The 72,089-nt window shown below is 38.6% G+C and overlaps 1 protein-coding gene and 2 long non-coding RNA genes across 3 annotated transcripts; all 3 read left to right on the top strand.

The window, feature by feature from the left end:
- Window positions 1–48,515: 48,515 nt before the first annotated feature.
- Window positions 48,516–51,055, top strand: LOC125374525. Its single transcript, XR_007218643.1, has 3 exons — window positions 48,516–48,597; window positions 50,578–50,646; window positions 51,003–51,055. It is a non-coding gene; the product is annotated as an uncharacterized LOC125374525 (long non-coding RNA).
- A 1,798-nt stretch (window positions 51,056–52,853) lies between these two features.
- On the top strand, window positions 52,854–53,417 carry LOC125374487. The gene is made up of 3 exons (XR_007218628.1): window positions 52,854–52,878; window positions 53,048–53,076; window positions 53,353–53,417. It is a non-coding gene; the product is annotated as an uncharacterized LOC125374487 (long non-coding RNA).
- Window positions 53,418–59,103: 5,686 nt separating this feature from the next.
- Window positions 59,104–68,006, top strand: LOC125374491 (caspase-3-like). The gene is made up of 8 exons (XM_048385391.1): window positions 59,104–59,211; window positions 60,277–60,838; window positions 63,372–63,424; window positions 63,870–64,046; window positions 64,621–64,840; window positions 65,411–65,497; window positions 66,028–66,137; window positions 66,800–68,006. Exons 2-8 carry the CDS (start codon window positions 60,289–60,291, stop codon window positions 66,902–66,904), a joined length of 1,302 nt encoding a protein of 433 aa, XP_048241348.1. The 5' UTR covers window positions 59,104–59,211; window positions 60,277–60,288; the 3' UTR covers window positions 66,905–68,006.
- The last annotated feature ends 4,083 nt before the right edge of the window (window positions 68,007–72,089 follow it).

The following is a 72,089-nucleotide window of genomic DNA, read 5'->3' as shown; positions in this document are numbered from 1 at the left end:
TTGACTTGCCATTTCAGGATACGAACCCTTGGTATCAACGCTATTTGATATTGATTCATATGCTTATAAAATAGTCGGAATCTTACAATAGACTATGCTTTTGGCAGTGATATGTTATGACTATGAACATGAATTTGTTGATTTTATTTTTAAGTTTGTACAGATGAATTGGTCATTTTCAGTCGATATGGAGCGTTTTCAGTTATGTAAAATCCTAAATGTACATTGCATATGCTATTTTTAAATGTAGCATTATGTGACAATATGAACGGAGGCTCTGACGCTTAATGCATGAATACCTGCAACATGCGACAAAACATATTCAGTGGTTATTTCGCTCTGTGCCATATCCTTGTAGTGTTACGTAAAAAGACAATTTGGTCCCCACCGTATATCGCCAAATACACGAATACTTGTGCATGGAAGAAAAAGTCATTGAACTGTACCAGATGCAGTAACCTCACATAATATCGCACCTAAGCATTGGGTAAGTGTTCATCTCATATTGCATCTGTAATCTAACGCTGTATAGATGCCTGCTACTCACTAACTGGCACATGGGACGCTAGCAGACAGGGAACGATACAGGGAACCAATATCAATCGAGCCTTGCCTTGTCAGACCTTACTGTCCGATCCAGGACAATTAGCAAAACCAGAGCGCTAAAAAGTTCTCCTGACAAATCACAATCAATACATAGGCACACATAGTGCCAAAAATATCTTAAGATGTTTTGTACAGTCTTGGAAGATATTTTAAATCACATGATTAAACTCAACATCTTCGGCAGTCTACTAGTTCTTGATGAAGAAGATTTTGTAGGATGCAGAAACTGTTTATGACAATAATGACTTATGACATAGATAACATGGGGCACTTGATTCATAGTAATCGCGTGGCTTCCGGAATAGGCCGATTTTCGCCTTCTCTTTTACAATCTGGAGCTGCCGAAATCGAGTCAGTGAGTGTCATCAATGTTCGATCAATATCACGGCAAACTGCACAAATCCCGATCATGAGCAATTACCAACGATATCGGGTCATGACACGGAGCCTGAGCACCGGATTTTAGTCGGTTCTTACGAAAAGCATAAGGTACTGGGGGCCAATTTGTATCATCGTATCCCGACGACGTGAAACGTCATTCAACAGCTTTGAATAACCAGTGGTTTGACAGATCTTGGTTCGATTATGTCCACCGGGACCTTAGATACTGTTGACTAGGGCGTCAAACATTCACTCACTTACCAGAATGAATAATTCAATGTTCATCGTAATGTTGTTGATGAAGAAATAATACCTTATTAATGAATGAAAAAAGTATCATGAGTCTGTTAATGAACAGCTTGACTGAGGAGTTTTATTTGCGTACTTTTAACTTTGTGAACTCCCGTCTCCATTTTCGTGATTCACCAAACATATTTCATCAAGCATTTTCGCTACTGTCAACTGCTTTGCAAAAAGGAATACACGCATTGGTAGGTTACAAGTTTGCAATGGTGTCAATGGTGCTAAGACATTTGTTCAACAGTGTAAATATACTAAATGCATTGAAGTTTTTAATTTTCATTGTACTTTATGTTAAGGTATGACTTAGTTTTGTTGCAAGTATATACATGCATGTCAGATATAAAGCAATGACGATAACAGAACTATTAATACCTAGGTGTCACTTTGTCTGAAACGGACTGGACACATTACCATTATTGCGAAAAAAGTCAATAGCAAACATGTTTCAGCTGTTTGTAAACTTAAATATAAACCAACATATGCAATTTGTAATTTATGCCCCTAATATTGAATGCGCACGTGGGGTATAACCTCAGCATGGCATTGGATCCTGTACTGGAGTCTTATTTCTCGTTTACATAAATGACATTAATACTAGGTTATTCGCCGATGTCTTGAAATGGCCTAAGATACAATACTTGCATTTCAATCATAAACGGTTATGGCATTACCCACATGTGCTGTATGATAACAGTGCCACAGAACATCATATCAACTCACGGAATCACAGAAACTCATAAACACCTACATGTAGGTGTTAGTTTATCTCAAGATACAAAATGGACTTCACGCATGACCAATATTGCAAAGTCAACCGCATTTATATTAGCTATTATATAAAAATTAAATTAGATACAATCTGAAGCATGAGACAATTGTTCTGCTTATAATGAACCTAGCTTTTAATTAAAACAGCTTGATGCTTTTAGAAGTTTTGGCGGTTTGACAAAATTTGCCCCAAGACAAAGTAGATATTTCGAAAAGGGTTGACCACTGAAAGGGAGACGGAAAATTAAAAGAAAGCCAGATAGCAAAATAATATAGAACGAATGTACCTAGCTGATTTGTTTACTTAAATTATTATATTTTTTTAAACGATTCCCTACGTAACGAAGAAAATATAACTTTCATTTGTCAGAACTTATGTTTTATAAGTATATGTTTTAAACTACGTCATAGGGTATTGAGACGTGATTGTAAACATTGTGGCGCAGGACCCCGTTATGCAGGGCGATCGGTAGCGCATGGGCAGTCTAGAGCCTATCGGTATTCCGATAACCTTCGCGCAACTCAAGTGGATGACTGTGGATTGCGTAGATGTCTGCATATTCACACACTATTGTTAAGTTTGGAAAAGTTATCAACGGCAAGTAAGAAATAAAGTACTAAACTGGCTTCCGTGTAATAGCAATTTTATTACACGAAATTTTATGACGAGCGAAAGAACTATGCATGAGTTTAATTAAATTAATAAAATTACAAGGGTATTTTCAGCATCCTATATTCACACGCACGCACGCACGCACGCACGCACGCACACACGCACACACACACACACATACATACATACATACATACATTACATTACATTACAATTCCAGTAAACTATGTTTAAATCAGACCTGTTAACGTCCATAACGGCCGTATCACTTTGAACGCAGTGTAGATTAAAGCAGGGCCTGATCCACTACATGTACTGCGCATACCCAAAAGTAACACGTCCAACACTGGCACTTTGCCAAAGCATGTATATCACGTGAGCAAGACAGCATTGATCGCCTCAACTGGATAATATACTGAACAACAAAAGTTCCTATGGCATTGAATACGATTTGATGCAAAGTTATGTTTTTTACCACATCTGAAACAATTTCGGTTTGCAACAGATAAAAGACTCCTGTAGGTGTTCAAATGGCATAATTTGCCATACTGACTTCAGAAAATGCGTGATTTCATAAAAACAACATGAACATGCCAAAATGTCAATTTACAAATCAATAGCGTGTGTGTCCACCTCTGGTTGCGATGCAAGCATGTAGCTTAGGCACAAAACGGTTCCTAGAGTTAACACAACTGTTTCAAGCAAAATTTATTTTATATGTAGGTCGGTTATTCCATATTTTCCGACAGTCCACCGATCAAAGGTTAATTTGAGCAGCTTTACTTTCAGTGTGCGCTTACAGAATAGGCTATAACAACGCATTCCATATTTTTTAGGTTTTATCCTCATTAAGTAAGTATTTGAATATATTGTAAAGAAACCTGACCCTCATATATTTGCATACGCTACAACACAGCCTATACCACAATTTCATTACTGTAGTCATTTAAATACTGTTATAGTCATCCTATATATACTAGCCACATAAAGAAACTGTGCACGGAGAAAATATAGATATAAGGGCACACTGTCCATATATGAAATATAGGTTTGAACACAGCAATTATTGGAGACATTCAAACGCTCATGCACGTGCCATGCGATATGACGTCATTGATGGGGGCCTATGGACGTGCAATGTGTTACTGCACGTGCATCCTGTGCAGCTGTACACAGCATGTGCAACTCAAAATTCGCTGTCACTTTGGAAAGCATGATCTGTGGTCATTCAAAAACTCAAAACTTCTCAGGCGCAGACACAAGCATTTTACAAGCAAATCATGCCAAGATTGACAGCTGCACAGCGTCATGAAGCCATTGGAATGATCCGAGCGGGAATGAGGCAACAACAGGTGGCAACACATTTCCAATGCCATCGTACCACGATATCGGCATTGGTGAGGCGTTATCAGAACACAAATGACGTTGCCGATCACCCACGTTCAGGACGTCCCCGAGTAACGACGCCAAGACAGGACAGATGAATTCGAGTTACACATCTCCGACACAGGTTCCAAACGGGAGTAACGACGTCCCAGACAATTCCTGGACTGCGCCGTATCCATCCCAACACTTTCAGGAATCGTTTACGTCAGTATGGGATTCGACCACGACGCCCTGCCATACGTCCCATCCTGACACACCGTCATCGAGTCAACCGTCTAAGATGGGGTCGAAATCATGTTCGCCAACCTCGAATATGGTGGAGAAATGTTGTCTTTACAGATGAATCGAGGTTCAACATTTCCCACAGTGACGGGCGCCAACGTGTCTACCGGCGTTTGGGAGAACGTTATGCACGCAACTGTATTGTGGAGAGGAATCGTTTTGGAGGTGGCTCTGTGATGATTTGGGTTGGGATAACACCACGGCACCGAACCCCTTTGGTGGTTGTTCAGGGCAATCTCACCGGTGTTGGCTACAGAGGTCAGATTCTAAGGCCTGTGGTCATTCCTTTCCTGCAACGTCATGGCCCGGGATTGACATTTCAAAAGGACAACGCTCGTCCTCACACGGCTAGGGTTGCAATGGATTTCCTTCATCATAACAATGTCATGTTACTGCCATGGCCTGCAAATTCTCCAGATCTCTCCCCAATAGAGCATGTGTGGGATGAAATGGAGCGCCGTCTGCGTCGTCTTCCACATCCTCCAGATAACGTCCGTGACTTGGCACAGGATTTGAGGAGGATATGGCAGGCCATTCCCCAGGCCTTCCATGCCCATTTGGTGGACTCCATGCGTCGCCGATGCACTGCTGTGATTCACGCACAGGGTGGTCATACCCGTTATTGACTTTGTGACTTTGTTGTTTGACCCCCTACTCCATTTTGATCTTCTGACGTCATCGTAACAGATGTTGTTCAGGTCCCGTTGACATTTTCTTATAGATCGATCATTCAGCTGCTACAGCGTCTGCATCATTTTGTTCTTGCTGTGTTGTATTTCAATCAAGAATATATTTTCTCCGTGCACAGTTTCTTTATGTGGCTAGTATACTTCATAACAACGAACATTCAAACGCGCACCGTTTAAGTATACAATTACCATATTCACTCCATTAGCTGTTATCGTAAAGCTCCGTATATATTTAGGAAATTCACGCAGTCAATAGCAACACAGCCACCGTGATTCATTACCGTAGTCACCAAAGTAATCACAACTAAAACTAATAATTACACTAACTGAAACCGAGCTATATCTTCTACCGCGTACATTCGTATCTTTATTTGGATCAGGTATTTACTTTCCGTATTTGCCGAAATTATTATGTTGTGATAATCATTACTTAAACTAAAAACATCAATGTTTACCGTCTTTTCATAAGTAAATGTCATGTTCCTCATCTAAGCAGGTTGCGCAGTCTACCGTACATGCTCTATTAAAATGTTACGACTACTCAGTTTAGCTGTTAAGAAATGTTATTTGGCATTACCGTCATTATTCTGGTAAATACTGCATCTGTTGTATCATGTTACCGTACATACTCTAATATTTAATACATTGCTTTTATTAGATGGATACTCTGTTAGCATATTATTTTCATTATTATCATTGTACGTCACTATTATGTATTAATTGATGTAACTTGATTGATATGAGACACTTGCTTGAATAAACCCTCAGGACCTCACAGCTCTCTTCTCTCCTGTTTCAAGGCTAGCTCCCAATAGCTATTCCCCAAATCGAGGCCTGACAGTTATTTGAATCACCCAACAAGGTTGTCTTAGAAGAACCATTAATCCATACATGTAAAATAAACTGGAGGTCTATGAAACAGTTTGCATATAATTGACCTTGATCAAGTTGTTGAAATATTTTACACTGTTGTAGAAAAAGGTGTCAAACCATGTTGTGGAATTTATTGTTTGACTTCCAGTCACCAATGCCCGCTTCCTCTGACCACTGTTTAAAAAACAACATTTGTGATGGAACTAGCAGTTTGCTTGCTAAACACACGCAGCGCTCAATTATACGGAAGCCTTTTAGGACTTGTTTTTGTTTTGTTTTTTAATTTCAAGATACTATGATAAAATTTCAAGATACTTACTAAAGAAATGCCCCTGAAAGATTTCCGTGCAATTATCACAATGTTCACCTCAGTCTTGCCGTTTACGCTCAATGGAATGGATAAGGGAGACTGATTATTGTCTGGCGTTGACGTTTTACATTCTCTAGTAATTCTAATAAGTATATGCTTTATAAGTTTATGTTTTAAACTACGTCATAGGGTATTGAGACCTGATTGTAAACTTTGTGGCGCAGGACCCCGTTATGCAAGGCGATAGGTTGCGCATAGGCAGTCAAGAGCCTATCAGTATTTCGATAACCTTAGCTTAGCTACTCAAGTGGACTTCAAGTGACTTCAGAAAATGTGTGATTTCATAAAAATAACATGAACATGCCAAAATGTCAATTTACACATCAATAGCGTGTGTGTCCACCTCTTGTTGCGATGCAAGGAACACATCGTCGTTTCATGGAATGGACCAGGCGTCGCACAACGTCCTGTGGGATATCTGTCCATATCTGGAGTGTCTGTGGAACACGTGGTTGACGTCGAAGGCGCCGATCCATCTCATCACACATGTGCTCGATTAGTGAGAGATCAGGGGAGCGAGCCGGCCAGGGGATGACATTCACGTTGTTTTGTTGAAGAGATCCTGAACAAGTCGAGCAATGTGAGGCCGGGCGTTGTCTTGTTGAAAGGTAATGCCTGGTCCATGACGACGCAAAAACGGTAGAACAACAGGGCCGATGATCTCGTCGCGGTAGCGCTGTCCATTGAAATTTCCCTCTACCACTATCAAACGGGTCCTCTATCCGGCTGTAATCCCACCCCATACCGTAACGCTGCCGCCCCCGACACATGACACAATGAGTGACGTAACGTTCACCTTGACGTCGGTACACTCGAATCCGTTCATCGCTGTGGCTGAGGTAAAAACGAGACTCGTCAGTGAATAGAACTTGTCCCCACTGCATGGCCGTCCAGCGTAGACGCTGTCTGCATCACTGTAGACGTGCTTGACGTTGGCTCCCTGTCAAAATGGGACGTCTGGCGAGTCTTCTGTCGACAATCCCTGCACATCTGAGGCGACGATGTACGGTTTGTGAAGATATTCGTCGAAGGCCAGGGATGCTTCTTGCAGTCACTGTTGCTGACTGGAGTCGATTTCGTAGGTGTGTTGTTCGAATCAAGTTGTCTTGTCGATTATTAGTTATGCGTGGCCTGCCACTCCGAGGATGGTCTCTGACTGCATTCGTCTGTTGCCAACGTTGCCATAAACACCAAATGGCGTTTCTGTGGACGTTAAATTGTCTTGGAACACCACGTTGACTCGATCCTGCTTCAAGCATACCAATGGCTCGCAGACGCTCATTTTCGGACAGTCGTGGCATTTCGTAATGTTGAATAATTGCGTAAGTTTGTTGTTTTTCTGAGTGGTTGTTGTCAGCACGATGCTAAACAATGCATATGGAATCCCGCTAACGCACATGTTTTTACACCCACTCTTGGGTAGTGAAATGCATGGGGCTTGCATAAAAGTCAACTTTTGCATGGAAGGCATGCTTTTCTGTCGCAGTTGCGTTTTTGTGACTGGATTCCAGACATGTACTACAATAATGAAAACCAAACTTTACTTGTTTGAGAAATACGCTAAGATATTGGTGTCACAGGACCAAGTTGTTGAGTGTACTTCTCACATCCCCTATCTGTAAGCCGCACCTGAGCGATTGCATTAACCACTGGGCTACCCGACCGCCCCATATCGACGTTGGATGTCCCTACCTTGGTCATTCCAATTGATCGATCTGTTGTTTTGCAGTGAGTCATTTTTTGGTTGTATTCTATTGACTGTAGGTTTGCTTAATGCTAATAGTCAAAGTGCACGTGCAGTATTTGTATGTGGCCAAATTGGGCACTGCGGGATAAGTGTGAGACATTATGTTGCAAATTTCGAGTTGAAAAGGTGTTGTGTTTTGTTGTTTGTTAATGCATGAGATTTCGTTACAATATCTTAGAATTTGACTATTATTTTCATGTGTTAGGTTTCTCAAGAACGTACATCATATGAAAGTAACACTGCAAACATGAAAACGTCGTTTTTTCCGTATATGGTCATTGGACGGATAAACGACGTTATTTGGACGCTTTCAAACCATCGTTTTCCGTCCAAATAACGTCGTTATTTGACATCGGAATTTACTGGGAGAGAACGATATCATCAAGCTCCTCCCTTTCTTGATTGGCATTGTCAATCAAGCAACAGCGTCTACCGGTATTCCTACTTCTCAGATTTCATTGGTCAGTTCACGCGTGTTAGATTACAGGCCCGAGTTTGACGCTGTACTCGAAGCGCTTAGAGGAAGTACTTAAATCAGTCGTTCTGCGCATGCGGATTGCTTAATGCCTTGTCTAAATTTTCCGTTCTGTGCATGCTCGATTTCGCGTATTGTTTCCACTATATTCTCATTTGTATATGACTCTTAAACAGTGTTCTGTTACTGTAAACAGATTAGTTTCAAATTCCAAACTGGTGATATCTATTCAGACTAATGCTTAGTCTCTAAAACTGTATAGTTTTGAAAGGAACAAGTAACTCCATTTAAATTGAAGAGGAGCCTCAGTTATATGGGAGATTCCGAGATGAACCTACTCTATGGATATCTAAGCTGCCACCCAAACAGACCCAAACGGGACCCGAAAGCTTATTGTATGCTATATAGTCCCATGGAAGTGCACTAGAATTATACATTGTATTCCGGACGATTGTGTTCTTTCATCTACTTTTAAATGTTGCCTATACACTAATCTGGACGTACTACTCATTGTTCTATTCATGTCATCCTATTACATATATATATATATCGTTAATATAGATATCACGTATTTGAATGTTAATACTAAAGACAACACTCATTATTTTTGCAGTGACGATATAACACTTATACACGTTTATTGGTGACTTTCATCAGTTTTGCTATTAATTTTAATAACTTTGTTTTCTCATATACAAGTAGCAATACCCGACTAGCCTGTCATACATGTACATACTTATGGGGCAGTTTTCAATCTGGTACTGACTTACTCTGGTGTTCCTGAGGGGAGGTTATTGGCTTGGGTGTTATACCCCGTTTTTCTGGTAATCCTATTATTACTTCATTTTTATCTAATGACACCCTGTTCTCTTGATCACGGCTCCGTGACTATCCATAACAATTAAGTTGAACATTCAGATCAAGTACATGAATGAGTTTGTTTTGACGCCACAGTCAATCAAAGACCAATGCTGTGCGGTTTGATTACACACTTCTACCAGGTCGAACATCGTGGATCTTTTTCTACCTAAAGAGAATCATAGTTCATATGCTACTCCATCTATTGCCTACGAAAACCGTCCCGCTCAAGATGACCTTACTTGTTGTTAAATCCATCATCTATCCCCTCGTTCTCACCCCCACGCCCCCCCCCCCCCCCCCCCCCCCCCCCACACACACACACGCGCGCGCACGCACGCATCCACGCACGCACGCACGCACGCACACACACACAGAACGGACCTTAATGCAGGGGGCATTCTCAGTAGCTTCAAATGCGCTGAAATGTGCGTGTCAAGGACAGCTGATGTCCGATGCTGAAGAACCATGCTCACAGCTGACCGACTTGGTATTGTTCTGCACTGACAGAAACTGGATATACTGACACACAGCTGTTATAGATATTTAAATAACCCCTGATCAAATAGATGCCCTTCGTTAATCTCTGTGTGGAGTACCGTATATACGAGATGCAATGGGCTATTCATGGCATATCATAGGCTTTTACGGATTGTGAACCGGCCTTGCGATATCTTATCCGCTGTCCTCGCATAGATGTTAACATATCTTCGAGATCTGTCTGAATGAATGGCGTGACAACATTCAAGAAGTACTTTAAGGGTTATGTGAAATATTAGAATGATTCCACCACAGAAGCCAAATCTTAAAGTTTTTTTATTCTTCGGTAGCATTTTCAATAAATGTTGTTCACGAAAGGTTCCTGAATACATTAATCGAGATTACGCTATCCGCATGGATGACCTATTCCTGCATAGATATATCTAGATCGGTGACGCTAAGCCGGTGACCTGTACCCAGATCAGGGCATACCAGTGGAACAGGCACTCACTCACTCACTCACTCACTCACTCACTCACTCACAGTGTATCAATCTATCAATCTATCAATTAAACAATAAATCAAAATGGAAATCGAGCGACGGATGCTTGACTCATTGCAAGTCTTTGTACGCCATTGTATCGTTGCTAGTGGTACCAGTTACCGGTTTGGGCTAGACGAAGCATTGACGAAGCAAAGAGTTTAATCATACGTCTCCTTGAGGGAGACTGGTATCACACCTGTGATCCCGGGCGATAAGAAATATGACACAGCAGTGAGACGCATCAACGTATAATCGTAAATTCTCCTCGGCGCAATATATATCTTGCACGTGTACGTAAACAGGATGTGTTTGGTAACTTGAGTAGGAAGCACAAGTGCACGAAGGGATGGTATTTCAGATGACAAATGAAAGAAGACAGAATGATTGTGACCCAAATTTAGTGACTGGTGGCCGTGTCGCACACACGGATTTTTATTAAATGTATCCTCGAGAGTCAGTAAGAAACTAGAAATAACTGCCTTTGTTCTGTAAATCTCAGCAAGTTTCAGCTTTCGCCTCTTCCTTTGTGGAATGAGGTTTCACATTTGTAAAATGATCTCTGTTATCTTTCTGTACTGTCAACTTAACTACCCTCACCCCCTGCAGTTTTCCCGTCCCATATTGCCAAGCAGGTGACCCACAAGGAGGAATACGGCCCTCCCTCAGTCCAGACGCATGAGTTATACTGTGCCTACCACAATAAGTTGTGAATACGTAGCCTTGCTGTGGCCAAACGTTTTGTAACAATTTGGAAACATTTGATATGTAAACAACACATATAATTCAGTTTTATTTCATCTTAACATTTCAGTTGAATCCAACTTGACCTTTGAAGATCCGGTTAAAAACAGATTTACAGCAACCCATGCTTGCCGTTATAGGCGACTATACTTGTCGTAAGAGGAGACTAAAGGGACCGGGTGGTCAGGCTCGTTGACTTGGTTGATGCATGTCATTGTATCTCAATTGCGTGGATCGGTGGTCGTGAAATCAATCACTGGATTGTCTGGTCCAGACTCGATTATTTACAGACAACCGTCATATAACTGGAATATTGCTACGTGCGGCGTTACACAAAGAACAACAAAAACGGAAAAAAACGGATCCTACTTATTTTGTGGATACCATAACAATAAATCAAACCAGTTTCCAGTTTCAACACACAGCTGATACGAAAAACATCTAGCCGAGCAAGCGCCACTCTAAATTTAATGACGAGCACACAGCTAAGATACAGCGCTGTCCTAAACGATACCTTGAATAGGGAATAAGAGAAAGATTTACTACCCTTTTCCAGAAAACTATGCCAATCCTCTTCATAAATACCTTTCAGACGCGACATAAATGACGATGACTTATGCACTGGTTTCCCAAACAGAGCCCAAACCCAAACTGAACAATAAAGATTTACATTTTGAAAAATCAGAGAGGTGCGCAGTATGATCACTGAAAAACAGTAATGGCACCAGGTACATTGAACTGTCTAGAAGATGTGACGTCGTGTAAATGCATATTCACATAATAAATAAGATAACTGGTTTGGCCTATACTTACCCGTGAAGATCCGGGGTAGAATAGGTCTTCAGCAACCCATGCTTGCCGTAAAAGGCGACTATGCTTGTCGTAAAAGGCGACTAACGGGATCGGGTGATCAGGCTCGTTGACTTGGTTGATGCATGTCATTGTATCTCAATTGCGTGGATCGGTGGTCGTGATATCAATCACTGGATTGTCTGGTCCAGACTCGATTATTTACAGACAACCGTCATATAACTGGAATATTGCTACGTGCGGCGTTACACAAAGAACAACAAAAACGGAGAAAACGGATCCTACTTATTTTGTGGATACCATAACAATAAATCAAACCAATAGATCGTTTGAGCTAGCTAAATATAAAAAAAATTAGTCGATAGTCAGATTTCCCTATGTTGGTCCCACGTGAAATGTTCTTCTTGAATACTGTAAATCATGAAATTAACGCAATAATAAGTCAGCACATTAATGCGAGTATAGAATAACCCTGGCCTAAAATGCGTCATGACACTTATGAGATTAGCCTTGCAAAAATCACTGTCGTCTCACAATTTAATTATATTGTAGTATTGGCTGATAGATGTTCGACCGAATAATATCATTTGTTCAATCAACTTTTCATCTAATTTCCATAAATGTATGTTACATTGAAAATATGTTCATGGGTTTCTTCTCTGAACGTATAGTGTTGAGGACTACTTCAGTTGAGGATAAGTAACCTAAATAATGATGATATTATTTTGATATTATTGTCATTATTATTCCTTCAGATCATTAAAAAGAGTTATTATGTTTCACATTAAACATAGAGAAAGAGGTATGGATATTGTGAAGATTATTTTTTTTTGCATCGACATTATTAACTTAATTCTTAAAGATATTAATATGTTTTGTTTATGGTCTAATGCCGCACTCAGCAACTTAAGGATATTACAACATACATTTAGGTTCAGTTGTATGATTAAATTTGTTTTATTTTGCAAATGTTACAGAGACCTGATAAAGTAATATAAAAATGCATAGTCGCTATTCTTAAAAGTAAGCGTATGTTAGATTTGTCAACCAGAAATATTGCACACCAAAGGATAATTATATATCATGACACTATTCTATGTCGAAGTCAACTATATTTGTGTTTGCTATTGCTACATGATTGGTTATGACACGGATACGTCATGATAAAGCAATGAGAAATTGGCATTTGATTATATAAGACAGCTACGCGATAAATCGCAAAGAACAAAGAAGATGGAAGCGATATTTATTTCACGATAAAACCTTGTTCTATCATGACGTCATTTATGGAGATTCGAACATGCATTCGCAACTTGAGGACGTCGTAACTTTGATGTTATTTGTGAGAGGTATGTGTCCAGTGAGTTGTTCCCAATAGATGTAGCTGGGGAAGGTAGAAAAATGCAATGCCCGATCAATCGCATCAGAAAGTGAGAGCGAAATGTTAATCGGTATTGGGAGAAAAGGTACAGACGAGAAAATTGTGAGAATATGCGGGAAAGACCAAATTCAAACCCTCCTGTTCATAAAATGGATTTATCTGGCATTGCCGCGGTCGTACGTAAGAAATAAACGATTAGTGGTCGTTGTTTAACGACATAAGCCGTTCCATCATCACAAGAAACCCTTGCCAAAAGTAGCGCCAACTGCACGATTCCGACAACACCAGGAGCATGCATGTTTCATTTTTCACCTTATGAAAATATGGCTCAGAATGATACTCACAACCAGCCTTTATGGATGTGAATTACTCTATGACATCAAGGGTCAACATGCCGCTCTGTTGGAAGGAACGCAAAGATATTTTGCACGCATTGTACAGGGTCTTGATAAAAGATCTCCCTCAGAATCTACTATTTCGAACCTTGGACTTTGGACAATTACTGCATATATTGATAAATGCAAACTTTTATTTCTTGGTCGTTTATGCAATCTGAACTGTAATAACTTTGCAAAAGATATTTTTTGCGCGTCCATTGCAAGCCCTGTCAATTCAAAGACAATCTGTGGAGATCTTAAATCAACACTTGATAAATACAATCTGAGTCCCTACCTTCGTGCATATACTCAGTACGGTACTTTCCCTCCAAAATTGAAATGGAGAAATCGTGTTAACGAAACTATATGCAAATACGAAGAACAATCATGGCTCACAAATGTATCAAATAACGCAAGCATGTCCCGTTATAAGAGAATTCATACGAAATTAACATACCATGTACTTTGGCAATTAGCTTTTCTGTACCCGGAATATCGACCTGCTTTACAACTCTGTGTGAAAGTCTCATCACGTAGTAAACTTTCGAAAGAGTGCATGCTCTGTAATAGGCATGCTTTTGACTATGACAGCCACGTTATTTTACATTGTGAAGCGCTGATATCAGAAAGAAATGCGTTTTTCTCTTCTCTCATTGACGTACTTGACGTTCAAAAATATGTTGATTTTGAAATGCAAGATGAAACAGATATGTTATCAGTCTTATTTGGGGCTGAAACAAAATTTACTCACAATCTGGATCAACACACCTGGGAAACTATTATACTTCAGTTCTCCTCGTATCTGTACAAACTAAGCATCTTCTGATATATATCTTCTAGTGAAAATCTGTCATCATTTAGGTATCTGAATTTGATAAACTGTGTGTAATTGTAAATATGTTGTGCCTTTTTTTATTGTGTTAACTGCGTGTAATTGAATATATATTCATTGTAATCTTCGGAATCGCATCTGGAGGAAATAAAGAATCTCTCTCTCTCTCTCTCTATGTATTTTGCGCAAAGGATATTGTAGATCGACGCTTACATGCGCATATAACCTATTCACCAGTGCTGTAATATTTAATTCATTTGTCTTTTGATACATAAAGATAGGAACATGGAGAGTCTGTCTGAAGAAATATAGAGATGCATGGGATCTTTTGGATAGTTGTACTTCACAGTTAGACAAACGCTTAGTCTCTGAAAATACATCATTTTGGTTAAAACGAGAAACTATATTCAAATTTAAAAGGAGCGCAAGTGAGATGGAAATTTCAGCCTGAACCCGTTGAACATCTAGGCTTGTTTCATTTGGTGCCATAGCATTGCAGTAAGGCCTGGGCAGAAGGGAAAATAATATGGTTCAGGGACTGTGAGACAAACTACATCAGGGTCTGTATCGCCGTCGTGATCTTTAGAGCTACGAAATTAGAGCCATCTGGGACAGCCACTCGACACCTGTTTGCACCCATCAGGTACCAGTCACTACGGTCACTACTCCTCTCTCCAAACGAAAAAAACCCCGAAAAATGTCGTAAGTGTATATTTCTAATCCTTCTAATTTACTATTTAGATACATGATATAACTTAAAAGTAAGTATATAGATATCTGTGATGCTGGTACAGTTTTGTCGCCATTGTGTAGCTATTGTGGAGTTATTATGAATATAAAATACATGTCTTGAAATATAGACTTGTAAAAGATTTCATCAAAGAACCATATGCAGCCATTTAATTGGCGTGTATGGATGTATTATCCATTTACTTATACACACTTATTATGGACATATACAGAATTTCATTGTACCTTATTACTGAAAAAATACCCGTGAAGATCCGGGTTAGAGTAGGCCTTCAACAAGCCATGATTGTACTAAGGCGACTAACGTAATCGGATGGTCAGGCTCGCTGACTTGGTTGATGCATGTCATCGTATTCCAATTGCGTAGATCGGTGCTCTTGGTGATAATAACTGGATTGTCTGGTCCAGACTGGATTATTTATGAACCACCGTCATATAGCGACGTTAAACAACAAACAAACAAAATCTATTATTAAACACCTTCAAACAATGAGAAATTAAACTTATATTTCTATATATTCTGTTATATTTAAAACATAATTTTATTCATAATTTAATTATTGCGTTGCTTTCCTCCTTGTCATTCAATGTACATGTCCAACCCCCTAAAATTTTAATATTTCATTTTTCACAAATGGCTACGTTAGTGAGTTGCTTAGATCTCTCGTTACCTACTCACACGAATAGATTAAAATAATTTGTTTTACTGTCATATTTCTGTTTATCTAATTCATAATACGAAATTGATAATTCATTTATCACGGTATAGATCATATTCGTTTATATCACTATCTGATGCTAAGGTTTTATTGCAGAAATTATAATTAATTCAAAATGTAGAAAGATACACAATTTGCCATTATTTGACTTTTAAACTGTACAAAGTATAATATAATGATCAGAATGCCTGTAACGGGTAGTATTTAAGAAAGAAATATTTGTCGATAAGTCCCATTTTTCAGATATGCTCTTCAGTAGTATTATTGTATATCTCCAAAGAGAGGTTTACATTGTAGTTATCATTATTTGTGGATAATTCAAAAAGCAACATAGAAAATATATATGCTACCATGAAGAAAGAATACAGAGTATAAATAACTCGCAATTCTCCAAAAGAGATTTCAAATCACAATAACATATCCGATGTAAAGAGAGGTGGTAATGATTTAATATCTACATTGTGCCCTTGTTCGTGAGCCCTTGTTCTATTCAGCAAACAGCCCCAAAACCGAAACTCCACAACATATCCGATTACACAGATTCAGGCTGTCCCAGTTCTCCATGCGATACTGACACCCGTTCGTCTCCCAGACCATAGAGAATAAATTTAAAAGGAATCCAGCTCAAGTCTAGAACGATTTGGCAAGCCTAGATTGCCTCAATTCTATCCATGAAAGTAAGCATTAATAACAAATATTGTTCTTGTCTGCTTCAGATTATATTTTGTAGAGACATATTTTTAACTAGGAAAATTGTACTGACACCGGCGCTGTCCCTATTGAAGCTAATTATAAGAATTTCGAATTGTCGTCCATTGTTCGATGTCAATACATCAATGACAAGTGAGGATAATATAAAGTAATCGTTGATGCCGCGCTACACTATAATAAAAATTATAATCAAGTTGACTGGTGTGTACATTACTACAGTGAACATGTACATGATCATGCCCTAATAATCAAATGCCGTAATGTCAAATACTAATATATTATTGTGTGATGAATGTAACTGGATCAGTGGTAACATGTGATATTAATATTCCATCAATTTCTCTCCTGGTTGGTCCATCCATGTCTACAAAATGAACATAATACCATTAAAATGGAGCCTAGAACAATTTTTATTTCAGGCTAGGGCTGTGGAAATCTAGACTTTCCCAATCATTATAGACTTGAGTTGGTCTCATTTTTTACATTATTCTCTTGGGTCAACGCCACAGCTCATACCATGCACTAACAAGACCAGATTGCCCCCCGCCGGAGCTCCTGGAATTTAGTTATATCATCTAACATGGCCAACTCTGCTCTTAAGTAAACACGAACCTAATCAGCGAGGGGTCCTTTATCACCCCTATGTGATTGCTTATAAAAATCTGATATCTCTTACCAAAGACCTGGTTAATAATATATTTTCTGCTGAATATTCGAAACAGAGCGAGTGAGTTGGTACTACATATGTTTACGGGTTCTATTTTAAATGACTGCAGCGCTCCATTATGAAAACAAATTGTTTAAACGCCGCTCTCAGCAATATTCCAGTGATATATGACAGCGGTCTGTAGTACATGAAATACATGCAAACTAAATCTTGAATCTTGAAAGTTGTAACATTTCCGCTGATAAGTATCACATGCAGTATACAGTATATCAGCTGCAATATACTGTATACAACATTCAGTATACAGTGTGTCGCGAGCTCTGCGCTGGGCTGGAGCACACATTTCATACACCTCTCCCTACGGCAAACACCTCATGAGGGTTGCAACGAGGTCACAGGTCAGGCGCGCACTCGTCAGCTGTCTAATGCGGTCAAGAGTAAGATCTTCCGGAAGACCACTGCACTAGAGGTATGTGGATTGTTGATGTGGTACTACGTGTTTGGAACTGGGAGTCGAACACTAAGCACTTTTAGAGAAGAGCTCACAATAAAACGTTATGGACTCGCGGACGGACTTGTGTTTTCATTTCAAGACTTACATGTATCAGGTTGAACTTCTACGACAGATGTAACTTGGTTACCGCTTCCTAACTGTAACATTAACTAAACTTTACGCCTTTTATACACATTTGTGATTGGGCAACAATGCGACAACGAGACATATTTTGACCTTGAAAATGTCGCGTTACGGCATCGTCGCCCTTTTGTGAAAAGGATTATTCAAAGAGCGACAATGCAAAAACGCGACAATGCGACAAATGGCCAATTGTCTCGCTTTTGTTAATTTTGACACGTTTTACTTGTTTTTGTAAGGGCGTCAATGCCACAACGCGACAATGTCCCTTCCATAGTGATCCGTGCAAATAAAACTGAGTTATGAAATAGAAGTCTGACATGCCAATTAAAAGATAAAGTGTTGCAGCTTCTGATTTCACATAGATCTTCAAGATGGATTATCAATAATGGGATGGGTGATGAGTTCAACTGCGTGCCGAGTCTATACGTTGTGATTAACAATAATTACCTCTCGTCCTAGCCGTATATCTTGTAAACTTCACATTAAAACATTAGTGATTATTATAACCAAATGAAACACAACCCATTATCCGATAGGGGTAACTGTTCATAGCCGAGGGATATGTTACCCCAATAAACTTGGTAACATTGTTTGGTGTGACTTCTTGGCGCGTGCCTGAATTCCATTAACATGTTCCATATCCTAAAACTGACTTATCAGCAAATCTCGCTGCACTGCGCGCGACAGATACTAGAGCAAGGCATGCCAGAAATACGAAACCTAAAGCTTTCGAAAGATGCCTTAGGAATCGCGTGCGTCGGGGGACCAGCGTCATCTGATTGGCCGTTAACAGTTGTACAAGGCGGAGTAAAAAACATCGTTTTTCCGTCCATTTTACGCTTGAAAAACTCGACCCTTTTCTGGACACTTTCTAGACGCTGACCAATTAATCAATTTTAATGATTTTTTAGTCTTTTTCCGTCCAATGACGATATACGGAAAAAACGACGTTTTCGTGTTTGCAGTGTAACTCCAATTATATTACAAAAAACACTTACGCCCACATGACTCGCATATATTCCATTCCAAACAACAGCAGCTGTTTTCGCTTCGTATTATAGAGTGGAAACATTTTTAGTGTCCTTAATTTAATGAATGGTTATTTGATTCAATTTGAATCAATGAGTATTTTATGAAACATTAAACTCAGACGCCACATTGTAAAAATGCAAACAATGCAAAGAAATCTTGAAAAAACGACTGGAAGGCTTCATTTGAAGGAAGCAGTTGATCCATGGCCAGATATCCTCATTCTGTTACAAAGCTCTACACACAGACCATAACAATTTATGGCATCATGTGACATTGTTCTGAACAATGCAGTCGGGTGTATGCAACCCAAGTTGCCTTTGAATAGCTGAAAGGTTAACAGCCAAGTAACCATCTCATCCTACCGTGTACCCGTTCATTTCTGAACGGACAGAAGCTTATTTCAAACAGTCATTTGCTGAAGAAGACACCATATGAACTGTGTCCTTCAGTGCGATGCAGTAGAAGCCGTACAAAGAACCGTCCTTCCCACTACTCTCCACAACCAACATTGCTTAACTTCGCGTGCTTTGTGTACCAAGTGCTGTACACATGACCAGGAACAAATGTGCACCGAAAGTTATTGCAGTCGATCTGTCAAGCTTAATGTTTGGCCTGATCCAACCTACTGATTAATTTATAGTAGCTGCACAGCTGACGAAAACTTACTATTAGAGTTATTCTTAACTGTCTCACGTTTTAGAATGAAATCTGTTGTCAAGTAAGTAGGGTAAACCGTTAATATATCAATGAGTTCTATGGGAACGGTACCGTCCAGATTAACAGGGTTTCACTGTTACTGTGCTACACATATTTCTCTGTGCCGGTGTTTCATTGTAACCATAAGAAGTATTCTCTGTCAACTGTAGTCGGCCCAATGGCAAATAGCATTTAATATTTAATCACAACTGTAACGCACCGACGCGGAATCTCTGACGCTAGGATGAGGAAAACGACATTATTTGTGTTGTGTATTTGATTACAACATCACACTATTTTCCTTATGCTATTTAGCACATCTGGCGCGTCACGACCACGGTAGATTTATGGCTTATCTGTTTTTCAATGTCATCTCTGTTGTCGATAAACATAGTTAATTCGGCAAACGTGTTGCTGAAAACCAATTCTGTTGCGGAACTTCACGTTTGTGCTGCCAAGTCATGCAATATCTGAAATTCTAATAAGAATGACTTTCAGATCTTTATACACTGCCATATTATTTGTGTCACATTTCTGTTGGACACCCTACACTGTCCCTCACGAGCTGTCATGGGGTGCGTTGAGATCGATTTCTCTCAGGTCACGATGACATAGGCGTTATCTCGCATACTTTGGGATTGTACCGTAACACCACCACTTGTTGACTTTTGTGAACAACTACCTTATGGGCAATGTGTGATTCCAGGAAATGCAGGATAGTGTGTTCAGCGCAACCTGCACCAATCATATACATTGTCATATAGAAAACACATTTCAATCGTGGTTTGCATCCTGGAGAATTATACCTATGGGCTGATACCTTTTGTGCCATGTGCTAATGTGGGATATACGTCGCCTACTTGATATGTATATTCACACAGCTTACATACATAGACTACATACACAAACTACATACATAGACAACATACAAAGAGTATATACATAGACTACATACAAAGAGTACATACATAGACCACATACACAGAGTACATACATAGACTACATACACAGATTACATACAAAGACTACATACACAGATTACATACATAGACTACATACACAGAGTACATCCATAGACTACATACACAGAGTACACACATAGACTACATACACAGATTACATACATAAACTACATACACAGATTACGTACATAGACTACATACACAGATTACATACATAGACTACGCAAGTGGTCCTACCTCCCCATTCAGTGCAGATTTTCGCATGTTTTTATTCGTTTTACGTTATTTATTCAAATAGTCTGTAGCCTGGCAAGCAATAATCCATTGTTGGATGAACCCATGGACCTGAATACTGAAATATGTGAGGACACGTCAAGAAACTCTTTGAACATCCTCAGTGATACTGTTTATTGTAGGCGCCTAATTTATCTTGTAAACTATAAAAACAATCCACATATTATAAATATATCTTCTGGGTATTCAAATACAGTTCAAACACAAGCTTATAAGTATTTTCCTGAGGCAAGGGAGTTAACTCACTATTAAGGAACTAGGCTGGAATAATGGAATTATATTTTGGCTGGACTAACGCCTCTCTGCAAAATCGACCTTCGGTTCGTAAAATGCCGTGCAGATTTCGGTCGACTGCAGGATTTGCAAAGCCTGTGTACCGCCAGCTCGGCGTGAACAGATATTTTCCAAATCTGTTCATGTTTTTGATCATGGTGCTTACGTGATTTGAAGCACTTTGCGAAGTAAGACCCATTATATTACATAGATTATCGATCAGATCGTCCTGACTGGGTATAGCCATTTTATGTGAAGCAGTGATATGAGAAATTGAATCTGATTGGTCAAGAGGAGGGGGATAGAAGGGCCATAACTCGTATTAGCCACTGGTGGTGCTACGATCGAGCTTAGAAAGGGTAGTTCGAGCTAGTTCGACAAGGGTAGAAATTAGATTTTTACTTTGGTTATCGTCGTTGGTCATGATAGGCGTGATCGTGTCTAGCGACGTCAATGGACATCAAGCCAAAGTCAACCCGAGGCCTTATGATTTTACCGGTTATTGTGTGGCGTGGCATCACTATGACTGACTGAAGACCACACCATATTGTGTATCACACCCGTTGTTGTCCCGATCGCAAGACGACAACACCTGCGATCACCTCCAGCAGCACAACAGCCATAGAATGCAAAGGTCAGCAATGAGCCCAGAACTTGCCTCAATTGTATACGCCTGGGATATGACACTCAGGCAGAATCGTCAATGCTCACATTCACCAGCATATCATCCATAGAATGCCATGGCCAGCAATGAGCCCCGATTTTTGGCCCATAGATCGCGTCCTGTACATGATACAGAGACGCGTGCGTCAACGTCATAGGCGATGCACACTTAATTGCCTCGCGGAGTAAATGAATGTATGACAAATCTTATCCCTTTCGTCCTTTAGGATCGTTGGCGATCCAAACATCTCTTGTCATACTTCACAACTGGTTGTAATTTATTATCACACAATTATTACAAGAAACTCATATCGCTTATAATTTTTTAAATGTGAAGTTATTTCCGTGTATCCGCTACTTTTTTTCTGAGCATTTTTCAAGTTACCACTATTTGACCTTTTACGACCAATGGAATCTGTTCCGGCGTATAATCGAGAAAGATTATTCTGTGGCGTATGCATTTTATACTTAAGCCCCTATCTCACATGCACGATTTAAGAAATTGCGAACACGATTTAAAAAAAAATGAAAAATCGTGTTGATTTGTGCTCGACCTTGTGGTTTATGCAAATTTCTTAACCAAACACGACCCTCATACGACTAAAAACGACCCTCAAACGACCCTCATACGACCTTCATACGAATGAACATAACACTCATACAACCGTCATAAGATATTCATACGATACAACGCGATTTTTCCTCATTTAACACGACCCCAATACGACTGTCATACGACCAAACACGACTGTCCTACGACGCAAATATGACTTAACACGAATGAACACGACCGCCATACGATTAAACCCGAATCATTACGATGTCCATACGACTACAAAAATGAACACGATCTCCATGCGACTGAGCAAGACCTTCATACGATATATTTTTGTTTATGTTGGTCACGTGGGTCATGTAGTATATAAGCTACATTGCAACAGCATTTCTGTGTCAGTCTTCACCATGTTCAACAACGAAAAAAAAGACCCGCAAGAAGCAGCTTTGAAGGAGAAGGTTGTACTCCTGGTAGCTATGGCTTTGATGGTGAGGGGTAGGAAGCAGCGTTAGGCGTCGCAGAGTGAGGAACAGGAAGAGATTTTAGGTTCGACCATGGTTGCTGAGCTTCCGTTTCGGTCGCCTGAGCTTTGGCATGGATGTAGAATGAGCTTTCACTTTCAGGGGGTTTCCCACGCTCTCACACAGTCACGCGATGGGCTCTTCCGGTCGTATGACAAACGTATGGATTTCGTGTTCAGGCGTATTGGAGTCGTATGAAAGGCGCATGAAAGTCGTGTTGAATCGTGTTAAAACGTATGAAGGTCGTATGAGTTTCTTCCCACGCTCCCCAACACGACTGAACGCGACTGAACATGATCTTCATACGACTGAACACGATCTTCATACGATTGAACACGACTGTCATACGACCTTCATCCGACCTTCATACGACTGAACACGACTTTTCAGCTCGGCTTAAATCGTGTTATAAATTTTTGCATTAAATTTAACACGATTTAAGCCGAGCTGCGACGTCCATACGACCGTGCTCGACCGACCACGACTTAACACGAATGAACACGAATGAGTGCCCGACCTTCAAACATTCTAACACGATTTAAGGAAAAACGTTAAATCGTGTTCATTCGTGTTCGGATACGTGAATGTGAGATAGGGGCTTTACACACGGTACCACGCGTGACGGGAAGCATTTACCTTCCCCAATTGTTCCTCAGCAGTGAGTGCCTTATTAACGCGTTCTAGGGTAATATATGTTTGAGTTGTACTGTACATATATGTCCATTGTCACAGCTACAATACAGGCTACACAAAGGAATATGTAACGTCTGCTTAACAATTTCTGACGACCTCGGTTGAAACATGAAAGATGGCTGTTTTGCGTGTAGATTAGTAATTGTGAATTACACTTGCTTGAAAATATGAAAGGAAAACTGAAAGGAACTAATACGCACGTACGAACACGCACACACTATAATGTGTGTCACTAATGTGTGCCTTATATATTTGAATTTTTGCAATAAAATGTTTAAATCAAACCAACCATGCTTACACTCTAGATATACCACAGGATCTGATTCACTAAGGGCACTGCACATACCCAGAAGTTACACGACGTCACATACTGGCACTTTGCCCAAGCATATATTTCCTATAAGTAAGATTACTCACTGTTCTCTTAAATCAACAAAAATCTACATCTACAAAAGAGTCCGCATGAAGATCACATTTATGTCCTCTTGAGACACATATTATGAAGTACGACTGATCAGGTTGCGATAGGTGTTTCGACATAAAGGTTCATTGATTTTCCAGACTGATACAGACTAAATCCAGTGCACAGCGAATCATAAATGCCCTAGTAAGTGTTTAGCATACAACAGTGGCGGTGCAACTTGTTGTACACTGTTGGGTCTGGTAGGACTGCCAGAACCTCATATTCGCCCTGATGATGTTTCTAGGTTTGTCAGCCCCATAAACATTGTCTTGTTATTTTTATATGGGTGCGGTTCACCCATTGGAATCGGTTAACTCTGTAGTGTTTATGTCTCACAAATAAAGCGACAAAAGCCTTTCCATATCCAATAGAAAGATCTGCATAAAGCAGAGTTGATTGTACGATTCCGACTATATCATGAGCATGTGTTTATGAATCACTATCAAATAGTGATGACACGAGGTGTTCGCAAACACCTACCCATGTTATCGTTATATAACCGTCAAATTATCGAACGCTTTGGTAATGAAGAATCTGACGCAGATTGTCCTAAACAACTTTACAATTATACTTTAAAAATAGAAACTGTTGCAATTAATGTTTCAAAGTGATTACAAAAACGATTAAGCCCTTGTGGGTTTTTTTAAATGAAAAGAGCAACTCTCGTCGAGAAAACTCCACATGTAGGAGTTCTGTTCCTTTAATGATTAGGATATCAAAAGACACTGACTATCACGGGAACTATCAGCAGAAGTATCAGGTCAATGTAGAATCCTATCACTGCTGTACGAAGAATTATATGTAACAACACATTACGACAACATTAAACACTTCAACTTAATTGTGACTCGATTTACCATAATCGTTTTAAACATGGTTCCAGGATTTGTGCTGCAGAAGGTGAGCTTTTGCAATGAATACACGCCTATAACCTTTCCACAATCATGTTTTGAATATGAAATTTTATCAGATTTGCTGGAAGAGTCTGAAACTAGGGTTTCGCCCTATGCTTCTGTCATCCGTAAATGTCGACCCTCAATAAAGTATCTTTAGCGGGAGTTGGGGTAGCATAGTGGTATAATGTATATTGTAGGACTGAGGTCTTTGTTACTGTATATCGATTTTGTTGATTCTCGAGGAAATAAATTTTACACGTCATACAACAGCAGGTGTGTATGTTAATCCTGTAACCAATACAATTACATTTAGCAAAGAGAGTCTATTGACATATCCAATACCCGTTATTAGTGCATGTAAAGATCATCCGATTCTCAACTTTTCCGACATCATATTTTGAATGTGCAATATCAGCTTTGCTTGAAGAGTGCGAATCTATTTCCCATGGAAATATTATCACTGCGGTGGGATTATTTTTCTGCATTTTCATTTTAGTTTCTGAAATTTTGCTTTTGTTTTTGACATTTTCATTTTAGTTTTTGGCATTTTCGTTTCACTTTTCAGCGATTCAATATCTTCTTTACACATGATTTATCACATACTTGTAAGACGAATTGTTCTAATTTGCAAAAGGTAACGATAAAAGTAAGTGAAATATCAAAATATGGGCCACCGTAATTATCAAATCTCGTCTGTTGTGTGTCCACTGCGGTGGTAGCCAAACGAAACTTTCAATACTGATAATATTTGTTTTCTACCATCTAATTAAACAGAGAACAAAGACCAGACTACTATTCGCGGACCGACACCCACCCTGGAACCTTACATGGCGTTGTCGTATTTCTTGGAACCAGGGCTTTTCCCGGAGTGCTGTTTTTCAGCTAGATGCATACTCGTTGTATGCAGCTCCAGTTAACGTAACAAACACTGTGTTTACAGTATAGACTCTAATGGTTGCAAGTGTGTAATTAAGCAACTCAATGCGAATGAGGATGGTTTAAAGATTGGTCTGAATATAACTCGTGCCGTTGGCGAGCATTGTTTTTAAAGCCACTAAAATAACGTAAATCCGAGGATTGATTTGTCACGTCAAGGCTCGAGACCACCATGTAGATTATCGCGTGAAACAATTTTTTTACCGCCTGAAACTAGTTCATCTCTTCCGTTTTTAATGTGGAAGAGCTCTGCTTTACCTGTTAACATCCATCGTTTCCTGCCCGCCGATCTGTTCACACATGATGCAGATCTATGTCCCGGTCTTATGTACTACCTGTATGCACATACCCAGAATTTTGACGTCGATTACTGACATTTGCGAAGTGTGCATGTAACATAAGAGAGATAATTCATTGATCGTCGCCACTCACAAATATATGTAGCCATAGCTATGACAAAACATTTTTCCTGGCTTAAGATTGATCATGTGTGCACACCATGGCATTTCAACCCGGTGACTTTGTTATCACACAATTCACCGATAACGAATGTTGCACAACAACTATTCGATCAGTAGTAACGTGACGGGGCCTGACTGAGGTCAAGTGGTGTACATACATACATACATACATACATACACACAAACACACACACACACACACACACACACACACACACACACACACACACACACACACACACACACACACACACACACACACACACACACATACATACATACATCACCCGTTTAATAAACATTCAGCTATATTACACATTGTGTAATAGCAGAGTGTGTGGTTATATACTGCGGGAACAAGTCTCACTTAAAAAATTTAACACTTCCAAGATCCCTGAGCTTATTCAGTCAGTCATATTTTGTATTATATATTTTATTGTTCTAAATAAATAATATATCATGTAAATATCACAGTTTAGTAATTAGTCTCTCACTTCCGCGGGTTACTTAAATTCTAAATATCCAACATTGTCATCGTTTTACTAACTAGTGTGATATTAACGCGACGTATATAAATGTACATTTACACACATGCATATATACATACATTTATTACTCGCCGTGAGCCCGGAGAGCGGAAGGTCCGGGGTTCGATTCCCGGCCGCGTCATACCAAAAGACGTTAAAAGATTGTACTTGTTGTTAACCTGTCTGGCGTACGGCATTAAGGGCATAAAACAAGGACTGGTCGGCTCGGAGTCAGTTTACTGTGTCTGAGTGGGCTATTCATGTTAAACTGCGGCATGGTATCTCAGTGAGCTAGCACTATAAATAGGCATCAGTCCGGACTAGTACAAGCAGCCATACAAACACACACACGTACATGCACGTCGCTATATAAGTGCAATAATCTTGGACGCGACGTTAAACCCCATTTCACCTCACCTCACCTACTCGCCCGTGAAGAGATCACCCGTTTAAAAAACATTCAGCTGTATTACACATTGTGTAATAAGAGTTTGGTACTTCGGGAACAAGTTTCACTTAAAAACATTGAACACTCCCAATATCCCTGGGCTTAATCAATGACATTGTGAATCGCGTAGATGTCTGCCTATTCACACACTATAGTGGCATTTGGAACACAGTTATAAAAGACAAGTAATAAATAAAATACTCAACTCCCTCCCTTGTAATGCCTATTTTATTCAATGAAATTTAATGACGAGCTAAAGAACTATGCATAAATTTCATAAAATTACAAGGGAAGTCTTTTAGTATTCTTTATACGCACGCACGCACTTAAATACATACATTACATTCCAAGTAAAATATGTTAAAATCAAACCTGTTCACGTCCATATCGGCCGAGTTACTTTGTAGATCAATAGCAGGACCTGATCCACTATGTGTACTGCACATACCCAGAAGTAACACGTCCAATTCTGGCACTTTGCCAAAGTATGTATATCACGTGAGCAAGATAGCGCATTGATCGCTTCAACTGGATAATAGTTAACTCGGGTGAACTATCATAACATGTATCCTGAATAGATCATACACACAGCGAATCTTTATTAATTTTCATAACACAGTATGTTTTCAATAGGGCTGCACCTAATGCTAATCCTAAATGCTTTTTAATGTAAGAACCCTAAATGTAGTTGATAGTGACGTGGTTCACCCTTCCGATTTCGCTACCTCTGAGACCCTGCCTAGTCAATTTGACTGTTTGCTATTTCTAAATCAAACGTGTTTACATCTGTGATAACCGAATCCATTTACATGAAGTACAACTCTATAGCAGGGCCTGATCCAGTATGCGTACTGCACAAACCCAGACGTAAATACTGGCACTTTGCCAAAGTATGTACGCTACTTCAGCGAAAAAACTCATTGGTCTTATTCAATGACATTGCGTGGAAAGATTATAAATCACTGAACCGAGGCTATGCATGCTCGATGAACCCAGCAACCCTGTTGCCAGGCTGACGTCACATGGCATTGTTTCGTCTGTGTATCTTGTAACAGAATTCCACAAGCTACGTCATAGGGTATTGAGACGTGATGGTAAATATTGTGGCGCAGGAATCCCGTTATACAAGGCGACGGTAGCGCAGAGGCAGAGTCTTTGGGTATTTTGATAACCTTAGTGCTGGTCAAATTGATGACTGTGGATTGCATAGATGTCTGCCTATTCACACACTATTGTGAAATTTGGAAAAGTTATCATCGGCAAGTAATAAATAAAATACTAAACTGGCTTCCGTGTAATACCAGTTTTATCAAACGAAATTTTATGACGTAAAATAACTATACATGAGTTTCATTAAATTCATAAAATTACAAGGGTACTTTCAGTATTCTATGTACGCATGCACAAAAAAACCATTACATTACATTTCATTTCCAGCCTGATCCACTACATGTACTGCCCATACCCAGAAGCAACACGTCAAAAACTGGCACTTTGCCAAAGTATGTATATCACGTGAGCAAGAGAGCGCATTGATCGCCTCAACTGGATAAAAGTTAACTCGGGTGAACTATCAGTAAATGTGTCCTGACTATTTCATGCACACAGCGAATCATTACTTTTTACTTATCATAATTTGTTTTCGATAGCGCTGCACCTGCCTCATCAATTTGACTCTTTTCAATAAAATATTTCTACATCAAACCTTTTTACATTCGAATCCAATTGCACGAAGTACGTGTAGTGCACAAACCCAGAAGTAAATTCTGGCACTTTGCCAAAGTATGTACGTTACTTCAGGGAGATAACGTATCGATTGCGTCAACTGAAAATGTACAATACGTGTTGAAACCATGCACAAGCATTACATAAAGCTTTATTGGCTACCTCCCCAGACTGATACACAAATCAATTTAAATCTGGTCAATTATTCAATACATGTGCTCGGACTTAATCCTGTCCACAACGAATCCTAAATGCTTTTTAATGTTACAATCATGTTAGCACCCTAAACCGTAATATCCTGAACTACATCTTTTGTGAATTGTGGACTCGTTCGTTTGCTAATTGTTTGATTCAGATCACAACAAAACCCAGGTTCAGAAGCAGATAAGGAGCAGTATCTGAATGTGCAGACGAATCAACTGGGTTCCACTCTATAACGCCATGCTCAGCAGCAAGTTTCTGAATTCTCAAACCAAACGGGACCTTGACATTTGACCAATCGCTAACCACATATGCAACATTCTCATCAACAACTACATTACCTGAATTATGGTTGGTTTTAGATTTCAGGTTGAGATAATTTTTGAGTGACACGAGTTAACTGCAAGGACATTGAGGCCATTATATGCATTCAACCAGGAGAGCTGACACTGGAGTAGTTGCAATGGCTCAAAGCCTTTGACTGAATGCTTTAGAAAGATGACATTTTGAGGCATCCATACATGTACATACATGACAGCCACAGCCAGGCCTTGATAATATAAATGCTTTCTAAAGCAAAGAAAATGATGTGTTTCAACACTCCACTTAGTTTTGGAAATGTACTTCATCAGATTTTATGACCTTATTACATTTGTTCACAACATAAGATTTATGAGAACCCCATTTTAACGTATGGTTAAAATACAATTCAAGAAAAAACAACTCTTGTACTATTTATATTTTGTGGTTAGTTCTATATTTGAAGGCATTTTGCGTCGGGTTATCACCCGTGCAAGAGATTTGGAGATGTAACCAAATTCAACTAACTAAAACCCCACTTAGAACACAACACAGTAATGATGTCTAAGCATTTCAGACATGAAATTTCCAAACCGTTTCTTTATTTAATGGGAAATCAATGAAAACGTCATTTATTATAACACCATCTTGTGGGGTATCATTCTCAATTGAATTGATAAAACAAGAAAAGTCCTGCCCAATATGAAATTGAATAGATCTTTCAGAAAGAAAGGAGCGAATGTCTCTTGTCCTAGTCTCCAAATAATATGCTTTTTCAGCTTCGAGGAAGATGCATAACATGTACTCTCTGAAATACCTCAGCCAAGTTTTGAGAGTGGATTGGCCTTCTGAAAATCGATAACTCTTACTGCAGTCTACACCTAAAACAGGTATAGTAACAGGACATGGGTACTACTGAAACTTTTTATTTCAGACCAAATATACGAAAAAAGGGGTAAATCTATTTATACTTGAAATAACGTCTCGCCAGCTAAATTGGTGTGCCCCATGAACGGCACTTTGAATCTTTTTCTTTCTAAATACTTTTCTTTCTGAATACAGCCAGATCACAAGGTCGTAAAAAATGACAAACCGTCTATGCCTAAGACAGGTATAGGAACCGAATACGAGTTTCGGCAGCTAGAGAGTTTTGCCCCTCGAACTACACATTGAATCTCGACACGTTTCTTTCAGAATACTGACATATCACAACGAAGCGAAGTATGACGCTAGATTGCTTACTTGACGTTTTTCCAATGGTATTTTTTTGGTAATGTTATCATTTGAAACATCAACATCTTCAGTTATTATTTATGAAGTATATGCTGCTCAGAAAGCGAAGAAACATCGGACCGGTTTACATTTTTACATTTCTATCGAGGAACATGTACATTAGAAGGTCTAAGTGGACTGACATAAATTGCAGTGAATTCTGGCAAGTGATCACTACATAAAACATCGCCCTGGAACACATCCCAGTTACATTTAAATGCAAATGGGAGGATATCATCGTAAGGCCCAAGAGAGAAAACATCCCTGTCCTCATATCCAATCGGGTCATTTGGCCATCATCTAAATTCACCAAGTCTGAACACAGTGATTGCCTTAGTTTACCATTTTTATTCTTAACTGCATTGGCTTTAAACAGTTTTACGCAAGTTTTGCTTTTTGAAGGACAAATCAGATTTTACCAATATTGCACAGCTTCCTCTAAGAGGATTTATGACATTTAGCTTGCTTGTTACTTTATCCAGTCGGAAAATGACGTCGCCCTTGATTTTAGAATTACCTCAGACCACAGGAATGTCTAATGGGCACAAATGAAGTCTGGAAGATTGGATTGTTTTAATAAAGTGTTTCAGATGAGTGCCAGCAATTGAGTCATGAGACTAAGCATTCCCATTCAGTTCCAGGCAGTGTTTGTTCAGTGTTTGATCGTTGTAATTGACAGGTACATGATTCAAACAGGAACAGTGCGCAGGACAGCAAATGAAGAGCTGATGGTATACTAGGTTGTTTGGGCGTATGTGTTGTACGTATCTCCAATCGAAACTTGCTGGGTGGAAAAGAGACGCCTTGCAAAAGTAGATGCGTCAGAGGATTGAACTTGAGTAGTGGCTACGGCATTCGAAACCTTTTCTTTCAAATTGGACTGACCAGACACTGTTTTCTTGTACTTCTCACATCCTCTGTAAGCAGCACCTCCACAGTTCCGCCACATTAAAACACAATCAGCCTTACATGGTCCTTATATTATACATACTGAATGTTTTCTGTTGCATCAATTAATCAAATTCCAAACTGGAACGCCAAAGGTTCTTGCAACATCAGGGTTGTTAGTGCGTGAAATTTGATTTAAGCCCAGAAATGGGCTTCACACATTGTACCCATGTCGGGAATCGAACCTGGGGTTTCAGCGTGACGAGCGAATGCATTAACCACTAGGCGACCCGACCGCGCCACATCGGCGTTTGATGTCCCTACCTGAATCATTCCAATTGATCAATCTGTTGTTTTGCAGTGAGTCATTCTTTTGGTTGTATTCTGTTGACTGTAGGTTTGGTCAAAGCTAATAGTCAAAGTGCACGTGCAGTATTTGTAGGTACCAAACACGCGATGTGGACAATTTGGGCACTGCAGGATAAGTGTGAGACATTATGCTGCAAATGTCGAGCTGAAATGGTGTTGTGTTTGGTCGATTGTTTATGCATGAGATTACGTTACAATATCTCAGAGTTTGACTATTTTTACTTACGCCCACATGGAGACTAAGACTCATATATATTCCATTCCAAACAACAGCAGCTCTTTTCGCATCCTATTATAGAGTGAAAACATTTTTAGTGGCCGTAATTTAATGAATGGTTATTTGATTCAATTTGAATCAATGTGTATTTTATGAAACATTAACCTAAGACGCCACATTGTCAAAATGCATTTTACTTGACAGTGTCTTACAACTTGAAAAACGACTGGAAGGCTTCATTTGAAAGAACCAGTTGATCCATTGCCAGATATCCTCATTCTGTTACAAAAGCTCTACACACAGACCATTACAATTCATGGCATCATGTTACATTGTTCTGAACAATGCAGTATGGTGTATAACCTCAGTTTGCCTTTGAATAGCTGAAAGGTTAACAGCCAAGTAACCATCTCATCCTACCGGGTACCCATTCATTTCTGGACGAACGGAAGCTTATTTCAAACAGTCACTTGCTTAAGAAGACACCATATGAACTGTGTCCTTCAGTGCGATGCAGTAGAAGCCGTACAAAGAACCGTCCTTCAACTACTCTCCACAGCCAACATTGCTTAACTTCGCGTGCTTTGTGTACTAAGTGCTGTACACATGACCAAGAACAAATGTGCACCGAAAGTTATTGCACTCGATCTGTCAAGCTTAATGTTTGGCCTGATCCAACCTACTGATTAAGCCATAGTAACTGAACAGCTGCGATGTATCACGTCATCTTCAATAATGCGCAACAATGCTGCTGACATTAACACAATGGAAGAGAAATGAATACGATAATCATCACGACGAAAACTTACTATTAGAGTTATTCTGAACTGTCTCACGTTTTAGAACGAGATCTGTTGTCAAGTAAGTAGGATAAAACGTTAATATATCAATGAGTTTTCTGGGAACCGTACCGTCCAGATTAACAGGGTTTCAGTGTAACTGTGCTACACATATTCCTCTGTGCCGGTGTTTCATTGTAACCATAAGAAGTATTCTCTGTCAACTGTAGTCGGCCCCAAGGCAAATAGTATTTAATATTCAATCACATCTGTAACGCACCGACGCGGAAGCTCTGGCGCAAGCATGAGGAAATCGATATTATTTGTGTATTGTATTTGAGGACAACATTACACTATTTTCCTTATGCTATTTAGCACCTGTAATCTAGGGCGTGACGACCACGGTAGCTTATGGATTATCTGTTTTTCATTGTCATCTCTGTTGTCGGTAAACATAGTAAATTCGGCATAGGTGTTGCTGAAAACCTATTCTATCGCGGATCTTCACGTTCGTTTTGCCAAGTCATGCAATATCCGGAATACTAAGACTTTCAGATCTTTAAAAACTGCCAATTATTTGTGTCACATTTCTGTTGGACACCCTACACTCTCCCGCACGAGCTGTCATGGAATGCATTGAGATCGAGTCCTCTCAGGTCACGATGACATAGGCGTTATCTCGTATACGTGGGCATTGTACCGTAACACCACCACTTGTTGACTTATGTGAACAACTACCTTATGGGCAATGTGTGATTCCAGGCAGGATAGTGTGTTCAGCGCAACCTGCACCAATAATATACATATAGGAAACCCATTTCAATCGTGGTTTGCATCCTGGAGAATTATACCTATGGGCTGATACCTTTTGTGCCATGTGTTAATGTGGGATATACGTCGCCTACATGATATGCATATTTACACAGCTTACATACATAGACTACATACACAGAGTACATATATAGACTACATACACAGAATACATACGAAGACTACATACACAGAGTACATACATAGATTACATACACAGAGTACATACATAGACTACATACACAGAGTACATACATAGACTACATACACAGAGTACATACGAAGACTACATACACGGACTACATACATAGACTACATACTACATACACAGATTACATACATAAACTACATACACAGACTACATACATAGACTACATACACAGAGTACATACATAGACTACATATACAGAGTACATACATAGATTATATACACAGAGTACATACATAGACTACATACACAGAGTACATACATAGACAACATAAACAGATTACATACACAGAGTACATACATAGACTACATATACAGAGTACATACGAAGACTACATACACAGACTACATACATAGACTACATACACAGAGTACATACATAGACTACATACACAGAGTACATACACAGAGTACATACATAGACTACATACACAGAGTACATATATAGACTACATACACAGAGTACATACGAAGAGTACATACACAGACTACATACATAGACTACATACACAGAGTACATACATAGACTACATACACAGAGTATATACACAGACTACATACATAGACTACATATACAGAGTACATACGAAGAGTACATACACAGACTACATACATAGACTACATACACAGAGTACATACATAGACTACATACACAGAGTACATACGAAGAGTACATACACAGACTATATACATAGACTACATACACAGAGTACATACATAGACTACATACACAGAGTATATACATAGACTACATACATAGACTACATACACAGATTACATACATAGACTACATACACAGATTACATACATAGACTACACATGCAGAGTACATACATAGACTAGATACACAGAGTACGTAAGAAGACTACATACACATACTACATACATAGACTACATAAACAGAGTACATACATAGACTACATACACAGAGTACATACGAAGACTACATACACAGACTACATACATAGACTACATACTACATACACAGAGTACATACATAGACTACATACACAGAGTACATACATAAACTACATACACAGAGTACATACGAAGAGTACATACACAGACTACATACATAGACTACATACACAGAGTACATACATAGACTACATACACAGAGTACATACGAAGAGTACATACACAGACTACATACATAGACTACATACACAGAGTACATACATAGACTACATACACATAGTATATACATAGACTACATACATAGACTACATACACAGATTACATACATAGACTACATACACAGATTACATACATAGACTACACATGCAGAGTACATACATAGACTACATACACAGAGTACGTAAGAAGACTACATACACATACTACATACATAGACTACATAAACAGAGTACATACATAGACTACATACCGAGACTACATACGAAGACTACATGCACAGACTACATACATAGACTACATACTACATACACAGAGTACATACATAGACTACATACACAGAGTACATACATAAACTACATACACAGAGTACATACATAGACTACATATACAGAGTACATACATAGACTACATACACAGAGTACATACATAGACTACATACACATAGTACATACATAGACAACATAAACAGATTACATACACAGAGTACATACATAGACTACATATACAGAGTACATACGAAGACTACATACACAGACTACATACATAGACTACATACACAGAGTACATACATAGACTACATACACAGAGTACATACACAGAGTACATACATAGACTACATACACAGAGTACATATATAGACTACATACACAGAGTACATACGAAGAGTACATACACAGACTACATACATAGACTACATACACAGAGTACATACATAGACTACATACACAGAGTACATACGAAGAGTACATACACAGACTACATACATAGACTACATACACAGAGTACATACATAGACTACATACACAGATTACATACATAGACTACATACACAGATTACATACATAGACTACACATGCAGAGTACATACATAGACTACATACACAGAGTACATACATAGACTACATACACATAGTACATACATAGACAACATACACAGATTACATACACAGAGTACATACATAGACTACATATACAGAGTACATACGAAGACTACATACGTAGACTACATACTACATACACAGAGTACATACATAGACTACATACACAGAGTACATACATAAACTACATACATAGAGTACATACATAGACTACATACACAGAGTACATACATAGACTACATACACATAGTACATACATAGACAACATACACAGATTACATACACAGAGTACATACATAGACTACATATACAGAGTACATACGAAGACTACATACACAGACTACATACATATACTACATACACAGAGTACATACATAGACTACATACACAGAGTACATACACAGAGTACATACATAGACTACATACATAGACTACATACACAGATTACATACATAGACTACATACACAGATTACATACATAGACTACATACATAGACTACATACTACATACACAGATTACATACATAGACTACATACACAGAGTACATACATAAACTACATACACAGACTACATACATAGACTACATACACAGAGTACATAGATAGACTACATATACAGAGTACATACATAGACTACATACACAGAGTACATACATAGACTACATACACATAGTACATACATAGACAACATACACAGATTACATACACAGAGTACATACATAGACTACATATACAGAGTACATACATATACTACATATACAGAGTACATACATAGACTGCAAACACAGAGTACATACATAGACTACATACACAGAGTACATACGAAGACTACATACACAGACTACATACATAGACTACATACACAGAGTACATACATAGACTACATACACAGAGTATATACGAAGAGTACATACACAGACTACATACATAGACTACATACACAGACTACATACATAGACTACATACACAGAGTACATATATAGACTACATACACAGAGTACATACGAAGACTACATACACAGACTACATACATAGACTACATACTACATACAGAGACTACATACACAGAGTACATACACAGAGTACATACATAGACTACATACACAGAGTACATACATAGACTACATACACAGAGTACATACATAGACTACATACACAGAGTACATACACAGAGTACATACATAGACTACATACACAGAGTACATACATAGACTACATACACAGAGTACATACATAGACTACATACACAGAGTATATACATAGACTACATACATAGACTACATACACAGATTACATACATAGACTACATACACAGATTACATACATAGACTACATATGCAGAGTACATACATAGACTACATACACAGAGTACATACGAAGACTACATACACATACTACATACATAGACTACATACACAGAGTACATACAGAGACTACATACACAGAGTACATACACAGAGTACATACATAGACTATATACACAGAGTACATACATAGACTACATACACAGAGTACATACATAGACTACATACACAGAGTACATACACAGAGTACATACATAGACTACATACACAGAGTACATACATAGACTACATACACAGAGTACATACATAGACTACATACACAGAGTATATACATAGACTACATACATAGACTACATACACAGATTACATACATAGACTACATACACAGATTACATACATAGACTACATATGCAGAGTACATACATAGACTACATACACAGAGTACATACGAAGACTACATACACATACTACATACATAGACTACATACACAGAGTACATACATAGACTACATACACAGAGTACATACGAAGACTACATACACAGACTACATACATAGACTACATACTACATACACAGATTACATACATAGACTACATACACAGAGTACATACATAAACTACATACACAGACTACATACATAGTCTACATTCACAGAGATCATACATAGACTACATATACAGAGTACATACATAGACTACATACACAGAGTACATACATAGACTACATACACATAGTACATACATAGACAACATACACAGATTACATACATAGACTACATACACAGATTACATACATAGACTACATACACAGAGTACATACATAGACAACATACACAGAGTACATACATATACTACATACACAGAGTACATACACAGAGTACATACATAGACTACGTACATAGACTACATACACAGAGTACATACATAGACTACATACACAGATTACATACATAGACTACATACACAGAGTACATACACAGACAACATACACAGAGTACATACATAGACTACATACACAGAGTACATACATAGACTACATACACAGATTACATACATAGACTACATACACAGAGTACATACACAGACAACATGCACAGAGTACATACATAAACTACATACACAGAGTACATACATAGACAACATAAACAGAGTACATACACAGACTACATACACAGATTACATACATAGACAACATACAAAGAGTACATACATAGACAACATACACAGATTACATACACAGAGTACATACATAAACTACATACACAGAGTACATACATAGACTACATACACAGAGTACATACATAAACTACATACACAGAGTACATACATAAACTACATACACAGAGTACATACGTTGACTACATACACAGAGTACATACATAGACTACGCAGGTGGTCCTTCTACCTCCCCGTTCAGTGCAGTGTTTTAATTCTTTTGATGTTATTTATTCAAAAAGTCTTTGTGAATGCTGCTGCCTGCCAAGCAATAATCCATTGTTGGATGAAACCATGAACTTGAATTCTGCAATATGCGAGGAGTCGTCAAGAATGCAATATTTTAGCTATTTTAATAATTAACTCTTCGAACATCCTCCGTAATACTGTTTATTGTAGGCGCCTTATTTATCTTGTAAACTATAAAAACAACCAACATATTATAACACATATTATAAATATATCTTCTTGGTATTCCAATGTAGTTTGCGTTTAACTTACGCATCAAAAGCCTTACAATGCCTTCCTTACATACCTCTATTTCATAACCTTAAAATGTAGAGGATCATGAAATATCATGTCTGTAAAACACATTTGATAGTTTGCATGTGCCGCACGCAGTAGCGACACACACGTGCGTAGGTCGATTAAGCTCCGTGGACCATTATTTCGGTCAGTCCTATCGTTTCTACTGATCATTGAAGTGTCATTTAAGCTACAGTCACACAGACAATTCGACCGCGGTGCAACCTCTTGGAGGCTGATTTCCTTTGCGACCGACTGGCGATCGCTGAGACTGGTGCAACTACTTGTGCCCATATTTGGAATAAGCGTATGATCGCCGATCAATCAGCGATACGTTTTGCAACTTGTCAGTGATTGATCGGCAACGGTTCACCGCAGATACGGCGAAATGTTTGCAACTGTTTGAGACCGATCGGTGACTAGTCAGCTAATCTTAGAAATCGTTTACATGCAACTGAACCCCATGCTCGACGGCCACATATATTTGTAACAGGCGTCGATGGTGTATACAACGTCGAAACTGGTGTAATCGTCGTTGGTTATGATAGGCGTGGTCGTGTCTGGCGACGTCAAAATGAACGTCAAGCCAAAGTCAACTTGTTGCCTCATGACAGATTTTACCGGTCATGGTGTGGGGTGGAATCACAATGACTGACTGAACACCACACCACACCATATTGTGCAACTGGGCACTGACACTCGTTGTTGTCCGTCTTTCAGGACGACAACTCCCGCGCTCACCTCAGGCAGGACAACAGCCATAGAATGCCAAGGCAAGCAATGAGCCCAACCCTTGCCGTCATTGATCGCGTCCGGTTCATGATAGAGGGACGTTTGCGTCAACATTATAGGCCACCGACCACGTTGGCTGAACCTGGCCAGGCGATACAAGAGGAGTGGGAGAGAATGCCTCAAATCGTCATTGACAGACTTTGTTGTCTAGTCGTGTGAATGAATGTATGACAAATCGTGGCAAAACATGTCAGCTTTCCCATCTTATCCCTTTCGTCCTTAAGGATTGTTGGCGATCATAATATCTACTGTCATACTTCACTATCGGGTGTAATTTCTTCATTATTACCTCACAACTATTACAAGAAACTAATATGGCTAGCAATTTTTTAAATGTCAAGTTGTTTCCGAGTATCCCCTACCTTTTTTTAAGCTCATACAAAGTTGGTACTTCCACCACCATTTTGCCTTTTACATCCAATGGAATCTGTTCGGCGAAAAATCGAAAAAGATTATTCTGTGGCGTTGGCATTTTATTCTTACACACGGTACCGCGCATGATGAGAAGCGTTTACCTTCCCCGATTGTTCCTCAGCCATGAGTGCCTTATAAACGCGTTCTAGGGTAATATATTTTTGAGTTGTACTGTACATATATGTCCATTGCCACAGCTACAACACAGGCCACCCAAAGGAAAATGTAACCTCTGCTTAACAATTTCTGACGACCTCGGTTGAAACATGAAAAATCCGTTGGTGCATGTGTGGATCAGTAATTGTGAAAATACACTTTCTTGGACATATGAAATGAAAACTGAAAGGAACTAATACGCACGTACGTACGCACATGCACACACACACATACACACACACACACATACACACACACACACACACACACACACACACACACACACACACACACACACACACACACACACACACACACACACACACACACACACATTGTAAAGTGTTTAACTAATGTGTGCCTTAACTATGTGATTTTTGCAATAAAATGTTTAAATCAAACCTGTTAACATCCATGCTCGACGAATCCTTTAGACTCCAGATACACGACTTGATCTGATTCAATTAATCAGGATCTGATTCAATAAATGCACTACACATACCCAGAAGTAACACGCTGTCACATTTTCCTGACTGATAAGATTAAATCCAGTGCACAGCGAATCATAAATGCCCTAATAAGTGTTTAGCATACAACAGTGGCGGTGCAATTTGCTGTACACTGTTGGGTCTCGTAGGACAGCCAGAAGCTCATGTTCGCCCTGATGATGTTTCTAGGTTTGTCAGCACCATAAACATAGTTATGTTTTTTTTATATGGGTGCGGCTCACCCATTGGAATCGCTTAACTCTGTAGTGTTTATTTCTCACAAATTAAACGATAAAACCCTTTCCATATCCAATAGATATATTTGCATAATCGTCGTTTGTACGATTCCGACAATATCATGAACATGTATTTATACTATCAAATGATGATGACACCAGGTTTCTCGAAATGGTGCTCGCAAACACCTACCCATCTTATCGTCATATAAACGTAAAATTATTGAACGCTTTGGTAATGAGGAAAATGATGCAGCTAGTCCCAAACATTAACTTGAAAAATAGGAACTATTGCAATTAATATTTCAGAATGATTATAAATAAGATTTAGCCCTCGTGTCTTTTAAAACTTTAAGAAACAACTCTGGTCGAAAAAACTCCCCGGAAGGTCCACGTGTAGGAGTTCTGCTCCTTTAATCATTGAGGCGGTCGGGAAGCCAAGTGATTAAAGCGTTCGCCCCTCACGCCATAGACCCGGGTTCGATTCCTGACATGGGTACAATGTGTGAAAGCCATTTCTGGTGTCCCCCACCATGCAATTGCGGGAATATTGCTAAAAGTGGCGTAAAACTTTACCAACTCACTCACTGCTTTAATGATTAGTATATTATACCAAAAGACACTGACTATCACGAAAACTATCATCCGGAGTATCAGATCACTATAGAATATTATCACTGTTGTACGAATAATATACGTAACACATTACAACATTAAGAACTTAAAATTAATTGCGACTGGATTTAACATAATCGGTTCCAACATGGTTCAAGAGTTTGTGCTGCAATTGCAATTGAGCAATTGCAATGAATACACGCCTATAACCTGTCCAAAATCATATTTTGAATATAAAATATATCAGATTTGCTGGAAGAGTTTGAAACTCTCGTTCCTGCGTTTATATTAAGGTTTCACCCTATGCTTCTGTCATCCGTACATGTCTACCCTCAATAACGTATTCTTGTGGCGGGAGTTGGGGTATCCTAGTCGTTAAAGCGTTGAAATTATATCAGATTAGCTGTTTTGCGTCATACAACAGAAGATGTGTAGGTTAACCCTATACAGCAAATCAATTACATTCAGCAAAGAGAGTCCATTGACATCCCAAAATTAGGAAATCGTAGATCCCATAATCGTGGGTTCCAAACCCAAATCGTCATGATTATGTTTATCATTTCGTGAGTGCCATACCCGTGGTCATGCGTTGTACACGTTACATCACCTCGAGCTTTCCCATTGCAGCTGAGACACTTTTCAAAGTAGAGTTAAACTAAGTTTGCTTACCACTCACTTAAGCCGCATTCGAAATGTACCGATTGTTAATCAAAATTCCACCATGAATTTGTAAAAGGCTCCATACTAATGGTCAATCAGAGGCTTCAGATCAAGATACTAAGTTGAAATCTTTTCAAGATACTAGGTTGAAATTTCAAGATGATAAGTTGAAATTTCAAGACACAAACTAAAAAGATGGACCTAAAAAGCTTCCATACAATTATGACAGTGTTCACCTCGGTTTTGCCTTTGACGCCCAATGGAATGGATAAGCGAGAATAATTATTGTCTGGCGTTGACGTTTTATAATCGCTAACAGTTCTGCTAAGAATATGGTTTACGTTTGAGCTGTTACTAATTCCGACAATATTGATAACCAAACAGGGCTCTTACCATACGTACAGCAAATCACGTAAGATTATAAACCGTTAACTACATCCTTAGATCAATCCGGATTCATCTATGTTCGTGTGTTTTCTTTTATTATTTTATGTTTGTAGACGCCTACAACAGTACATTGAAGGTGAGGTTTCCAGACACGATATTTTACTGTATGTGCCTGAAGAAAAGTATTTGCAAAATGCAATGTTTGATGGCAGACATGTGGAGGACATTTCCATATTTTTAACGCATCAGTGACATAATTCATGTCCGATGCAGCTCTTTTTTTCCCTATTTTGGCCAGTACCATTTGTCCCCATGTTTTTTTTCATGTGAACGTTTGACCTGACTTTGCATGTGTTTGTGAAGGGTGCCACCAGTGATGCAGGATACGGAACGCCTTTTCGCGAACACCTGGTATCATCACTAATTGATAAAGTTTCATAAACACATGTTGATAATATAGTTGCAATCGTTTAAAACAGACTGTGGTTTTAACATATATTTATTATGATTATGGAATTAGTGTTATCGCTTATTTCCCTAACATCCATGTCGTCTTGTCCTTTGGAAATCAGTAGGTTATGCTTCAACTTCTTATTCAGCTTACGTTCAACTTGTATGTGTACCTACTTCTGTTATATATTGGACCGCCTCCGTGGTCTAGTGGTAGAGCGTCCGCCCAGACAGCAGAAAGTCCGGGGTTCGATCCCCGGCCGCGTCATACCAAAAGACGTGAAAAGATGGTACTTGATGGTACCCTGTCTAGCGCTCGGCGTAAAGGGGCCAAAACAAGGACTGGTCGGCTCAGTATACTGTGTCTGCTTTGGGTATTTATGTTAAATTTCGGCATGGTATCTCAGTGGGCTAGTAGCACTTTAAATCGGCATCGGTCCGGAGTAGTACCAGCAGCCACACACACGCATGAACGTCGCTATATACGTGCTATAATATGGGACGCGACGTGAAACACCTCACCCGTTATTCATTGGTTTGCATCACAGAAGCTGCATCTTCACTCACTACGAGTGTGTTTATTATATATAAGAGGTTTGAGCGTATAATGGGGACCCGTTTTCCGAACCAACAACGGATGGCTTAAACAAAACCTTATTTCAGACGCTAGTGCTTTGGTTATATAGATGCGAAAACACCCGATTTGTGCCACTCGGTTTCCATGCTGTCAACACGAAAATACAGATAACCTCCTTTATGCCGGGGAGGTACATGTACATATATTGTATCCGGAAACGTAGATTAACTGCATATTTGTACATTTTGTTTCCTATTTAAAATAACGAATACGTAACGAGATTGTGGTTTCAGATTACAGACTTATTGTGATCACTAGGCCCTGTGGTGTTAACGGGAGGAGGTATATGACTTTATTATGGTTTGGCAAGAGCCTGAGTAAGCCTATGCCTCCTGCGCCATGGTTAGCAGTTAGGAGCCCCGTACCCGCAACATGAAACTGATGTGAACAATTTTGCTGGAAATGGATATGAACAAAGACAGCGAGTCAGCTCACTGTCACTGTCACGTCCCACTTGCACATGGGACGCTCAGTGCCATACGCCTCCACCATGCATTAATCGTTCTGGTGTTGACCTTTCATATTTACAGGGAAAACAGACCTTTGGACGAGGACTGAAGACACAAAGAAGCACAAGAAAATATCGCTCAAATGTAAGTAACATTTATGTATCTGTTGGGCAGTGTGGTACCCTAGAGGTGGGTGTTCTTCCCGATGGTAAATGTCCGATTTCACACATGGGCAATGCATGAAGCAAATGTCTTATGTCCCCGTATGGGATATCGCTAGAATAGTGCTAACAGCGGCATCAAATATTAGTCATTTCACTGATGAATCTGTTGACCTGCATGTATTTTTAACACATTAATATAATGTTTTAATGTGAAGTTCACATGTCATGAAGTATTTTTCATTTGACGAGAGGCCGGTCATATGACCACGAAACTGACGTTTATAAGCGTATGAACAACACACATTGAAATTTAGATGGATGTCTTCATGAGACTGTATTTCAGATATTGTCGTAAACAATGGCGGACTTCTTCCACATCCCCATGGGAAACTCCTGGGAATTCCCTATCACGAAGAATTGAGAAGTGTCAGTATTGATCATTTTGGCATTTTCATCTTGAACTTAGGGTTTCTGCATACAAGTGTTTGACTGTATGGCAGTGATGGAATATCCTCGTTACGACTCATCCTAGTGAACATAATATTTAAAGATATGCACACACAGACTATAGACTCGATCCGTGCCTAGATTGATACATATGCACGCACACACACACACACACACACACACACACACACACACACACACACACACACACACACACACACACACACGCACCCACGCACGTACGCAGGCACGCACACACACACACACACGCATATATATATATATATATATATATATATATATATATATATATATATATATATATATACACACACAGATATTGCCTACCTTTTATTGTACTTTTGTATGATACAGATCACAAAGTTACCTTGAAACAAGAAGCAAGAAGCACTGCAGAAGGCTAGTCCACCAAATGTGACAACGTTTTGCCAAGGGACATCAGAACGACTTCTTGCCTCGGTAACCGAACACGGGCTGCGTTTTAGAGGGAGAACTCCCGGAGATGGCAACTGTTTTTTCCACGCAGTTGTAGATCAGCTTCAACGCCTCGATACCAGATCAGTGTTTGACCACAGGGGACTAAGGATGGCAGTAGTTGACAGCCTACGGAGGTATCCTTATGTAAGTGCATACCGGACCATATAGTTGTGCATAAGTAAGCTCATACAGAACCCTTCTTTATAAGGGCGAGCTGTCATGGAAGACGCATGCCACTGATATATGCTTAGGCGAGTACATTATAAAAGGCTAGTATTGGCTTCAAATTAATCTGTGTCTAGGAACACATTTCGAAAGGATAATACATAATCAGATAACAACATAATGGAAAACAGCATTGCCAGCAAACAGCAAGGAATCACATAGAGAGTGCATGCAGATAACCATTGTGACGTTATTGGTCTGGTGAGGGTACTGGGGTTGCCCTTCGGGTGCAGATACACTCGATAAGTGAATCCAGATGATACAGGATGTCTGCGCACATCATTCAAATTCATAACACAGGTATTCAGTGGGGTTCAGGTGGAGGTACGAAATTTCGCTGGACAAGGCAGTTCCACGACTGGCATAAAACATGCCGACTAAAGTGGAGGATAAGGTCAGTTCTATAGCTGTGTACATGGTCGGTATTTTCTAACATGGTTAATGGACGTAACTCTGCACAGCGAATAGATGACAGCTCCTTGTTCCTCGCCCCATTCAACCTCACCTCGCTATGATTAGAGTTTAAGGCGCATGTAGGTGTTTAATTTCAGAGAGTGATTGTGGTTTTAGCCGCTTACGCCACAGCCGGTCAATGGAACCGTTGATGACCTCAGAAATTAGATCCATAGATGGTACTCATGTGGGAAATGGAACAATGGGTTGCGGCGTGACAAGCAAACGTTTCAGCCACAATACTACACCCACACCCCAAGTGTGCCTAACATTGATATATGATGAATTGCTAATTAAAATGCTACCAAATCTGCTTGTGTAACGTCAATTATATATACTTGTTTTCTATAGGAAGGAGGCACACACCTATCCAATTTTGTCGATGTGCAACGGCACGGAACCTGGAACCTTTACTTGGAGGCCATGTCTACACCGGGTGAATACGTTGATCACCTTGTAGTACAGAGAACATCGCAGTTTCTCAAAATGGACATTGCCGTTTTCACAAGTTCCGAAGATGGAACCTCGTCCGACAGCAATGTTGTAATGATATCTGGTGGACCAGGAGCGGCTATTATGTTAGGTCACTATCATGAAGCACATTATCAAAATCTAGATTTCGATATTCAATATTTTCATTCATACGGGTTTCATATATAAGTAACTAAAAGATCAAATATGAAATAAGTACCCACTTTTGCCACACATTTGCTTTCACCAACAGTTCTTCTATATCAATTCTTCTAATTGAAGAACCTGGGCCATTGGTGGGCATAATAAGTGTTATCATCCGATACATTTTAGTCATCTCCTATGACAAGCGCTGGCGACATATTCTAATTAAATACAAAGCATAGAATCTAATACAACCGCATACAACGCGGAATATTTCCTTTAACTATCACCACTATTGAGCCTTTTACGCCCAGTGGAATATATTTCGTCAGATTATCGAGACTGGTTAATCTCTGTCGTTGACGTGTTACATTTAAGAATTAACTTCAATATATATATTTTGCTTTTATGTTGGTATAAAGGTAAAAACCGATTTGCACACTGTGTACATAAGCATTAATAAGTACGTCAACGATAGTAACTTCACAGACTGTTCATTAAACAAACAACTGTAGCCAACATTTCGAGCTAAAACAGCGCACACACTTCATAAGCCAATCATAACACAGTTGTTCGTTAGTGACCTAAATATTTTTCGGTTTTTGTTTCCGCCTAAAATTCCTTGGTTAGTCAAGGAAATGCCATTGAATCACTTGCAATGTATATAAGTACAAGTAATAAAAAAGTAATACATGACGTATATGTCATTTTAGCAAGCTGTTGCCGAAACAATCCGTCATTGTTATTTTAGGACAAGTGGAATGTTCCACGGCGCAAGCAGGTTCATCACCATTGCCGGCGGAGGATGTGGTGAGTGTGATGAAACATATTGATATTTTCGTCTTTACAAATATGCTTACGATACAGGACGAACTGCCTTAAGGTAGAGAGTCATGTAATAATTTTTGTTATTACAGGGCGGTTTAACTTTAACTGTTACTTGTAACCTATAACTAAGTACACTTACAATATATAAAGGAAATATAAACTTGGCGGATGCAATGATATCTTTGATATATAGATATAATTTGTTGTATGTTTTTCAGTTTCAAGATATCTGTAATGATGACAGAAGCTTGGACGAAATAGTAGTGACGATAGGTCCCTACCGAATATCAAAATTGGATATTCTGACAATAGCACCAATACTTCCGAAAGAAACAGAAGACCAACAGAGAGAGAAAATTGACAAAGAGACCAGATGGACTGTGGGCTGGCTAAATGATCAGGTATGTGTACACCACTGTATACACATGAAGTACATTTATTAAGCGGTGATAAAGTGGAACAATAACGTTAATAATATTATGTTTCTTTGCAGATAATAAACGTCTCCTTGTATGTGCTGTGTCAAAGGCGGGGGGTAAGTGACAGGATATTCAACTTACCGTGATATATACATATGATATGTACAAAATGATATGTAGATATGTTTACAAGATGCCATGTCATTCATTAATAGATTAATCAACTTTGTTACAAATTGTGATAATGTGTGCAAATACCAAAACAATATTCGTCCTTGAATATATCACTTGCTATTTTAGAATATGTTATTTGTTTCGGGGTAAGCAGAGAAACGCAGCTTTATCAACCCAAGTTATAGAGGGATGGCAACATTTCAAGTCCAAAAGGAGACGCCGGGCGCCACTTGTTCAAAAGGTAAGAATTGCTTTTTAGAAATATCTGCAGTTACAATTTTAAACTGAAGACAAAATATGCCAAGGGAATATATAGTTGTTTTATTCGCCCGTAAAGAGATCACCCGTTTAATAAACATACAGCTGTATAACACGTTGTATAATACCAAAGCGCGTGCTTATATACTGCGGGAACAAGTTTCAGTAACAAATATTGAAAACTCCCAACATCCCTGGGCTTATTCAACGACATTGCGTGTAGTGACGATAGATCACTGAGAGGGTATGCACACGCAATTACCATCTCAACCCTGATGCTATGCTGACGTCACATGACATTGTTTCGTGGTTGGATCTTGTAACAATATTCTACATATTACGTCAGAGGGTATTGTGACGTGTTGTAATCTTTTTGATGCAGGATCCTGTTCCACAAGTCAATAGTAGCGCAACGACGGACGTAAGTTTATGTTACTATAAGGGTAAATCTATTTTTCAGTGCATTATCATTTGCAGAAGCCCGAGGTCTTCCAATAAGACCGAGGGCTTCTGCAAATGATAATGCCCTGAAAAATAGCGTTACCGTTATAATAGCTAAAAAGGATGGAATTTGTTATCAAATAAAAAGAATCAACAATATCGGTTTTGAAAGATTTACTGCAATCAAAACGAATGTCACTGACCCGCTTTTACAAATATGGAAACGCCATAGAACAAACCAGATGACGTCACTATTGAACATGACGTCACCTATCCCTATCCTAACAAATAGTCAAAACCCAAGTATGACATCATCTGGTTTGTTCTATGACATTTCCATATTTGTAAAAGTGGGTCAGTAACATATTTTAAAAAGTTATAAACGGCAAGTAATAAATGAATTACTAAGCTCGCTCCTCTTTAATAACATTTTTATGAAACTCGTGAATAGTTTCTTGTATCGGACTCCCTTTCGAGCGTGAGATATCAGAACTATTCACTCGTTTCATACAATTAGTATTACACAGGAGCTCGTTTAGTATTCTCTATTCGTCATATAGTGGGAATGGGTAAAGAGAAGAAGATGTCATTCACTGTCGGTTGTTGAATAAGAATCGCCTAGCCTTGCAAGGCTTGTCATTATTGAGAAAAGAAAATTAAATCTTCAAGAAAAAGCGTTTTCTGAAATTGACAGTATCATAAGTGAGATAAGATGCACTGGAAGAGTTTCTGAACCGCCGAAAGACGCCGACATATTCAGGAAATGAATTGAATGAATTGAATAAAGTTGATGAAGACAAACATTCCTTTAATGTAGCAACAGGTAACTGGATACATATCAAGTCTAATCGTTGCACATATATGAAACCTTAAGAAGGGATATTATGTTGTTTTTGTTCCTTTGTTGTGTAATGCAACAATAAACAATAGTCTAGGTATATGGCGACGTTTTAATCATGTAGATGCTACTGTTGGAAATACTTCTAGATTAACAATATAATATGAGCTATGGTATGAAACAAAAAGTATGTTTTCAAGATGGATGCATGTTGTTATACTGTCTTCAGTTGTCAGATATATATGGGCAGTAAATGTCATAAGAAACGTTTTAATAGAAGATAGATGCAGTTCTTTTGATGGTTGATGTTTTAACATAATGACATGGAAACGAACTATGTACATGAGACGAACATAGATATAATTTACCAGTGATATTTTATTCAATTAAATATTTTATGGCTAACCGAAAATTGCCACAACACAACAACATAGGCTACTGTGAAAGACTCGCTATACTAATAAAGAAAACACAATTTAATGTCCTCAATAATATATGTGAACAACCGATTGCCTGTTAATACATATGATACCAGAGATGTTCAAGGGACGACATGAGATACCGTTTGTAGGCTGAGATAAAGTACACAATGCCGTGAGAAAGCACAACCTTAGTCCTGTACTGTAGATTGTAGGTATTTGAGTATTGTTCCGAATGTAAAGGACCATGTTCGTTGTATTTCAGGAAAAACTCTCGGAAGCAGAGAAAGTGTTTATACCGATTCACAGACATGGAAGCCATTGGACATTGCTGGTAAGTTGTATTTCCTAGGTATTTGAGACAGAAATTGACCACACATGAATGGTGCCGATCGTATGTGTGTAGATGTGTGACTCACGTCGAAGTGTGTGGGCGTGTGTTGGATTTCAATCGTGTGACTGAATTTCGGGTCGATCACTTGATCCTCAGATTTGTGTACAGGCCCACGTCGGATGGCAACAAATACATACGTTTTTGTGCAAATTGTACGAATTGCAGTTGCTTCCATTTGGGGAGACATGCTTACCCCTTTCGTAAAAACCTGGCGGCCTTTGATTTTCAGTTTACCTTTATGTGAAGGTCACATATAGACGTACAACAGTTACTGTCACTCCTTATTTCTGACGCAGGTGTTGGATGTACAAGCCAAACGAATGCGCTTCTATGACCCCTTGAACCGGAGAATAGACGAAGAAGTGGTCAACACAACAAGGTAGGGTTGCTGAATAAGTAAATTCCCTATATCGCCACATCTATAATAATAAATTAAGTAGTTTTATAGCCCTACAAGTACATGGCTGCTTACGTTATTACTATGAACTGCTGAGTTGCCTGTCGGTCAAAACTCATTGCATTTGCACTTTTCTTCAAAGGGAGTACATGGAATACAGACTTCAGAATGTACCAGATGATGCAATTGACCTATCAAACTACAACGTAGAGGTCAGTCATGAATACACCACACAGACGGATGCTACAAGCTGTGGTGTTTGCATATGCATAGTGAGTACAGCAAGGTCTCAAAAAGAGTTGTTCAAAACTGAATAATAACGATTAAATATTTTCTCGCCACTGATTACACTTTGACTTATTCACGGTTACTATGAAGAAAATATTTTTTTAAATTTATGTAAATGAAAGAATACCTGGAATAGTGAGTGATTTAATGGTAACATTGAATATGATTTCGTGTTTCAGTATGCGTGAGAACGAATGCAGCAAGGACAAGAAGGTACGACCGTTTTTTGGTGTATTGAAGTTCTAATGTATAGCAGATATATTACAGACGATATGTATCAATTATTATTTTTAAAATAAAAACATGACATATTTTGCAGTGTGACCCGAGCAGATGCCGTTCTTTCATAGCCAAAGAAATTTTGAATGCAATGAAGGATGTGGAACCAAAGGTACTTTATTTGTGCACTGTGAATAATTGTGACAGTAATGGGCAAATACGCTACTGTTTATTGTTCGTAAGCTAACCAAAGGTATGTGTCACATATATATCCCCGTATTTCGAATATTCAATAAGTAATTCACATGAAATTCCATTCTACTTATTAAATGTGTGCTACTTGGAACATCGTTCCATTTCAGAATACAACAAAGGAAATACCAAGCAAATACGGACTGCGGGAGCAAGTTCCAGTGGTAAAACATAATGAGGTTTCACTGATACATCTAGATGGTCGATTCCATTTCATGTAGTACTGAAAATACATTTAGTATACATGCGACCCGTGAAGATCCGGGTAGAATAGGTCTTCAGCAACCCATGCTTGCCGTAAAAGGCGACTATGCTTGTCGTAAAAGGCGACTAACGGGATTGGGGTCAGGCTCCCTGACTTGGTTGATGCATGTCATCTATCCCAATTGCGTGGATCGATGCTCATGATATTAATAACTCGATTGTCTGGTCCAGACTCGATTATTTACAGACAGCCGTCATATAGCTGGAATATTGCTGAGTGCGGCGTTAAACAACAAACCAACCAACCAACTAGTACACATGCATGTGTTATGCACATAATGCATTAAGTACCCATGACAACAAACTGTTATTATTCATACCTAAAATACACCCGTGAAGATCCGGGTCAGAAAAGGGTCTTCAACGACCCATGCTTTTCGTAAAAGGAGTCTGTGCCTGCCGACTTTTATTCAGAGAATTTATCTCCATAAGTTTGCATGGAAGTGATGCGACCCTATATACATGTTGTATTCACGTGCACTTTCTGATTTCATAAGGTAATATAGAATTGACGTAATTAATTCGTACTATAATTCATTAAACATAATAACTAGTAATAATGGTACACTGTTTCAAAATTTCATATAAAATTTATTCGCTCCTGAAATTCTGTTACTACACTCGGGACACAAATACATTTCTATATGTTTCTGAATCAGAAGAGATTTTCGGATTCGTGGTGTGCTGACCAACCTCTGCCATTGAAACGAATACGAAGACCTGAATTTGCGGCATTGAAGATCCAAACACAGGTACAGAAAGTAAAATCTGATTCATGAAATATCTGAATGTTCTGTTCTTGCTCCATCACATGAAGACTTACGAAAGTGTTGTACAGTTCGTATCTTAAGTTGATAAATAGTATACATTTGTTAAAAATTGGTTTGTGAATGACCATAGAATTGTTTGTATTTCATTTAGAAACCGAATCCTGAGGTGCAGCTTAAAAGGTATGATACTTTTGACAATAATATATGAAAACATTTTAATAATCATAATAAATCTTTGCTTGAAACAGGATACGATTAAGACGATATCATAAGTTTGTGAATAATAAATTTCTATACTTGTGTCGCTTGATACACATCGACTAGTCACAGAGATTTGCAGGCAGTTATCATACAGCAATTAAAATATATTGGAGAAAGAATAATTACTGATTGCATTTACTGTTGCGAAAGAGGGAATACTAGAGATAATTATTAATTTACTACATATTATTGCAGCACAAAATGTGTCGAAAAGACGACAGTGACAAGAAAAGCCATGCGTGAGTATTTGTTTAGAAACCAACCTCATATAAGAATTAAGACACACACGCACGCACGCACACGCACACACATGCACACACAGACAAACACACATAGAGAAAAAGATGCCCATGCTATAAACTCAAAGTATCAATATGTTTGTTTAATACAAATAGCAGTTCCTGCAGTAGACATGAAGGAATATGGTGACCAACAAGTGAACATACTTGCTGATGATCTCGAGGAGCTGAGGACTGTGGAACGATCAGAATTCCGAAATGTGGTATGAACATTCATATATATTGACCTACAGTTTCAGTTGTAAATATTATATTGGTATAACAACTTGTGAGTTTCAATATAGATAGATAGATAGATAGATAGATAGATAGATAGATAGATAGATAGATAGTGTTAATTTCCAATCTCTAGACTGTAGTAAATGTGTCACGAATAACAATATGAAAACGTATTTTTGATGACGTTTTTATTCCATTGGATTTGTAACTATATAAATATGTTTCTGTGTACACTTGATAAACGGTATAACTAGGAATGTTTTGTTCCTTTAGTTGGAAAAGATAGTTGATGAAGATGTACCCAGGCTGTACCGGTACCCAACAAATGATACAGAAGAAGTACCTGAAGAGTTCAGGAGACATGTGCTTTATTTTCAACGAAAGAAGCTGGAGAGGAGCAGAGCCATGTCCCACCTTAATGCTGTTGTAAATATTACTCTAATGTGACTTCACGAATGTTGAAAACGCTTAATAATTTGCCAGTGTTTGGAAATACTGATAACCATCTCAACACAGAAATACTGAGTTACATATTAAATTTGCTTACAGATAAACGGTATGTTCATACTACAGTGACATTTGTCTAACCGGCCTCTGTCTAAAGCGGATATGCCCATATAATGAAGATATTTTCGATCCAAACTTTTACACGTAAATTTATACTGAGAGTACATGACATGACCTAATGATAGAATGACTGCTTTCAGGGATATGCCATACTGATGCAGTCCATGGAGACACATTTGGTGACGAGGACAAGAGGTCCAAGGTAAGAATAGGATAAAATAAACTTAAGGAACATATTTATTTTTCCATCAAGAAGCTTCTGCTTGTTTGTCATCACTATATAAGAATCAAGCGGGTATTAAGAACGAATGAGCTTTGTTTCCACAACTGACCGATAGTTTTACGGCATGCACTACCAACAAATATACAGAAATGATGTAGTGATTTATTTAATTTGCATTTTCAGACTTTTTGACATCACAAAAAGAAATCTGATACTACCCGATGCTGTACTACAATTTGGACGTCCAGGGTATGTGACTGATGATTGTAAGTTGTAATACATAGTTCTGTCCTAATGGTTGTACGGGTGACAGAAACATGAGGCTTCAGCCATCACAAAAATTGCTGTCACTCGATTCATATATTTTTCAGGAACGACTATTTCCTCAAAGTGGTGGAAGATTTCATTTTCTACCATGCCAGAAAGCATTTCGAAACAAGGCACACAGGTATGAAATTCTTGAGTGGGTGAGTGAGTGAGTGAGTGTGATGTTCGTGGATATCAGTATACCAATAATAAATGAAAGGATTTGTCAGCATATTAAAGAAGAAAGAAAATGCCGAGGACATGCAGGTCGAAGTCATGTAATCCTTAAATAACTGTCACTTCGTTGAAACCATTTTGTGTAAATATACTACTTTTGCATTTTCAACATGTATACTCGAACCCTGTTTTGTCGAATGTACCGATATGTCGAACCTTGTCTGTGGTCGCGACCGCCTATACAAATACATATAAATTTACCCGCATATGTCTAATTAGACATGCTATTACATATCGTTATCTCGAAATTTGACTTAAATATTTAATGCTTGCCACGTTAACAGTTTTGAGAAGCGCAAATAAACATATTGCCTAGTTGTGAGCAATTCTCCTACATACATGCATGTATAGGTCTATTTGTAGTATATTTCTTGCCACATCTAACAACGCTGTAAATGGATTTTGAACCAATTGTTCATACACGTATGTAGTTACAAGTTTGTCCAATTGTCATGTATGTAACTTTTAGTACGTTATTTTGTTTCAGATTCATGACAGATTGGATATGCGCTTATTTAAGAGAAAGCGTTATGAGTATATAAGAGTATATCTATTACAAAAAATGAGGACCGGGTTGATATAAGAGTGAGTGAAAGGTTGATATTTGAGTGAATGAGTGAGTGACATTAAGAAGATATGTTGTTTGAATATTAAATATTTGATGTTTGTGCTTAGTGGAAGGCCATAGAAAACTTGTTTAATAGAAATTAGCGTAAAACAGTTGACAGATTATCCACCTATTACAAGGCTGGATAAGTGAAAGAGAGCTAAATATTCCAATGAACAAATACTTGTAACTTGTCAATATTAGACGTCCTTTAAGGCATATGATATACAACGGAAAGAAGAGAACTTCATTCGATATGCTTTCAAGAAGAGTCTCTATTAATTATGCCAGAATATTTCCGTTTATATCAGCTGACGCATACCTGTACGAAAACCTGTCAAAAAAGCAAATTAAGAACATGTAGTGTGCAATTCATGGTACTAAATTAAATATAAAAGTCGTGTATGAACCCTATTTACTACTAGATTGTAATCAATACATTATAAATATGGGAACACTGCCCACTTCCTGGAATGTACAAGCAAAACAACTGAAACTAAACAACACATTAAAACACAAATGTTATTTCAGAAAGTGGTCATATGTAACAAGTGTCATATTTGGGACGACACCTTCTTAGTATAGTACAAATTCTCGCACTTTGTTTGGTTGAGTCCCTATCTAATTACCCACTCAGCCACCGAGGCTTCCGCAAAAATGGAAGTACGACAACTGGTAGTCTAGATCACGTACTTTGTGTACCGTTCTGACAAGTGTAAATTGGCACAGCTCCCATGGCCGAAAGCTATGAACTTTACTAAGAAAGTGTCATCCAAAATATAACCTTTGTGACATAGGACCACTTTCTAAAATGACATTTGTGTGTTCATAAACTTAGCACTTTTGTTTCCAAAATTACTATCAAGAATAAGAAGGCCTCACTGCACACTTTGAATAGGAGAAATACCAACCTGAATATAAATACAATACAAAGAACTATATATTGCACCTTACGGTTTATTAAGCAGCAGCTGTAACAAGTTTATAACAATGTCATTCAAAGAATAGAACTTACACAATAGGCATCCGGTGAGTTATCACTGCTGGGGTCAAAAGATCTTCTCACTCACCCAGTGGCAAACTAGCCATCATTGAGCTGAGTACTCAAGCAGTCCAGACAAACGCAACCCATGCACTGTGTCAAAGGCCGACAAACTTATTCTCAGATCTGACGTTTACAGAACACCCCTAACACATGAATAACTTCACTTAAAGTCAAAGGCTCTTCACTTAGTTTACTCTTTACCATATTTTCAATTTTGTAGATATATGTTTGTACATATAGTCTAACACCACCATTAGCCATCAAATGTATATAAAGTTCAGTTCAGTGTCGTCTGCAGGAACTTCCATACGTATGTGTAATTGACGGAAGTGACAGTCGCTAGGGCAACGTGAATGACTGAACTGTTCATTTGAATAATTGTGTCATTTGTGCTACTTGCTCTGTGTTTATATCTAATACTTTCTTAATTATGTAATCACGACCCAAAGAACGCGAGGGTTAGTACTGGTCTTCAGCAGCTTGTAGTAAAAGACGACTAACGGGATGCATATCATCGTATCCCATTTGCGTGATCGATGCTCACTATGTCAATCACTGGATTGTCTGGTGTAGACTCGATTATTTACAGACCCGTGGTCATTAGCTGGAATATTGCTGAGTGCGGCGTTGAATAACAAATATAAATGTATTAATGGCCTTAAATGTTGATGTGACCCTATGGGGAGTTAAAGAAGTAGGCGTTGCCTCAAGTAACCTGTGCTTGTCGTAAGAGGCGACTTACGTGGACTGGGTGGTCGGACTCGGTGACTCGGTTGATTGAGTGTCACGGTATCCCGAGTGTGTTAATATTTGCTGGTGAAGCTATTTGAAGCAAGTATACCTAACACACCTTTTTGATTACAATGGATATATTATATGTGTTTATTATTCTGTTATGAATAAATGTCTTTGTTATCATGCACCCCAAAGTTTGAGTTCTTTGTGTGCACTTAATGCATGTGTATGGTTTTATACGCTTCAACGGCTACATCACGGCGTCGGGTGGCTGCAGGAATGGGCTTCAAACGAAACATTACCCCGATGTAAGGAATCGAACTCGACAGTTTCGGCGTTCATTGAGACACTAAGCTACCCTATCGCTAATATGGACATATTTTCTTCACACCTATCACATTTACAAATATTACCGTGCACAGTGGAATCTGTCGAGACAGGACTTTAACTAATCAGCATTTGTAATACAAGGCGATATCAATGGTGCCGAATATACTATGATTCATAATAATGCTTCTTTGAATCTTGTTTCTATTTACATTTGTTACCCTCTCTTATAATATTCCTAACGCAGGCCTCTGTAAAAATCAGACTCACTTTCGGCCCTACAATAAGTAAAACGTTCATTTCACCTGGATGTCAAAACAATGACGCAATGAAGTCCGAAGCAGATATTCCACTGTACAACACAATAAAAATTGAACGTCAAAAGCCCATTGGATGAATGCGCAATTGCAATGCTGATGCGAAAGGGTAATTCTCTCAAATGTTGGAGGCAAAGGGAATTCCAAAGCTTTGTACTCATAGATTGCGGTGTTCTCAGCATTCCAGAGAATCCTGCGCTCGTCCTTACGGAAGACTTCACCAAATGCATGGTGATAAATGATGATTTGTTTGTTGTTTAACGCCGCACTCAGCAGTATTCTAGCTATATGACGGCGTCTGTAAATAATCGAACCTGCGCCAGACAATCCAGTGATTAACATCATGAGCATCTATCTACGCAATTGGGATAAGATGACATACATCAACTAAGTCAGCGAGCCTGACCACCCGATCCTGTTAATCGCCTTTTACGACATGCATTGGTTGCTGACGACCGATTCTAATCAGGAGCATAAACGGCGTCTCACCTACCATGGGAGGTATTTACAGGTTGTTACAATCAGCAATCCCCGTTATTTGAATCGGCCAGATGTTGTATTTTTAGTAATGTATTGTGTATTGTTCGTCATACATAATGCGACACACTAATGCAATATTTTCGCCTTTGTTAAAAGTACCAAAACACTACAGAGATGTAATGATGATTTCCCCCGACATTGTGCAGTCTGGATCAATTAGAATTGACTGAAGGGTTTGGCAATGACACTATGGTCATATAAATTCGTCTACCGTAAACAAACCAGAATTGATTAAGTAAACTATGTAACTAACTTTTCTGACAAACACTACATGCATTTTTATATTAAAAAGTGCAGAACATTGAAAAAATATTTTAATTATCTCATGAAGTCGGCGTGAGAGTTGTGGAGTCAGATGTGAGTTAGGGGCGTCCCGTATTTCTACAGCCTCGTAATAAGGGATCTGGCGAGGGAGACTTGCCGCCAGTCCCCTATGTAACTTAACTCCCCCCTGGGTTCACGCTTACTGGCACTTCCTTGTGGCTCCCGGCACACGGCACATAGGAGCCCTCCCCCACTCGAGCTCACGAGATGTACCGCTGCGTCGTTACACCGTGAAGGCTTGTAGATTGACCTACATATGACAGGCGCCCTGCACACGAGAGGTTTGACTTCATTACGGATACAATAAGGTGATTATGTACGTACTATTATTTTATGGGAAGCACCTTTCACATTGTTATAACATTAATGTATAGATCCTCTTCTGGGAAGTAAACTTTAAGTTCAGATTTCGCCTCATAGTTAAGATTGTGATGTCGTGTTCGTAGTCCCACCCAGTAGTGTCAATTTGTGATTCTTAATACACGTTCAGTTGACCTGAAAGGTTATCCTGCCTCGGAGAGAGTTCAACCATAGACATCCATATGACGGGTGATGGTAAATTTACTTTAATCCACACAGCATAGCATTACACAGCTATTTCTGTCCCGTCTATGAAAATTAAAACGAAACAAGGAAGTATTTACAAGAGAGCCGGCAATAGCGCGTTTGCTGCCATGTCAACACAGGGTAGTACTAAACTTGATAGTTAATAGAATAACAGAGTTTAATACATATGTATAGTGTACGGACATGTATAGAACCAGTGTAGTTCAGCATTCTGAAAAAACACAATATCCAGCAATGTATGAGTTCAAAGGTTACCAATGAGTTATCTCCCTTGTCTATGTCTGTGAAATAAAATGAAGAAAGTGTAAACTGCAAATATTCGAGGAGTTTACACTGCTGTTAATGCGTGTGGCGTTGATAAAAAAAGTCGATGTTGATACAGATGTGTTTCCGGATTGTGAGCCAATTTTGTAAGCACATGCACATCTACATGCACCTGCATGACCTACCTACATCCCTATCGGGAGCGGTCGGGTAGCATAGAGGTTAATGCGTTCGCTCGTCACCCCGAAGACCCGGGTTTGATTCCCGACATGGGAACAATTTGTGAAGCCCATTTCTGATGTCCCCCGCCGTGATATTGCTGGAATTTTGCTAAAAGCGGCGTATAACCATACTCACTCACTCACTACATCCCTATCGCGTTGCATTCTCATAATATACTTACATCATATCATATACGCATACTAGACACATTTCATTCCTTGTGGAGCATTACATGGGAGTCTAATACACTGATATTTTTGATATTTATACCGATATCAACCGTAACGTGGGTTTGCAAACATTTGTTGGTGTTTTTGCAGTGAAAGAAAAGGATGGAAGAGTTTGACTTTGAGGTCCCCCCGGTGCCATCATCTCCACCCAGCAGTCCAAATCCTCCACCTTCCGAAGAGCCTGACTTAGATTGGTGTTTGCGAAGAACGCATGATGTTGCTTTAATATATGCGGAGGACGACCAGGAGGAAGCTTTTAACATATTAACCGAAATGACTGAGGAAACAAACCTTGATGTCCGTCTGCAGACAGACGAGTGTTTTGGCGGAAGTCTTCTTGAGAAACCTGAGAAAATTGCCACACAATGCTGGCTTGTGTTAGTAGTTCAAACACATAATACAACCAACGACATGGTAGCAAAATTCACTAAAGACGAACTAATTGTGAAAATTCGTATCACAGAGGCCAAGGATTATATTCGCCCCCTGTGCACTGAAAAAGGACTTCCAAACTTATCAGGTCTGGCATCTATTGAACCCTTACTTTGGGATCCATCAGCCAAAACGAGAACGAAGAGAAGGATTGAGGACTATATTAAATGGCAAAAGGAACAGGATGTAACATGGCGCATCGAAAATTTGAAACTTGGAGGTAAAGTGCCACACAAATTGATATCATATTTGTCAGAATAAAAACCTATATTCTCCTATATCACTTCCATCAGGTTGCTCTTGACTTGAAACCTTTTAGTCCGAACCCCGCTACTGCCACAAAATCCTGGTTACACGATGGAAACATCAATTTATTGTCATGAGGACAGAGCAACATACTCGAAACGGTGCCGTCCACATGTCTAATTATGTCTATCGGATAATCTACATCTACTTAGAATAGGCAACTATGCTTGTCGTAAGAGGTGACTAACGGGATCGGGTGGTCAGACTCGCTGACTTGTTTGATGCATGTCATCGCATCCCAATTGGGCGGATGGATACTAATGAAGTCAATCACTGGAATATTGCTGAGTGCGATGTTAAACAACAAACAAACATCTACAAGGTATCAGTTTTTATAGGGCCCACGTACACAAAATGATCTGAGCGCTAAGATGATCGTAACTCCCATACTTAGGCTTACTTACGATAGTCTTAGCGCTAAGATCGCTTCGTGCAAGTGGGCACTGATGGTTAATTGCAGATTTCGCATAAATTCCTCAAAGTGGCAAAATGTCCATCGATCTTCTGTTTTGATGGGCGTGATTTTATGGCTGGTTAAACATATGCACAACAATTCATTGGGGGCTCTCGGTTGTTACCTCGCTTTGGGCATTTTATTTCATAATCTCCCCCAATTCATTTTCACATTCCAATCATAATTCATATCCCTCTTCGCAGGCCGGCTACTGCCCCTGCACACACACAGCTCTTTGTCAGGCCGGCTTGCCCCTACAATCAGCTGCTTCCTCACGGTTGTCCAGGCCGGCTTGCCCCTGCAACCAATCTTACAAAACTTATATCATTCATAAGCAACAACCGAGCCAGCTCCCAATTTGTGCCAAGTTTTATAATAAATCGTGTATTTTTACTTCTTGTTTTGTTGTTTCTGCACAAAATGTAAATTTAATATTTTTGTTTGTGCAGAAATAAGTACCACTACCTCCCTGCCTACTCTTACGATTTTATCAGCTATTACCCTTCATTACGTAATATTATTCCACTAAATATTTCTTTAATTCCCTTTTACTCACTTGCCTTATTCCTAAATTAATCCATCAATGCATAATTACTTTAACATTTTCTATGTTAGATCCAAGCACGGTTTACCTCACATCCCGTCTATTTTTTATACGCTGTTTACTTCCGTTGTCTCACAGCTACATAATGTACCTTCACAATTTTATCGTAATCCTAAATATACTTACGTATTCCATCAACTATTATCTTTTTCTTGTATTAATATGTAATCTCAGCATCTATATCTTGTACATTTCTATTAATAATTCGCAGGAACCATTTCTTAAATATTAATTCATGGTGCATCACGGTCTTTATTATTTCCGACATGTTGCGCATGCGTATTCTATGTTCCTTCTCAGTTCTTCGTCCGCCATGTTTCACCAATTTTCTCGGCCCTCCGGCCACCCCATGCTACCTCCTCGGAGTTGTGCCGGCTGTTGCTTAACATTCATACCTCATTCTTTCCTCTTTGGCATTTTATTTCATAATCTCCCCCAATTCATTTTCACATTCCAATCATAATTCATATCCCTCTTCGCAGGCCGGCTACTGCCCCTGCACACACACAGCTCTTTGTCAGGCCGGCTTGCCCCTACAATCAGCTGCTTCCTCACGGTTGTCCAGGCCGGCTTGCCCCTGCAACCAATCTTACAAAACTTATATCATTCATAAGCAACAACCGAGCCAGCTCCCAATTTGTGCCAAGTTTTATAATAAATCGTGTATTTTTACTTCTTGTTTTGTTGTTTCTGCACAAATGCACAACAAATGAAGAGAATTTGATAATACTGGCTTAAAAACGCCTTAAAATCATTTCTGACAACACTCGCTACCAACAGGGTCTTTCGAAACTGGCATGTTAATTGTTGTTTTTCTGTAATGATATTTTTGTGTCTTCCAAGTTCAACATGTGTTGTAAACATGATTTCCCGGTTTTCAATGATCCCTTCACATAATTTACACCACTATATTGCCCGATTTTATACCCAATGGAATCTGGTTTGGCAGATAATAGAGACTGATTATACACATATTTTATTGCAGTATCATAATAAAACAGATGCGCCTGCAACCTAGGCACAGTACCTCTTGGTTGTTTGAGTCGATAGAGACCATTTTGTCATTCCGATAGAATGGAGAAAAAGAAACTTGTATAGTACAGGAATTACTTTATGAGTATTTTCACCAGATTTATGAAATAAACAGTTAAATTTCGTATCGTTAAAATATGTTTCACGAAAACAGATTTGATTCTTTTCAGTATAAGGGAACATTATATTGGTTGACTGATGTAACAAATACATACTTGAAAAGTATTTTGAAATGAACTTTACTTTCTAAAAGAAAATTAAACACCATTCACGAGTGTATATTAGTGGAAGAACAAATATTTCATTTTCGGAAATATTATATTAATATTAACTGTTATATTTGCTACTTGATTGCAGCTCAGGTGAAACTCTGTGACCCTAATGACGTGAAAACAAAACGCCTCTCAAACGTAAGTACTTTACACCTGTAACTGTTACTCGGTCCTGTCGAGCCTCTTGTTTACACTATAATGACATGATTTTTTTCTTGTAATGTAATAGTCCATGATCGCCCAGATAAGTCAAGATAGATATATACCACAATCCATGTATGAGTGAGTGTGTTTGGTTTAACGTCGCTTTCAACAGTATTCCGGTTTCTGCGTTTAACTTTCATTTGGAAGGAAATCCAAACAGATGCAGGACTCAGACGTTTACCAATATGGTGAAACCCATGAGCACGGGTAATATGACCCATACTGCATATACAGGAATGTATATATACAAATAACTTTAGGACAAGTCAACCCGGCATGCGACGACCTATACGATTTAACCACATTTCTTTTGCCCTTACAAAATCTTTAAACATAATGGAAACACATAATGGTTGCTTCTTCATGTTGTTATTTACAGGTTTATGACATGAGTGGCGATAAAAAAGGGCTCCTGTTCATCATCAACAACTACGAATTTACAGATTCCAAAAAATATTCCAACAGAGATAGCAGTTGTAAAGACGCAGAGTCTCTGAAAACATTGTTTGAGAAGTTTGGATTTAAAGTTGAAACGGAGAACAATCTGACAGCTCAGGTACTGCTTTGAGTTTATAGTTTTATTGAGAGATGGATACATAATTTATTGCGTTCATATACATTTATTGCGTTCATGTATCACCGGTCACAAATCTCACATGTGCATAATGAGTGATCTTATGCAAAAATACTGTTAACACTACGATATACGAGCCTTCTGTTTCAACATTTAAAACCAATGAAGAAGCCATTTCCTAACGGTAACATTGACACGTGGTACTCTTTTGGGTTTATCACATTAATGCCTGACCTAGAGCAACATTAAATAGAGATATATAGAATGAACTGTTAATTAGGCCATTTCAAACGTTCTCTCGAAACCTTCCTCTTCACAAGTTGAGTTTGATAATGAAATGTAAAAAAAACAGAACAGACATTTGGTAAACCTTATATTGCAGGTCAACGACTAGCTCATAGTTTGACCATGTTTTAGAATTCAGCCTTTAAGTATATAATTTGATTACATATTCATTAGGTGTCTAAAACTTTGAAATTTGTTTTTTCTAGTTGATGAACTGTTTGCTGTGCACAGTTTGTGACAAAACCACGTTAATAGTGCTCCCTCTTTTCAGGGCATAATGGACAAATTTGTGCAACAAGTCGAAGCATTTGAACAGAAGGGCTATCGCTGCTTTGCTACTGCCATTTTATCACATGGCATAAAAGGTGGCGTAATCGGCATAGATGGCAAATTTGTGTCTATGGGAAAAATCAAGAATATCTTTTTGGATGAACACTTGATACTTCACAAGGAAAAACCGAAGCTGTTCTTTATTCAAGCTTGTCAGGAAGGCATGTGAGATACAAATATATCATTGTGAATCCTTTATTGCAACAATGCATTGATAATAACCCCTCCATACAATCAAGATAATTAGTCATGTTGGACACCGGAAAACAATGGATCGGTTGAAAAATAAGAAAACACTAATTTCTTTCTTTCTCAGATCCGACTTCGCCCGATGTGACGCCTGACAAACCAGGCAAATTACCTCAGGAAGGCGAGTGAGCTACAAATCTATAATTGTGAATCCCTAATTGCAATAATGTATGATATTAACCCCTCTATACAATTAAGATAATTTGTCATAATTGACATCTGAAAATAAAGGAACCGTTGAAATATATAAAAACAGTAATTTCTTTCTCTCTCAGATCCGACTTCGCCCGATGTGACGCCTGACAAACCAGGCAAATTACCTCAGGAAGGCGAGTGAGCTACAAATCTATAATTGTGAATCCCTAATTGCAATAATGTATGATATTAACCCCTCTATACAATTAAGATAATTTGTCATAATTGACATCTGAAAATAAAGGAACCGTTGAAATATATAAAAACAGTAATTTCTTTTTTCTCAGGTCCGGCTTTGCACGCGTTGACTACTGGCAAACAACCCAAATTACACCCAGAAGCGAACTTTTACTGGACCTCAGCAACCGTGCCTGGTATATCCAATCATGGCTACCCATGATTTTGTAATTTCATTTGAAGGAGTGCCTGAAGGAGTTTGGTTTACGCCATGTTCACATATAGTACACTTGGTTCCTCCTGTGAACACTTCAGCACTGACAAGTACTATAAATTCATCCTCTCATTTCAAATATCCAACAGTCCTCCCTGCCACTGGTCTTATGTACGATTATTCAGGTTTTTGTACGAATGCTGTCTGGACGCGGCGTTCCAACCTCTTACTCATATTCATATTCTCACGTAAATATTAAGAATGCTACTCTTGATATTTTCAGAGCCCTCTTAGAAATATATCAACGGTACCTGTAGTGCAGGACGTGCTTACCCTTTCCGGGACACCTGGTTTCATCACTGATTTTCAATGTTCATATATAATAGCACTATTTGGTTATGATTTGTATCACGTAAATGTAGTATCACGAACGTGTGACTGTCACGCCTGCACATGTAGATGTAAGTCAGTGTACACACACAGAAGGATGCAACTATCACGTTTCTGTTATAGGTTACGTGGCAGTGAGGGATGAAAATGATGGATCGTATTTCATTGAATGTCTTGTGAATGTATTCACAAAGTATGCCCATCAATACGATTTGGACAACTTGATGTCTAAAGTGAGTCTGACTTTTAAATATATGAGTTTATCTGTATTGATAAGGGAGCCATACAAATCTAACTTACATCAAAACATACGCTTCTACGCTTCCAAAACATACGCTCAGAAAGACCAGGTACCCTGCGTGGTTGATTTGCTATGTGATTGGCCGTTTGTCCCAGATTTCATAGGGAATAAGTCCTGATGATTGGCCGTCTGTTTCTTTCTTTGTTGTTAAACGCCGCACTCAGCAATATTAAAGCTTTATGGCGATGAAAGAATTTAGAACAGGTTTTGCGGAAAAAGGGCATCCTGCTTGGGGTGGATCGTCATGATTAACGCTTTGTGTTCGGCGAAATCTGTTCCCCAAATAACAATTTGTTAGTCATATTGCAGACGTCACATTGTTTATGAGACCACAAACGATGAATGAGGAGGTGTGAGGTTTATACACTTAGGTCGGATATATTCAAGAAATGTCTGCATTATTCACTTTCATCAAAAAAGTTAAATCCACAATGCATCCCAATACACGTTCAAATCATAGTATCTATGACTAAGTAACCATGTATTAGTTCTATTTATAGATTGCAACCTTTGTCGTATCTAAGGAAAATAGTGAGCCATTTCCCTATATAATATAATATAATGTCAAAGGATAATGTGCCTTTAAATTTGTAGGTTGCATACAACGTTGAGCGCCTGACATCAAGGGATCACAATCCTCAGATCATCGAGAGAAAATCAACCTTACTAAAGCAGCTGTTCTTCTTTCCAGGGATTTAGGGACATATCTGAAATCAAGAAATTTAGGTAATTGAACATTAGGATATAAAGCTTTACGCTTCATGAATTCACCACACATATTAAGATTGTCATTTGATACAGACGATCTTTTATTTGAGATAAACCCATTATCAGCAATAATAATAATAATAAATGAAAATGTGTTGAAAGCAGAAAAACATCAATTTCATAAACTGACTGTTTGAGCATGGTTTTACCACGACGTCTGACTAGGGATTCAATTGTGACTATATGGGGTTCGGGAGCCGGGTCTTCTGGGTGACGAGGTAAAGCTTTAACCAATCTGTCCTACTAGGAAGTGTCTTGTCGTTTGATATCACATATGTCAACAAGCGTTGACTACAGAAGCAAGCTCCCAGGGTTGCCAACGTAGTTTAAATGCTTCATTCTTTGAGAGTTGCGGTATTTGATATCCAATTGGACTTAGGGACCAACCATTTGATATTTTGGAGGAGGCCTAGGATTTTGTATGAAGAGTAGATATTGTTTCAGGAACAGCTGCAAAAAATAGATATTTTTTAACTGTGAGCCTAAACATATTTTGGAAAAAGAACCACATGAAAATAAAATATTTTCTGCGCCTGACTGTATTATTTAAAACATTCCAAAGCACACTTATTTATTTCAAGCCTTTTCTGGGACAATATTTGTTTAAAACATGCAGGAAACACAAATACCAAATGGTCGGTCTCTGAGTGTATTATTGTCCATTACCATTCTGAGTACATAATTTTGAAATAATTTTTTTTATTTCAAGAGTTCATCAGTTGACGTTAACTGTCATTCCTTAGTGACAGTACGTCAGAACTTTGCTACTGTTATAAGGTTAAAATGCATTGGAAAGCATCCAGCTTGTCAGTTTTGTATATTTAAAATTCGTTCACTGTGCGCTGGAACTGGATGAATTCGATAAAGACATGAGAATTCATAATTGTGAGAAAAAAAAACTGTTTCAGAATTATATCCACCTTATCGTTAACTTCTATCGGAATTTTTCAATTTATCAATATTAAAACAATTTGAAAGTGTATACAACCTCTTCTAGAGGTTTCAGCTTTCACTACAAACACGAAAACGTCGTTTTTTCCGTATATGGTCATTGGACGGAAAAAACGACGAAAAAATCATTAAAATTGATTAATTGGTGAGCGTCTAGAAAGTGTCCGGAAAAGCGTCGAGTTTTTCAAGCGATGCCTTTTGCTCCGCCTTGTTGACTTCTCTGTCTAGATCTCTCCGTCCGTCTGTCCGTCTGTCCGGCCGTAATCATGTCCTTTTACAGGGCAGAACTCGAAACAATTCAGTGTATTTGATCGCAACTTGGCATATCTATCAGTCACATACTGAAGTTGTGCCTTTTGCTATTTAGTAAACTTAAGAGATTTTATTTTTTAAGTTTCCATGGTAACAAGTTGGACCTAGGTTCTATAAGGGTTGTGTTCGTTTCCGGAGCGTAACTCAAAAACCGTTAAATACTTTCTAACAAAACTTTGCATGTCTACCAGGCACATACTGAACTGGTACCTTTTGCCATTTAGGAATTTAAGTTATTTATTTCTTTTTTACGTTTCAACAAGTTGGACTTAGGTTCTATAGGGTAGAGTTCGTTTCCGGAGCATAACTCAAAACCCCTTCAAAACTCCCTAACACCACTTTGCATGTCTATCAGACTCATGCTGAACTGGTGCCTTTTGCTATTTAGGAATTTTAGAATTTTTTATTTTTTTCGTTTCCACTGCAACAAGTTGGACTAAGGTTCTATAGGGTAGAGTTCGTTTCCGGAGCATAACTCAAAACCCCTTCAAAACTCCCTAACACCACTTTGCATGTCTATCAGACTCATGCTGAACTGGTGCCTTTTGCTATTTAGGAATTTTAGAATTTTTTATTCTTTACGTTTCCATTGCAACAAGTTGGACTTAGGTTCTATAGGGTAGAGTTCGTTTCCGGAGCATAACTCAAAACCCCTTCAAAACTCCCTAACACCACTTTGCATGTCTATCAGACTCATGCTGAACTGGTGCCTTTTGCTATTTAGGAATTTTAGAATTTTTTATTTTTTTCGTTTCCACTGCAACAAGTTGGACTTAGGTTCTATAGGGGTGGTGTTCGTTTCCGGAGAGAAACTCAAAACTCATTCAAAACCCATAAAAAATCTAAATTATCTTTTCAATTTGATTCTTAACCAATTGAAATTGTAGATAATTATACGTATCTAGGTATCAACTTCATCGCAATAGGAGATTTAATAACGCAATAAACGATTTACTGTCCAGCTCTAAAAAGGCTATGTTTGCACTCCTGAAAAAAATCAAGAAACCTCAGTCTAGCACTTGATACTGTAATCCAATTGTTTGATATCTTAATACTACCTATAGCCTTGTATGGATGTGAAATATGGGGTTGTGAAAATGTTATAAACATTGAAAAAATTCACCTTAAATTTCTAAAGTTTGCTGCTGGGTTGCAATCATCAACTCCTAACTTTATGGTTTACAGTGAACTTGGACGTTTTCCTGTGATTATTACAATTGCTAAAAGAATGATGTCATTTTGGTATTATTTAGAAACCATATCTTCTCCTTTCAAGTTGTCATCACATATCCTTAAACTGTTCACATTAGATCACACCCTCATTACTAGTAATAGTAACGTATGGATATCTCACATAAAAGTATTTTAAACAGTTGTAGCTTGAACTATGTATTTGATAATCCTGGTTGCGTTTGTAAACAGTGGCTTGTCTCTATGGTAGAAACAGTACTTAACGATAATTTTATACAATGGAGGGATGATATAGATTAAATTTCAAAAGGTAATTACTATAAATTGTTCAAAGATCTACCGTCGTTTGAAAAATACCTCCTGCTACCTGATTATTTCTCTCGACCTATTATGTCATTTCAGACATCGAATCATTATTTACCTGTAGAGACAGGCCGCTGGAAAAATATACCCAGAATCAATAGAAATTGTAACCTATGTAGCTCACCGGCGATAGCCGACGGGTTTCATTATTTTTTTAAATGCTCCTTTTTTGATACAATGAGATCACATTATATTCCAATTTATCTTTGTGAATGGCCGAATCTCGCAAAGTTCAAAGTTGTGTTTACCTCAAATAATTGCTTAATCATGAAAAATATCTCCAAATTTATAAGAATTATTTATAATGCTGCCAGGAGATGAGTACAACACTATTATCTACAACTTACCAAGTGATCACTACATTTGATTGTTTGTGTTATAACTTAATTTGTATTGTTCCTGTACCACCTATGGTGGTTTGTTGGAATAAAACATTGATTGATTGATTGAAAAGTAATGAGTGTTTGTCTTTAGTATAACCATTCAAATACGTAGAATAAACATTCAAATACGTAGCATAAACATTGCAAGACATTGCATTTCTGGAGACATATTTCAAAAGTTCATGCGTGGCCCCAGATGGCTCACTGAGTGTAAAACGTCCGGTACTATAGCGTCCGGGCAACGTCGGGGAGCATCTGGTGAGAGCGTCCGGGAGAAATGATACTAAATAATAAAGTTTAAAATTGAGTTCTTGTATTAATTATAATAAAGTGTCGTTAATGAGGGTGCCCATCTCCTCCTTCCTTGAATCACGAATACCGTCTAATTTCTCACGTTGCTCACCTCTGAATCCTGAATACTATCTAATACTACTTAAACAAATATCGAAAAAATAACATATAGCAAGAAACTAATTACATGCACCACTATTCTTTTTAAATGGTGAATCAGCGTACCAAATACGATTTTAGGAATTGTTGTAATAACAACATTAAGAGGGTCGATTCTCACATCTCATGTCATCTCCACGTTTCTCTAGGAATTGTTGTAATAACATTAAGCGGGTTAATTCTCACATCTCATGTCATCTCTACGTTTCTCTATGAATTGTTATTATAACATTAAGAGGGTCGATTCTCACATCTCAACTCCGTGAGAAACACGTACAACATAAATACTTCTATTCTAAACTTACTGTAGCACCTGTGGCCACCTGCACACACTGGCATAACAGGCAACCAACTAGCGGACACAGCAGCAAAATTAGCCACTACCCAACCATCACCAAGCATAAATTTCACCACCAGTAAAGCCGAGATCAAATCACTAATTAGAAAGAACACATTATCTCAAAATTTCAAAAATAATATTCAAAATTGTAAGACAACCTTGACAAAATCCTTCTTCAATAAACCAGTCACAAAGTGCCGCAACTTTGCAAAGTCTATTTTAACAGGAAAAAATCATAAACAGAATGCTAAGCAGCCAAACTAATCTAAACGAAACTCTCTATAAACAAAACAGACACCCACACCCAAACTGCATCCACTGCAATACACCTGAAACCCTAGATAATATATTCAACCATTGCTCACAATATAAACAACAACAAACACAATTATACAACTCTCTTCCCCCCAAGCTCAAAAACAACATTACACTGCTTGTAAACCCCTTTAACCATCCCGCTAAATTCTCCCATATAGCCACATTCCTTAAAACAACAAATCTCATAAGCAAATTTTAGAAAAATCCCAACAAATTACAGCCTAACTACTATATACAAAATCCACACTTTTACAATTTAGGATCGGGATCCAAATTCTCAGCGCGGACCGACTTCTCCGACGTATCCATTCGCCCATATCCATACACTAATAACCATGACCGTTTAACCAGCCACCAACCCAAGCCCAGCTCCCACGCTCACGGCCAAGACTCCCCCTCCCCCCCCCCCCCCCCCCCCCCCGCCCCCATCCTGACTCCCCTACCCCAGCCAGTAAGCCCAAATTTTTATAATAGGTTTTCCCATCCACCCCACCGTTATTTTTAAGTTTATAGTATATATTATTATCTAGCATATCAGCTTAACTGATTTTATACCATTTTAAGGCTATACACGAGTTACTTCCCTTAGACTAGGTTTCTTACAGCTCGAAAAACACTACTGCTAAACTTCTCTCTCCCCTTCATCCTCCTTTACTGTATTTCTTTCTTCTTTATCCCCCCTAATTTACATTTTTTTGGGGCCAGCCGATTACTTACTTATTTTCCACTATTGTTTATTATTGTTTAACCCGTCTGGCCCTGACTGCGAAATAGCCGATGGCTGAAGCGGTCGTAAAATCTCCTAATA

The sequence above is a fragment of the Haliotis rufescens genome, unplaced genomic scaffold (genome assembly GCF_023055435.1).
Source record: "Haliotis rufescens isolate VD_foot unplaced genomic scaffold, xgHalRufe1.0.p SCAF_58, whole genome shotgun sequence".
NCBI lineage: Eukaryota > Metazoa > Mollusca > Gastropoda > Lepetellida > Haliotidae > Haliotis > Haliotis rufescens.
Note: the sequence above shows the minus strand (reverse complement) of the source record. Positions and strands in the feature narration are given on the sequence as shown.

Bases quoted from the DNA above. Each gene is read 5' to 3' on its own strand.
- LOC125374491 (XM_048385391.1), top strand. From the start codon at position 60,289: ATGGAAGAGTTTGACTTTGAGGTCCCCCCGGTGCCATCATCTCCACCC. The intron at 64,841-65,410 runs GCATGTGAGATA...CTTTTTTCTCAG, and splicing joins TATTCAAGCTTGTCAGGAAG to GTCCGGCTTTGCACGCGTTG. The intron at 66,138-66,799 runs GTGAGTCTGACT...TTAAATTTGTAG, and splicing joins TGGACAACTTGATGTCTAAA to GTTGCATACAACGTTGAGCG.